This window comes from Osmerus eperlanus, chromosome 22 (assembly GCF_963692335.1).
Source record: "Osmerus eperlanus chromosome 22, fOsmEpe2.1, whole genome shotgun sequence".
NCBI lineage: Eukaryota > Metazoa > Chordata > Actinopteri > Osmeriformes > Osmeridae > Osmerus > Osmerus eperlanus.
Window position 1 is genome coordinate 6480391 of NC_085039.1, and position 71045 is coordinate 6551435.

The following is a 71045-nucleotide window of genomic DNA, read 5'->3' on the forward strand; positions in this document are numbered from 1 at the left end:
TATGTTTTGCTAGAGCACACATGCCAACACACTGGAAGGCACGTTTAGCAAAACCTTCTCTGTCGGGGTCTGAAATATACTTTGAATAAGGTTTGTAGTTTTGACCCCTGAATTATTATTGTTCCTGTTTTTAACACTGTTTGATTAAATGCAATAAAATATAATAAAAGTGTATCGCATTTCTGGCCAATTGTTTTATTCCAGTGTGACAGTTGTCAACATTTTCATGTCAATTTTTTTTTTATTTTTTTTTACCACAGTTCAAACCTTTGTGCCTTCCACAATCCTATAGTATAGGTTGAGCATATATCACAGCGCATGGTGCACTGGTTGGTGAGGACCAAGAATGTCCCCAAAGGCGTTCACGCTGACCGGAGTGACGTGAGCCTCGATAAACAAATAAGATTAAGATTACCATCGAAGCCACCGCTATACCTTAAAAAGATAAAGCTAATGAGAGTGGCCAACGGTCTCAATTGTATTACTTCTCATCATCTGCTGATTAGAAGTGTGGGCCTTTTGTGAATTCATTCATAAGGATGGAGGTTTGGCATTATTTTTTCTGTTGCTATCAAGATTATGGTTGATTTGCGTTCTTTCTTCTTTCTTTTTTTTACGCACGTGTACATGACAGCCGCATCATTGTGTCTGTGAAAGACAAGATGAACAATTGCAAAAACAGTTTCAAAAAGTCTTGCGTATTCATCCCCAAATCCAAAATGTCCTGCTAGGGTTCACTTTCTTAGTTCAGATATCTTGAGGATAACACTTACCTCTAAACCTAAGATGTCACAAAAGCCCCACATAAATGAACTTTAAGCCCTTGTGTTGTTATAGTACAATTTTTCCTGTTTGCTTTAGATAACAAATCTTCAGTTGACCCTGAGGGTTAAGGGAGCATTACAAATTAATCCTGGTTTTAATAAGTCTGTCTTAAGCCTGGGATCTTTACCTCAAAAAGAAAGAAAGAAAAGGGGGAGGGAGAAGAAAGGGATCGGAGAGGAAAAGAAATATATTAAACCCTGTGATCACAGCCAGCTTTTCTTGTTTGTTATCCCTCCGTTTTCCGTTTAATCCAATACTCACTAATCCAATTTGTCTATCAGGGTTCGACCCCTAACTTCTCATCTACGCTTTTTTCCCCTTTCCATGGCAGGACGTTTGAAGTGACCACTCATTTTGCTGTCTAAGACCCGCCAAAAACAAATTGCAGACTAAGGATAGATATCAAAAGCGGAATGAAGGGGAGGGAAAATAAATGTAGAAATTGGAGAACGTTAGCGTCTCATGACGCAAACATTAAGCGCTTGTTACGGACAAGTTGTAGCTTCACCCTGAATATGCATGAAGAGACATAATCAGATCTGGAGCAGTCATCCACTGAAGGAGAATATTGGGAAGCACAAAGGGATTGATTTAATTACTTGGAGTGGGTCTGTGCTTTGGAGCCGTCTTGTTAAGAAGTGAGTGAAAAGGCTGGCAGTATCCTTGCGCTATTTTTGAGAGGGGTTCGGGGGTGGGTGGAGGAGGAGGGTAGGTGCAGATGGTGGTGGTGGTGGGGGGGGGTCTGAGGTAGTCCAGCTCCTTAAGTCACCAAAACTAATCTAGGGTATAAAGCACTTGTGATTGAAAAGGCCTTCAATGATTGTGAAATGGACATAAAGCTTTCCCTGTTTTTTACGCTAACCTGTTTAACATTTATCCCGGTTCTGTCCAATTACTTCCTTCAGTAGTGCATAATCTCAGTCGTCACATGATCTCTTAAAAATGAAGCTTGAATTGATATGGTCTTTTTCATGGATGCTCTTATTTGTAAGTCTCGCGCCATGATGAATTCTACTGGGTGTGCGACTGAAGACTTGCAGAGAAGCACTGTGCCCCACTGCCTATATACAGGCACACTATAAACAGCCATTCTAAAGCAAAGGCGATGGTGTTCCATATCAACAACCTTGGTTTGCTTCGAATGACAAACCAAATGCACAATTCTCCTTGGCCCCTTTTGCACTGCACAACTAATTTATAAGGGGCTAAATGAATTCCTTTCACTCATATTTTCTTGTTTCGGTGAGGATGATTGCTTAATTCGTAGCCTTTCCCCGACCCGACATACCCTCTGTAGCTTTTGGCTTTGTCAAAGATGATGACACTTAAGATATTTTGAGGGGCTAAATGTGAGACCCCTAAACAGAGCTCACCTGATTGAGCTCTGAGAGGTGTTTTCATCAAAGGGGACCCATTTTTGACACATAAATCCAGACAATGAGGAGAGGAGAGAAGATTCTAGAGGCTTGTACTCAACAGGCACCGGCAACAACAGAGCCCCTTAATAATCTCATGACAAAAGCCAAAAGGCATCATCCTATTAACCAGTGTGCCTCTGCTCTAATATGAGCTACTGCCCAGGAGCCTTTCATCGGGCCCAGTGCTATAAAAGGAGAGTCTAAAACAGCCAGCGGGAACCTAGGCCCATTCACCTTTCATCTGCGAGGCTGTTGTTTGGTGACTATAGTGGAGGCCGACTCAAGATGTTAGTGATCTCATTACAGTGCTTGTGAAAAACACCCTCCAAATTTGAGTATCTCCCTTTCCTTTCTTAGACTCTTTCTTTTCCTCCGCCCAATCTGGGAGAGATTCTCCCTGCGTTGCCGGCTTCGGCGCCGTACAGCCATGAATCGATCATTGCTTCGGATCTGCAAATATGCCATTTTTCCCTGAAAAGTTTACTCATCCATGCCCCCTGTGGCACCTTCTTTATGATCTTTTCTTTTCGGGAGCGGAATATTCAAAGGGTAGGCACGGTGAAAAGCGGAGGCCCCCGGCATCACAAAAAAACGTTCGGATTTCTCATTTAGTTGTCTTTATGCTGCTAACGCCATGTGGTCCTTGAAGGTGTTGAAAACATGGGAAGCGCCGGAGGGATCAGAGCGCTCTCATTAGCATCAGCTCAGAATTGGAGTGGTCAGGCTGTATGGTGAGGCCTACTCCTCTGCTGGGTCCAAGACAGCAGCCAGTGGTGCTCCCTTCTCCTCATTGTGCTTTTGTGTCCTTTCAACAACAACCAAAATTTGGTGCGGCGGGGTTGTTTTCCTAGGGCCGAGGTCCCCAAGAGGATCATGGGAAAAAAACAATAACATACTCGTCTTCCTGTACTTTGACTGCGGATTAACGATAAATTCCTTTCATTTGTTTCAAAATGAGTCCCTTTTGCTCAGGGCCTTGTTTTCCTCTTCGCACCATTTTGTGTGAGAGTGCAGGGTAAGTTCTTGGCACATTTAGTCCAAAAGGCCACTAGCCATGTTATGTACATTACATGACATGCATTTGAAATGGGCAGAGTAGGTGAGGCCACAAGTCTTAAAATGGACTCGGATAAACATGAAATGTTAATTGTTTGGTAATGTTAACTGTTAGCCTAACCACAACTAGCCCCAATCACTCTTAAACCATAGCGCAAAGTTGCATTTGCAAGACATGAATATATTTTACTTGATACCCAACGTTTTGATATTCATTAAACACTTTTAACCATCTTGATGACGTGGTAGGCTTTTATGATAAACAAGCTGAATGGTAAAAGCCCTTTTAACACAAGTATCCAAAAAGTACCCGACTGCAGTACTGTAATTTTCAACATGACATGATTTAAATCTACATTCATGAGAAAGACAGGCCTCGTAAAGCAACATTGCCATGTTGAGTCGACCTTTCCCAGTTGTAGTGAAATTGGAAGTGGATAAAGGTCTCAGTGGATAGGTTTATCTTCTAAATCCTGGTGGTTGGCCCTGCTATCTTGGACAATGACCCTGAAGAATGTCAACAGCTCGTTTCCACCAGAGCTGGGGAGAGTCATAATCTGCTGTTGCTGCTGTTCAAAAGCCCATATCTCAAACACTGAATAAAAACTTGGCAATAGCAGTTCGCCTGGTCAACACTGATTGCTCAAAACACATTTGATAGGAAAACATTAGGTTGAGGCTTGACTAAACTAGACATAGGTCTACAACACATGCAGCAGGCATTGGTTACACAATCTCCCCATTTGTGACTTAAGTTAACAGGTCGGACTTCAAAACACTTGAGTATATCCAGTCTAAACAATGATCAAGTACATTATGGACAGATCAACAAATACTGTATAATTTTTTTTTGATAATGTACCAAATGAATCCACAGAACATCTGAGAGAAAGCATAGAGGAGTAGACAGAAGGATGAGCAAATCCAATCCAAAAACACTTCAAAATTTGTCATTAGCGTCGGGCAACATCCTTTTATTACTGAGTTTATCAGAGCAACCAGCCATAGGAGGGAGATTCATGCACCCTTGAGCACAAAGACTCAAGTTGTTCTACATTTACAGAATCATTTAACTTCTTTAATTATTCTTTAAATTACAATTGCAAATAAAGTCGCTGCCCACAGTGGTTATGCATGGCCTGCAAAAGAGCAACATTTTTAATGATTACTTTCCACGTCCCTAACTAATCTCCGAGGGACAAGAAATGAATGAAAAAAAGGGGGGGGGGGGATTTTCTCTTATGTGCTACTTTGTTGGAGGGGCCATCAGTCGACAGTCACATGGACGACTCCGGACCAGATGTTGCAGAACTGACCAACAATTGGGCCTAAAATAGACGGGGGCTGGGAGGGGGCTGGCTGAAGGGCGGGGAGGTTCGAATAAATTAATTGTTAATTTCTCCGTCTTTGATGGAATTAGGCTCACCCCTTTCCCCCATGTGCTGTGTGAATGTCCATGCGTTAACCGTTTTTTTCCCCTTCTTCTTCTTCTTCTTCTTCTTCTTCTTCTTCTCATTTCTCTCTCCCCCAACTCTCCCCCTTTGCTTTCTTGCTGGTTAAGGGCCACCCAGAGGAGAGCGAGTGATGCAAAACCGAGGAGTAATCCCTCTGTTTATCTCGGCTTCGAGGCTCGGCCCCAACCTCTGCCTCTATTATCCCACGGATTTAAGGCAAACTTTCATTTATTGGCCGGCCTCCGTTCTCTATTCCAACTCTTGTTGCCTGAGCTTGGGATCCCCCCCCCGAGCCTCTATCCCAATGTGAATGGATTTGCATAGAGCAACAATGCATGTTGCCGGGGCACTGATTAGTCGGTGGTGGGACGGCGCTCCTCATATGCGTGGTTTGCTCAGGCAACACATGGCCATGGAAGAATGTGGCCTTCGGGGGGGAAAGGAGCAGCACCTGCGTGACATTATCTGGCCCTGCTGACGACCCGGTCTCACCCCTCACCCTATCCCCCTCTGTTCCATGTTGATGCCACTAAATAGACAGTGGCGACTTTTCATCAACCCTGTCAACTATTATCACTAATAGGAACAAATAACTGTCTATATTTGTATCTACCGCTGGACAAACAAACATTCATATGTACATATGTACGTTATATGGGCCCTTCTCAATGCATGTATACTGGTGTTTCATCAATGATGAAGCTCGAGGGGATAAGAGTGGTGCATGGGATAGTGTGGGTGTGTGGACAGCGACCATATGTTCTGTAGGGTCCTTGGTGTGAGGCTATAGCCATTGAATCAACAGTGCTCCAGTGGAGTGTTGACAGAACGGTGGGGGAACACAATGTAAAGATGGGCCCGCAGAGACCTGAAACCCTCTTCACCTGCAGGCAAATAAGACCACCCACCCCCACATACACATAAATGGGCCTTATCTTTCTCGTATACACTTCCCATGACAGTCACAGGAGGAGCAGAGAGAAGCGAAGGGGCGGTCGGGTGGGGTGGGGGAGGGAGGATATCTATCCTACTGTCTTTGAAGAGGCTAGGGGAAAGTGTAGGGCATGGGACCGTGGGTGGGGAGACATGAATGGAAAAATGGACATTTGTTTTTCCTGAAGAAGAAAAAAACACGAGGGAAAGGGAAAGGAAGGAGAGATAGCAGGAAGAGGGTGGAAGGCAGAGATAGTCCTACAGTCTGTTGACAGTACCAATTCTCTTTGCATAATTGGCTCCACCTTCCCCATTAGCACGGGCCTGTTTGGCTCCCCAGGGCATGTGTTAAAACAAATTTGAGGAGTGTCATATCGCACGCGTTTCAACAGGGCCGACAGGGTTAGCCTCACATTAGCTTAATGAATCAATCGTCTGGGCTAATGGTTGTGCCAACACCATTAGTCTATGGCAGCCCTCCGGAACAGTAATTCCGAATGGGATTTTCTTTCTTTTTTTATGAAAAGCACAAGCCCTTCTCAAATCGAAGATGTGACTTCCTAACCGCTTATCTTATAATCAATGACCCATTTTAACAAGCAGCATAAGTATTGGTTAAAATATAACCTATACATACAAGTTTAACCAATTACAATGTTTCACAAATTGAACCAAAGAGGTTAAAATATAAAAAAGCAGGTAACAATGAATTAGCTATGTTTGTGTTTTACGTTGTACTCTAGTTATTCACAGCACTGTTTATATCCATTGTGTAACCATTCCTGGCTTGTGGATTTTCCCCAGGCAAAATACACATTTGGATAAAGGAAATAACAATTGCTTAAGTCATTAGAGAGTGATCATTAGCAGGCTTCCGGTCATTGACAAATAACTGATATGAGTGTCTTCATGAGTTTACATGTCAATGGGCCCCTCAATGGACTGCATAGCTAAAATTCTATTACACTGTGGGGGCACAGATTGTAAACTAAATGATAATCAATTAGGCAAAGTTCTACATCCTCCCCTACCAGAGGATAAACTGTACACCTTATCTCAATCAAATTGGTTCTAAGGTGACATACTGTTAGCCTGCGGAATGCATAAGTAATTGTTACATTCCCAAAAAGTGGATAGATAAGACTTTCTTGATCCTCATATGGGAGATGTTAGTGTTTCAGCAGCAGAGAGGCATGCAACAGAGAGGTCATACAGCTCGAAAAAGAAAATAAAATCCAATGATGAAACATAATTGTATTACCTATTACTTTGATAATCATTGGTATTCAGTTTGACAAATTGCAATTTTTTTGTTAATGGCTAAGAATACAAAATATTTCTAAGTAAGCCGTTTGTCAAATACATTTGTTAGAGATTGCAAATGACTGCATGTAATTGGATCAACCTCATGTAGTTGACTCAATAAACATAATAACAACATATTTGGATATCCACTAGAGCAGTGCTAAAAGAAATCAGTTTACATCAATATTCAGAGGAGAAGCGGAGCGGGCTATGGAAGGCCCAAATTATAAGGATTGACCAGTATATCAAAATATCAATATCATTCTCCTAAGTTAGCTCCGTCTCCCCCATGCACCCAAAACCCCCTCCTCAACCGCCACCTGCCCCCGTACCCTAGCTACAACCCCCCTACCCCCACCCCCCTCCTATTCCTCCAAACCAATGCTTTTTATCTGCAGATTTTCAGACAATGCCTGGAGGATCTCGTTGCCTAATCTTCCCAATCCCCCCCATCCCTTTATCCCACTGTTAAAGAATGTTTGAAAGGGTGACACCGAAACTAAAATCTTTTTATATAAAATAAATCTCAGCAACATCTGGGGTGACAAGAGGGAATTAGACAGAGAATTGGCAAATTAACTAATAAAACATTTCACTGCAGATAGTACTTTTTGCCACTGCTTTATGTGTGAAATTATGTAAAAGAAAGGATAGCATTTACAAGCAAATTTGGGGGGCAGATTAATGGTTAAAAATGCTTATTTTGACCTAATAGACGATTATTTTGAAAAGGAAATCTCTAATTGGTTTCAATGTAACTAATTATATAATGTTGTTTATTTTATTAATTTCAAACTTAGAGAACAAATGTCTCAATATTTTATTTAAGGTAGAAATACAACTACTAGCAAAATCTTGAAGCAACCATAATGAATTCTCCAAACTATTTTAACATAGTAAAAGTATTATGTCATTTTTGTCAAGGTAACAACCACCATTACTAGAAATATTGTAAAATCCTACCAAAATATACAATATGTATCAACAAATTACACTGTTAGTCCAGCACTTCACATCAGAACCCCTCTCTCACTCAAAACTTGGGAAGGTATTATGTTTAAAACACTCAATTCTTCTCTCACTTTTGAAAGATTATACTAGTTATCCCATTAAAGTTGAGTAAAAACGCCATTCTTATGTCTTTAAGCTCTTGCATAGGAGGTCAATAAGACTATGCCTTGCTTACAAGGTTGGTCCGGGTGTAATCTTGCCGAAGTTACATTAATTAAATGGTAAGCTTCTTTAGCAATACGTTCCTAAAAGAACTTGGCTGATAATATACTTAAAGCAGGGCGCGGGCTGTTTGTTTCAAAGCCAGCAGACATTTAACCATGCGTCTCACGCACTGCGGCTTAAACCTTTGGCTAAAACCAGGGGCTTGACAAAGAGCACGCCGGCTGGCACAAGAAGTGAATTTCAACTTATCAAAGCAAAACATATTTGTGCCCAATATACTTGATGTACATATATCTGAAAGTCCTTTTTTGTCTTGAATAGGTTGATAAAACTCTGCATCCCCCCCAAATAAGAACTGAGAAGAGTCCCATCAAATGCCAAATGCTCCAGAAACATCCTAACTGAGTCTTTGAAGTGTACTTCTCTAAAAGAATACGGTATTCATTCAATTAAACTCCTTGGGATAATGTGTGTGTATGTGTCTTTGTGTGTGTCTGTGTGTGTGTGAATAGACAGGCCAACATTAATTATGTTTAGTTTACGAATCATAATTATTAGGCCTAATATCTATAATTGTATTATTCAACAGCACTGTTTTTCAATAACACCTTCTGAGAGAATAGCACGTTCATTAAATATACTACAGCACTCAGCGCTCTAGTGAACATGGTGATGGCACAATGGTAATTAACAGTAGTTAGACAGGGAATTCCCTAACCAATAATAAAGGAAATCTAACTAATACCCATTACTGATTATTATAGAAGGCAATAAAAGCAGTAAACAAAACCATAAAAACCAATGACCAAAACCACACTCGATTAGCATTACTGTTTGAATCATTATCAACCAAATCAAAATCCGTTCTGCGGTCAATGTCTACTACAAGATACAGCTATGAGATTTATATGGTGTGGAATTTCTTCGTTTCCCCCCATGGAAACTTTTGAATTTCACTGATAATGAAAGGACAGTACGTCCGACTTTTCCTCGTAGTTTGAGTTCAGAGCCTACCCCGCATGGCAGCACCCCCTGCCTGCTCTCTCTCCAAACAGCCTCCACTCCCCCGCGGTCTATCAAATATCACCCCTCACAAATCAATTTTACACATGATCGCCCCCCTCCCCTCCTCACCCCTCCCCTCCTCACCCCGCCCCCCCCTGCCTGCCAGCCCCTCCCCACTAATTAAGTGCCCAAATTAGCATATATATGATATCAATGGTAAACATCACTCTGCTGGTAATTCACAAACGGTCCTAGATAATAGGAGGGTTGAACACCTATTAACCCTCGGCCAACAGCACTGGGGAAGGCTGGGAAATTCCCTAACCTCTCTGCTTCTCCCTGAGGATACCCTTGAGAGTCTGGTATCATTTGCAATGGTCAATGAATCTATGCGTCTTGAGGTAATTGAACACGTGAATAACATATCAAGACTGAATCAATCATCCTGCATGTAGGAAAATTTGTAGATAAACCTAATCAAATCTGATCATTTGACTTTTCCTTTGCAAAAAGCACAACAAATAATATTCCTAATAGTGTTTTGATAGTACATCAGGTTCAGGTTAGGATGCATGACTAATGAGGCTAGCAGCAGCTTGACTCAGGCATTTATCAGGCCCAAAGGATCCAGCAACACCACGTCTTCTCTCCTTAGCATAGGAACAATCACAATCGGGGGTGGAAGAGGGGGTAGTTCTACCCATGGCCTTTCCACAAGCCTATTCTCTTGCCTTAAGGGGGAATTGGGTGGGTGTGGAAAGGGGAGTGTTTGGAAGGACCCCTCCCTCTCCTCATTCCTCCTGGGGACAGGGAAACTGTTTATCCTCGCTTAGCCAAAAACCTCACAAAGAAACATTGAAGGCCCCTAAGACATGGCATAGAATTGGACTGTGAAGAGTTGAAATGTATAGGGGACAGGAGCGACTACAGTACATTCAGATGGACATCCATCAATGGGCGGTGAAAACGGCAACAAAAACATCTGGTGAATGAATTCGCAATTTGTTCTTGTTGAAGGAACAAGGGAAACAAAGCATGTGCGCATGCAGAGTCTGAGCCAGGGGATTCGACACCAAATATTTATTAAAATCAATTTACCAGGGCCCTGCAAGGCTCTGCACACAGACACACGCGCCTGTCCTTGGGGTCTCATCACCTAAATCCCCCCTTTACCAAAAGGTCACGGCCAACGCGACTGGGAATAGGATCCAGTTGACAGGAGGCTGATCTGTGGTCAGTTTTGCTTAGACCCCTAATGGTTAAGGTTAGGTTTAGGGAAAGGGTGTAAGCTGATCCAAGGTCTGTGCCTTCGGGCAACTCCCACCCAAAGAACCTCCACTGCTGCTGAGCAGTGCTGAGGAGTGGGATTAGGCCTGTTCATAGGCTTTACTGCTCTTTAATCTCTAATCCAAAACCATAATATACACTGCACCTTCCCTGGCAGTCACTCATCGGAATATGAGATAAACCCAGACTCAAGCACTTGGGTGTCAGAGGCCACTCTAACAAATGGTATTTGTTTAAAAGCCCCCAAAGCCTCCTTGGAGTTGATGGTACAAGCAGACATGGAACTTGGCATTTCCAATGGTCGACACAAAAACCAGGGCAGATCATCGGACTAAATTGGGCATCCTGAAAGACTTCAGACTAAAGCCATTGGTGAAATTGGACATACAAAAGAACACGTCATCTTGCCTACGCTACTGAAACGCAGTAGGTGTTATTGTCCGGTCCCAAGGTGTCAAAACGGCAAAAGGACTCGCGTGTAAGAAAGTTCCTCTGAGAAACAACAGTAGTGTGAAGGTCCTTGATTACTGGAAGTTCTTGGTTAGGTGGTGCTTCAGACAGTCATTCTTGGACCGCTTCAGTCCAATCCACCATCCATTACGATTTGGTTTGGTTTGTTGACGTGAAGCAGTAAGTGGTGAGCCCTCACTTACCCAGTGTCTGTGGTGTGCCAGCCTGACAGACCAGAGTGTCAATGGTGATTGATGGCTGGTTAACGATGAGCGTCGATCGTGTTAGAGGTTGAAGTAGAATGGACAGGTTATTGAGGTCAATGACTGTTTCCTTTACAAAGAACTTGCTCCGTGACAACAGAAACAGCTAATTGACAAGCTGATAAGTGTTACTCAATTCACAACATAAAAGAGAATTAACTAAAAGATAGAGTTTATAAGGAATTTGACTTTCCACTCCTGGTCTTCATAATGGTCTTAATCCCAGAGCATGGGGCTGACCAGAAAAACATGACAAATAGGGAAAATCAAAGTAATTGGGAAGACAGGACAATTCTTTTAACTGAATTTAAACAGGACAAGTCATGGATATGAAGATTGGTTGTTCTTCTGTAACGCTGATTTGGTCATGGGTGAAGTGTCATTAATCCCTCTGTGTGAGTTTAAGGGATCCCCACTTCACCCTAATGAGGTAAACAAAAATGTCTGACAGAAATTCAATAAACATGCCCATGGTCCATTTAGTATCCAGAGTGATCCTTCTCCACAAAAATGTTAAGAGCTATTCGCAATAATGACCAGAAAACACACCAGAATAATACTATAAAACTCAGTTAAATTAAGCTCTAGGTAGCACAAAACCACAAAAATCCAACCACAAAAGGACACTTAGCATAATATCAATTTTGTTTTTAAATGACCAAACACATGTGTGTTTCCTGTGTTAAACATGTGACATGGGACCAACATCATTGATTGTGATTTCTGGTCAGTGATATATTGGATGGTTTAACACCGGAAACATAAAAAACAATATACAGTTTCTTCAAGGACGGATCAAAAAACGTTAACAGTCAACGTTATAACACAATAAAACAAGGATCCAAGGGAATTGGACTTTCTAGAAAGCACCTTCCTTCTTGACTGAGAGGCTTGGAAACCTTGTTGAAAACTGAAGCAATCAAACTCTATCTTTGGCGCCTAACAATGCAAGCAGAGAAAACTAATTAGGTACATTTCACCCATTTCCATGTTAATGTTTTGTTTGTTGCCATTGTCTGGCCACACAATGGGCTGAAATGCTAATGAGAGAGTCCTAATAACAGTGTCCTAATGGGAGTCTGCTCACAGCTATTAGCCCAGAGGCACTGGTGCTGCCCTCCCCTCGGGGAGTAAGGCTTTTTTAAGGCCTTACTATCTGGGTCCTGGCGAAGGGCAGGTTACAACGCATAAAGAGAGAGAAACCCAACCGTAAACAAACCCCCGTGCCTCGCAGGGGGGACCAATGACACAGGTTCATCTTTCGCGATCAGATAGGACTGGTTGTGCATTTGTGTTTGAGTGTGTATGGGAAGAGGGGATTGTGAGCGAGACAGAAAGAGAGGGGAAGAGAAAACAAGTGAGGGAGTGTGTGTACTTAATTCTCGCTTATCACCATTTCCTTACTACACAAACACACCAGTTCTTACTGGTTCTAAGACCAATTGCAAACAAGTGAAAAGCTTATCGCACACACTTTAAGGACAGTCAGCCTGAGATGACACTTACCTGAGTCTTCAGATTGCCAGATCAGATTGCCAGGTCCATCCATTACCTTGTTTCAATAGAAAATAAGTACAGATGGTTATTCGGCTGAGACAATCCTATTTCTACAATTTGCACAAACATGCATCATCATCATCAAGTACATCATTAGCCTGTAGTAGGGATCTGATAAAGGGGCAAATATATTTGGTCGCAAAAATCCAAATCCAATCTAAAAAAGGGCACATTTGAACCACATTTAATGAAACGGAAAAAACCTCATCCAATGGCTAGTGTGCGGAAAATGTCTGCCCCCTCCTCCCCCCCTGAGCTTGTAGAAGAGAGTTTTCCCATGTGGTTGTGGCTGCGTTGCGTGCGTTTCTATTGGAAACCGTGGCCCCCGCACCTCCGCTGAGGTGTCGGCTTGGAGAAACGTGACGCCTGCGTGGCTAATAAGGTGCTAATCCCAGGCCGCCGCCACTGCTCCCCCCCTACGGCCCACGGGGGCGTGCTGAACACCGAGGGAGAGGCGCAGGAAGAGAGGGGCGCCGCTTATCACTGCTCTCCAGACAGTGGCCCCCAGATCAATGAACGCGCGCCGCGATCAATGCATCTGATAAGGAATTAAGACGGAAAATAAACTGTACACGTTATTGGAGGGGGGAACTCGGTACATGGCCTAATTATGAGGCGGCGTGTGTGTGTGCCGATGATATGGCGGGACGGGTGGTGTGAGGCAAGAGGGGCGACGGGGTGCTGAGGCTAGGTAGACGGGTCGGCCTACAGGGGATTCATGCATGTACCTCATGAGGGCTCGACCCAACGGTCTTTTAGAGGTAATATGATTCTGAATATGACAGGAGGTGAGATGCACTACAGAAGTCTGACACACCATTCAAAAGGAATGAAGGAGGATAAAAAGCATTGGGGGAAAAAGTGAATTCCGTGAAAATTCACAAATGGGCTTTAATGGTGTTCTTTCTGCAGGAGGTGAAAAGACGTGGGTGAAACATCCTACAGTATCTACAGAGGGGAGGGGGGGGGGAAAGAGGGGTATTTTGATCCCCCAATCTGTGAAAAGGGTCAAAGCGAGAAACCAAAATGTTCCCATGTCCATCCCCGTAGTTATCCCAGTGGGCTGGCGGACGGGCGGGAACGCAAACGTGTGCTCTCGGCCTGACGGCTTGATCAGCGCCTGCGGTTTGGACGAGGGAGCCGTCGTCTCTCCGACGGCCTGTCCGTTTGGCAGGAAGCCTTTGATCTCCCTTCAAACCAATTTGCGAGCATCAACTGACGGTGCGGCATGAAACACCCAGATGCCCGAGCCCAGAGTCCCCGACGGAACTATGCGGTTTCATTTAGGGTAGATTCCTCAAGAGAGAGAATAAGGGAGGTGGGGGGGGGGGGGCAGAGAGCCAAAAACACGCCTCTAGAACGCTGAGAAAGACAGAGAGCCAACGGTGACAGAATATGAAACTGCATGCTTTAAGAAAATGCACCACTTAAGTAGAAAAAAAAATTGCTTGACTGCCTTTGAGAGAGGAGACAGGATAATAGGGTCCTCGGTGTGTTTGTTTGCACCCCGGCCCGACCGGCGTGTGATGACCTGGGAGAGGTCTGGCTGCCCTAATTGGCCTGTCTAAATGAGGGACTTTCAAGCGAGCAGGACAAACCAATAGAACTGGGAAGCTTTTTTTCCATCACTCATTACTTCATGACAACAAACTATTCCAATTAAGATCACTGAAAGGGAGGCACAAAAACGGAGAAATGGGGGCTGCTAGATGAACACGTAGGAGAAATAAATGTATATCAAGTTTTAAAACCTAGAGACACGTTGGAGAGGGACATGTCAAGTCACGCTCTTGAAATGGGAATGTGATAATCCCAGTGAGGTCATATGCAGCAGGTGACATTCGAAAAAATGCCTTGTGGTCTGAAAGAGAGCAGAGAGAAGACCCAAAGGGCAGGTGTCAATTTGTTTTTGGAGCATTTCTTCCAGACAATACAAAAAAAGGCGGTCCTACAGGGAATGGGCGATACTTCAAAGGCTTCTTGCGTAGCCTCACCCGGCCCCTCACCCCAGCCCCTTTTCTGACAGCGAGGTCACTGTCAACCCTGACAAGTCACCATTCCACCATTAAGTTAGGGGGTGGAGTTGAGTGTGTGTGTGTGGGAGGGGGAGGTTGGGCCTGTCGTCGGTGAAAATCAAACAGAGCCCAATTAAACTGATTCTAACATGCCAGTGATCACGAGGAGCCTCACCTGGACTGGCAGCCCTCTTTCACACATGCCTTTGCCTCCCTACCTCCCCCAGACCCTAATTACCCCGGCCAAAAGCCTTGGGAATCTGCCGCTCCGATGTGCTAACAGCCCCTTGAGCACCGAGGGCAAATTCCCGTTTGGTCGAGGTCTCCAGAGCAATGTCAGCTTTGCATTTAATAAGGGAATTTTGAATATCAAGATGTTGTCGGTACCGGCATGAAATAGATTGATCTGTTGTGTTTCACGCAGCGCTGATGCATTTTCGCTACATGGTCAGAAAAGTAAAAGATTTGAGACGGGTGGCCAACATTTCAAATGACGGTCCACTAATTACCCCTTTTCTCAGAGCGGGGGGTTTTGACATTGCACGGGAGTCCGGCTTTGGTGTCTGTATAGATTATGAAGCCCACCTACAAGGAATGGCTGCAGAAAAGTACAAAACAATTAACACGCTTGCGCTCCACTATCAAAGGCATCTAGAGAAACATTGGACCCATGTATGGGGAGAGGGAGGGAGAGAGAGAGAGAGAGAGAGAGAGAGAGAGAGAGAGAGAGAGAGAGAGAGAGAGAGACAGAGACAGAGACAGAGACAGAGACAGAGACAGAGACAGAGACAGAGAGAGAGAGAGAGAGAGAGAGAGAGAGAGAGAGAGAGAGAGAGAGAGAGAGAGAGAGAGAGAGAGAAATGAGTGTAGTCACATCAAAAGGGTTCCGAGCAGGAGTCTGGTTAACTACAATGGGCCACAATTAGCATGGCCCATGAGGAGCACATGGTGGGGGCAACCCCCTCGCTGTGCCTGTTTGGGATACACAGGGTCCGACTTTAGTTGTAGTCTGGAGGCGGGCTTTGACAGATGTTCTTTAGGGCTAAATGGTCGGGCCTCATAGAAGGTACAGTGCTCCTGTCATGGTATGAAGTCCTGATTTGACCTTTGGGATTGCGTGAGCGCCTTACAACAGGAGTGCATTTCACTTAAAGGAGAAATGTGGTTTTAAGAGCAATGGAGTTTCTTAAATTGAATTCCTGAAGCGGTCCTAATTGCTCTGGATGCATCTCACACTCTGCCTCAATAGTCATAAGCAATTACAGTATCAAGAATGAACAGTACAGTTTCTTCATTCACTGTTCATTTAAACAAGCGATCCCTCCAACTGTAAGGCATCTTAATATTATTGCCATGTGTTATTTCTGATTAGACAGGGACCAGTCTGGTGCCTTAAAATATCATTATTTTCATGTTGTTGTAATAAAAAAGAAATATAGCCCTCAAGGCATACTTAGTCTAAAGAGCGAACACTCAATGGAATAATGGCTTACGAGAAGGCTCATAATGACAAAGGTCATATGTTCAAACCAGTATTTCCACGGATAATGTCAAACACGCTATTAATTGCATGTTGCTTTGAAGCCTTATCAAGTCTGGATTAGAAAATGGGAATCTCTCAGATCGGTTTGTCTAAGCCTGGTGAAGAAGACTGAGACTGAGAGGCTGAGGGTGAGGTTCTTTCCCTGGAAGCTAGGATTCTGCAATGTAATCGTGTTATGCCATAAAAAAAGAAGAAAAAAAAGAAAAAAATCCCCCAAATCATGTTGACGTAAAACGCTCACGCACACACCGGAATCATGATGCAAGTGCACCGTGTGGTGGCACACATGACAGACCCCATTTTATCAGACCATAAATAGCAGTAAATGCTCATCTTTTATTGACACTGATACAGGAGTCTTACAGCTCAGTAGCTTTGGGAAAATCAAAGGTGTGTAGACTGTAGATGGTAAGCTGCTGGCTAATGCCCCCTGTTGGTCACCTAAAGTCATTTATGTTTGAGGGGACCATGTCAGGAAAGGGAGTAAATACTAAAGGTGACACCAACAGGCTGAAGGAAAAGCATTTTTTGTTGTGTGTGTAGTTACGGTCTTGCCCTGTGCTAACTCTAACAATTTCACTATGTTTATCTGCTTTCACAATCTATAAGGAGTTTGCCAACCAAATCACAGTGATGCAATGCCCCAAGAGAACCAAAAAAAACCTGAATTCAACCAAATATAGTAAAGAAAATATTTTACTGTTCACATCCATAATATTAAGCCTGATTTGAGGGAAGGAACCTCAATGCTAACGTTGAAAGATGATGGAAGAATCTCAAGACAAAATATTGTGAGAGGGTCTCATGAAGAAAGTAATTTTGAAAGTATAGGTTCCTTACACCAAAGCTAAGAGCTCTACAAGCTGACTAAGGAGTTACAGCTTCAAACTGTTTGGATCTTAGAATCTTTCCCCTCACTGGAGCATGTTTTGAGAGAAATCTCCTCAAGGTTACGTGGTGTTTCAAAAAGAAAAAGAGTCACCTTCATTGTCCGTTCAACTTGACGTGAGATCACATGAACTTATACAGTATCTAATGTAGAGAATTCTCTTTCACAAATGCTCTCCCAGAAATGCACACACTGCCTTGTAAACAATACAGCCTGAATGCCAATTTACTGTATAAAAAATACTCTTGTAAGTGGTCATAAGTAATGTTTACGTTTATGAATAGAACAAATTTGGATATTCTGTCATTTCAATGCGCATCTCGTTACTTAATACAATTAGCTATTAAGCTGATACTGCACGTGTGCAGTTATCTGGAGAAGATGACCTCATCATCATAGTGTTTATGGATCACTGGACCAGTGGCCTTGATTTCTGCTATTGAATTATGGGAAATTCATTCTTTTTATTGAAGGAGTGGCTTCCAAATCCAATAAAGGCCTCAGCACTCCTCTGGCACACTTTGATGAGACACAAAGTATGGTGGTAGGTTACACGTGTGCCAAACGATCACAGTAGCCTACAGCTGATTGACGTTGTATGTGTCATACAACAAACAGCTTTAATTGTGACCATAAAAGACCAAGGCCTAGAGGGTGTAAAATATTTGAGCTGGTTGTGAACATTAAATGCCACGTAGGCCTACTAAGAATATAAATAATTACAATTTAGGAACTCATGATTTGCTACCAATGCAAAGTTTAATGTACAACACCGTCATTATGCTACATGGTATGATAGTCATGCATATGACCCCAATCTCTGGAACTGGCTATGTCACTATAGTTTTCATAAGAACTGAAACTATCCTCATTAATGATGGAATGGAAAGTAGACACCCATGATGACCTGTCTCATTTGGAGGACATTGTAAGAATTAGTTAGGCATGAAAATGTATCACTGAGTGCATAATAGCAATCCAACAGTCCAGTGATATTGAGTACACATCATTTCAAAGGATAAGAATGCATGAAGCACTGTAATGGATTTCATGTTGACAATCAATCAAATGTCGATCTCCGGGGAGCTTTATGTAAGTGGGCAAAAGTCAGATGAAGGATCCGGCACTACCCTCATTCGGCTTACCCCCCATTCATGAAAACTGATTCATAAAGAAAAGGTCGACTCATGTCTTCTGTAGCAGCAAGAGAAGGAGCACTTGCAGTCATTTAATTAAAATGTGATAATGAGCACTTCAGTTCATGAGGAGGCTAAAGCCTCTTGGGTTAAAGGTGCGGTGTGTATTCCTCTGGATGTCTCCGGCCTCGGGAGCAGGATTGATCTTTGGGGTGGGTTGCAGAAGAGGCTAGCCTCCCTTGGGCTTAAGGGCCACACACCTGTGTGTGCGTCGGGGCCGGATAAGCCCAGATTAAGCTAAAGTTACCCGCTCTCTCCCTGCAATGTCATTCAAAACCTCAACAGCGACCACGCCGGGGACAAAGCGCCTTTTGGGCCGTCCTAATAAACGCCATTAGCTTTGAGACATCAAACATGAAGGATTACGGGATTTTCTGGCAAAAAAAAGATGGAGGGTCCGGGGGACTCCCTCACTCAAGCGTCCTTTCTCTCAAGAGATTACGCTACAATTTGTTTTCCTTTTTCCGCCATTTTGTACATCCCTCCTCTTTTGCGGATTCCCAAAAAGCTGTACAGTAATCCTCCTGCAGATGAAACTAAGGAAGATTACACAGGGCTTTGTAAATCGTTACTATACTCATGCGCGTGGGTATTGAGGAGATCTTTAAGCACTTAACACGTGAACTGAGAAGGTAGACACACATCAGATGTACATCTGTATCCAGTTCTTACACCGCTTCTGTTTACTGAAAACACCAGTTACGAAATATGAACACTACCGATTCAGACACTGCTCTAGACCCCTGAAGTCAAGAAGTGGATTCAAAAGGGGATTAAGCTGGGGGGAAAAACTTGTGCTGAATGACAGGAACTGCCACGTCAATCGGACATGCCCTGCTTCTTTGCATTTACACAAGGAGGCACAAAACTGTGTTGAAGGGGCCCTTTTATTCTTGAAGCCTGGGAATTCCTCTTCTGTGAAGCAGGTGGTTCAGAACCAGGCTAGGGAATGGAATGATTCATCCATTAACCTCTTCTTCAACGCTCTTTTTTCAAGAAGTTGAAGCATTTTTCTGTAGTGTGGTGTGCTAAAAGAGAAAAGAAGTAGGAAAAGGCAACTCTGTTAGCTGTTATGATTCCTATGTCAAAATATAGACCACCCTCCATATATTTTGAGCATCTCTGAAAAATTTCCAGATCACTTACCACAAAAACAAAAGGGTGAAAAGGGTACTGTTCAACAGTCTGAGGATTATTCTCCTAATGTTACATGGATTAGCAGCAGCCCAACCTTTGACTCTGTTAGTGAGGGCCTGGACTTCTGACTGAGGTAAAGCAATGATGACTTAGTATAAAGCGCAATTCGGCTGAGAATCAGACGATTGCACCTGCTAGCACAACAAACCAACTTGTAGGCCGCCAAATTGCAAGGACTTGGATGGCCAAAACTGACCGACAGAATGAGAACAGATGTCCCTTTGGGCACAATTGAGGATGGAGAATTCAACAGCGGATCCACAAGTCTGTCTGAGCTCAAAGATCAACATGTCATCAAATCAAAACGGTTCTAATGAAGAAATAGGATTCCGTTGTGATTGATCAAAGGCTGGGGTCTGAGACACAGCGCTGATCCTGCTGTATTTGAGCAGCTATGAGAAGTAGCTAAGCTGAACCGCTATAATCCTAGGAGTATGATGGACGGATCTTTTACTTAACCAAATACATCCCATGTTCGTACATCTTGTAACCTATGGATTAGATAGGAGCTGCAAATAAATCAGATAAGGATATTAACTGCTGATATTATCGCCAACAATGAAACGGATGAATGGCTAGGGTAATAATTGAATGTATATCTTCAATATGGGATTAGCCATTTTTAAAATCCTTATTTTCTTCTTCTCCCGATGACACAGCTTCTCTGGAGTTTTTAGTTTTCCTGATAATTTCGCTAAAAGCCCAGGTTTCTTTTCTACACACACACACACACACACACACACACACACACACACACACCACTCGCAAGCACGGCCTTCAGGCGGTGAAGGCATCAACACCCAAGCCACGTTCAGAGGAGGTTGCATCTGCCGCTCCCCTCGCCCGATGTTGCAAAGGCCTCTTCTCCCTTAATCCTCTTTGACTTTATTCATGCAAAAGGTCATCTCTGATTCTCCAAATGGAGGAGGTGATGGCTGCAGCCGGTCTCCAGACAAGACAGAAAAGGCATGGTAGTGCCTGGAAGAGAAGGGGGTTTGGGGGAGGGGGGGGGGGGGAGCGGGGGAGGGAAATCGAGCGGAGGTGGTGCTGGTTGTGCTTTTTAAATGCGTCTGTCAATGTGGAAGTATTATTAGGAACCTGGGCCATCAAGCAGGCCACTTTGGAAATGAAAAGTGCGAAACTATTGGCTGCATTGTGTTCCACACGATAACAATTCTGCATGTGCACTGTGACATTAGGACGTGCGCCACAGAGAGGGAAGTAGGTGAGGACGCGTAGCAGAAGATTGAGAGTAAGTTGAAGTGCAAAGAAGGTGGACAAAGGAGAAAAGGTCAATTCTAACCAGACACAAAGCACAAATTAAGAGGAGTGCGTTCACATGGAGACCATTAAAAAGCCTTCACCTGTCATGAGTAACCTCGTGTCTAGACTTCAGAACTCCAGTGAATTGTACAGAAACACCACCATTGTTCCACTTGATGAGTTTTGACCAGGCACTCGGCTGTGGGCTGTGGACACCCATCAGCTTAGGCCAACAAGATGGAAGTACCATGAGATTGCTGACAGTGTGAAACAATGCAAGGGGATTCATTCTGTACAGGAATGTACAGGTCAGGCTTTAAAAGAAACCCGAGCGTGAATACCAGTTCAACATGTTACCGCATTGTTTTTCTCTGGAGCAGTTACTGCACGATTACATTCACAGATAGAGGCTTCGGTTTCCTAACAGTAGCATCATATGACAGCTCTTTGTCAAGGAAACGGTTCCAGTTTCCAACAAAACTCTTTTCTTTCCCCTTAAAGCGCTGCACGCTTTAATCGTCAGTTGGTGTAATTTGTCCTCGCCAAGATCTTTTCACGAATACACGGTGTCCCTGTTTGCCCATTTTATTTGCTCGTATTGTTGTCTTTTTTCCCCCTTCTTCTTCTTCTTCTCGTTCTCTCTCTCTCTCTCTACTCGTCCCTGCCTGCCTGATTGTTTGCAGTTTAATCGCAGCTTATTCCCGGGCCTTGTTTCCTTCCATGTGTTTTCATTTCATCCTCGCCGTCTCTGAGGGCTTGTTTTCTGTTCGTGCCATGGCTCTTTTCATGTGTCCCTCGCCGGCGGAAACCGACGCTTAGATACACAGCGGGAAAGAACAAAACAAACAGACAAACACCAGCCGCAGAACAGATGCAGAGTGACTCCGGCGAATTCTTCCGTCTCTGTGTGACATTGGAATGAAGGGGGGGGGGGGGGGGCGGGGGTGGGGAGGCTGATGGATGGTAAGCCTGTGTATCTTAATGAATGTGGCCCAGTACAAAGAAGAGTGGTTTTGAATGAGTCTTCGATCCGTACCGACCGTGTGTACAGATACAGCAGGCGGACGGTCGGCCCACTCGCGGGGATGTTGTCGTGCGTCCGCACGCAGTACACAACTCCGTTCTCCCTTTAGTAAGTCGCCACCTGAGCTGAACAATCTTATCGCTGCACTTCCAGGCCCAGAAGCGCGAAGGGGACTCCTGAGGGCTTCGCTAAACGTGGAGGCAGGCCTGCGGTGGAGTGAATGCCAGGCTGTGCCATGTACCTCGCCGTGCGGAAAGCCGAGGCATAGATAACAAACGAGAGGCTCACTGTGCCAGAGAAACTCGGGATGGAATTAGGAAAGCCATCCTGGTATAATCAGAGAAGTGAGGGAGAGGAGGGAGGACAGGTGTGTCAGGGGGGGCTGGCTTTTATCACACAACCAGGCACATTACAGAGCCTGGGCCTAGCAAGGCCTTTCAACTGGTTGGCAAATTCGAGGAATGGCGGCAACGATCGCGATGATAAAATGGCATTCCACTGTTCTGTCGTCGCAGAGGCACTTGACATTTCCGTTGACATTTGAGCCCCTTTGAATCTGCTTGAAATTGTTGCGTTTCATCTCAGCGTAATGCTACACTTTAGAAAGCCCATCTTATCTCCAAGATTATGCAGCAGTATTATACAGAGGTATTATTCAGTGCTAATAGTGCATGTAGATACTTCACAAATTATTACAAAAAAATTACAAAATGCATCACATCACACATAAGGAGGATTTGGCCCACTCACTAAAGGAATACTTCAGAATATGCAAATTCCCAAAGAAGAATTAGGGCTTAACAGATTTGACTCACTCAAACAATGACACACGCCTCTTTTCCCAGGATGCAACTGTCCGTCAGAGTGTGAGATTAAGGCTCTGGGTTGTGACAATGTGTTAAATGAAAGAGGACAATAAGACACATCTTTCATTACTGGGATATGACTATAAATGTTTTTTATATTGTGTCCCAAGAATGATTAAAGCCTGTGAAAGGGAGGGGCCGGGGGGGGGGGGGGGTAAAAGGCCAGGCATTGCCCCCTATAGATTAATTTCCTTCACTGCAATTCCAAATATATGCCATTGGTTACATTTCACAGTATGGTTTGAATCCATAAAACACCCGAAATACAAACAAACATGGATGCTGTATCTTTCCAACCAAACACCACAACAATTTAACTAACAACAATCAAGCCACTAAAAAGCCAACAGGGATAGGGTATCATTTTTGTCCTAATGATTCAATGAGAACCCTAAACTGAAGGGTATGCTCTGTAGAAGCAATGCCATGGGACACTAAGTCTGGTAGACCGACAGATGTCCCAGTATTGATCCACAGCTGCCGTGGAGGAGGGAGGTGTCAGTATTGTCAAAGGGGAAAGAAAGGGTGGAGGCTTGGGAGGGTGCTCTGTGTAGCCCTATGCTCCAAAACCCTTCTGTCCCATCAGTGGCCTGGGGCCATTTTGAAGACGTGTTACCTAGAAATGTCAAACCAGTCAATGACTCTAACCACAAGGCCCTGTAACCATCTGTTAAACTTACTCACTACTATGCTCCTAATTTACATTTACATTTAGTCATTTAGCAGATGCTCTTATCCAGAGCGACGTACAGTACAGGGACATTCCCCCGAGGCAAGTAGGGTGAAGTGCACAGCGAGGAATCGAACCGGCAACCTTCTGTTTACTAGCCCGATTCCTTTACCGCTCAGCCACCTGACTCCCTGGTTTCTAGTTTAAAGTACACATTCACTTAAATCATACTACAATCTCCGACTTGGCCGTCTTTCTTCTCCAAGGCACTGTGATATATGGCTGCACTGGGAGTTGGATCCTGGTGGATTTTGCGGTGCATTGGGGCATGTCTTGACTTGCATGGATGGGTTGGGTGGGGGTGGGGGTTGGGAGCAGGGGTCAGCACAGTTCCTCCTATCTAGATTCAATCTCGGTTCTGAAAGCGGCCCGTCCGTAACTGGAGTCACCGTTCTGTAGAGGATCGCTCCGACTGTAGCCTTATCAGCGGGGCCAGTCCACTCTCCTCCACCTTGGCCTCTAACCAGCGGCTCACAGCCCAATCACACTTCACAGGACTCGGCTAATAGAAAAATAAATTGGGGCGGCCAATTCCAATACAATGTGCCACGAGAAGAGAAATAACTCCTCCTGCCTCTGATATCATAGCGACAAAACACTCATATCGGGTTAATAAAAATCTATGGGATTATCACTGAACTCATCCTGTTTAGAAGATGCAAGGTCAGCGTTTCTCCAACTCGCCCATCAGGACAGGCAATATGGCCGTCTCCCCATGAACACGCTGACACACACACACACACACAGTCCTCCTGTCATACTACTCCACCAACTCTGCCCCGCAACAGGCGGAGCAATTCTCCCCATTTCGCGCCTATGCGGTGCATATCGAAGAAAGGAAAAGCAGCAACACAGGAGCAGAGTGTCAGAATAGCTGAAGTCCCAAAATAAATGTTGCCCGAGACCTGCCATTGCCTCAAATTCGACTACATGTAGGGCAATAAAGCTAAGTTAGACCTTCCAATGGCGATGCAGCGTTACAGGGTGAGCAAGCGACCACCCAAGCTGTGTCTACAGGGTAAGCAGAGGTTCATTAACTAGTCCGACAGGACAGGGAAAGACACTCCGTCCTTGTGGCGCCTACCGGACCAGATCACTGGCTCCACCACAAACACAGAAGAGCACAGAAGCCCGCCTTCACTGTGGTCCACAGTACAAAGCCAGGCGTCAGACCCCAACTGGTAGAGGCACGACGTGTCCTGACCTTGGCTTCTACATGGAGACTCACCATGCCACCCTGAGGGAGTCAGAGACAGGAAACGGCAGACTGAGACAGTAACAGCTTGGTCTACAGCCGGACAGGAAAAAAAGGACCCATTGGCCGATGGTTTTAAAGAGGAACGTCAACAGATTTAGCCTTGACAACATGCAGCCATCCGTTCATTTAAAACGTGTATTTGTGTAATTTTTTACAAAAGGCAATGTAAGCCATTCAGCAATTGCCATCAGGTCATAGCTCATTCTCAGTTACATCCATGCTTCTTCAAAGTGAATGGAAAAAAATGAGGACGTGAGAGGGCTCCGCAAGAGAGAATACCCGCTGCAGACAAAATAACAGTCATCGACTAGCCCACGGTTCTATTCGTGACCCCTAGGGGTCAGGCTTGTGGGTAAATACAGGCATTGTGTGGCACCTATTACCGCCATTATGTGGAACACCTGAGATCCATATTACGGCCACCAACGGAAATAAACACATACATGAACATAACAGCCCGCGCAACACGGGGATGGACTGCTCTTCCCCCTATCCTTACCAGCGCGGGGATGGGCAGTCTCATTGCTCCAGCAACAATGCTGGGTTTAGCACTACTGTAGGTGTGCAGGGAGGGTGTGGTGGGGGGGATTATAGCCAGATGATGCAGCCTGGCAGGTTAGCCCAGCATGGCGCTAGATGACAGGGGGGGGGGGGGGTTCGAGGGGTGGGGAGTGACGGAAGGGGGTATGTGTGGGGCAAGGCCAGACACGGACACAAGGCGGAGCTAGAGGGGTGTCACCTCTTCTCCTGTCCCCCCGTGCCCTGTGGATCTCTGCCCAGAGCCCGCTGTCCTTGCCAATTCTGCCTGCCGAACGTGTGAGGCATTCATAGCGACAACAAAGGCCAGGTTCAGGGGCCCCTGTGGTGGGGTTTTCGAAGGGGGAGCCTCAGCATGCGCGAGGCAGCGGTAGCAGGAGAGGGGCGCTGAGAGCACATCTGGAGGACCGATCTGCCCATACCTAGCGGGCCACCACACAAGTCTTAACACACACACCACACACACAATATACATTTAACCATTTACATGTATTTATTTAAAGACGCTTTCATCCGAAGAGGTCCATGTTGTAACTGCAGCATAACCATCAGAAGTGCACAGTTCAAAGTAGTACTTCACTGGATAGTGCTAAGAAACTGTCCGTATATATAACACTTACAACAATTCTGATGGAGTGCAACCATTAACTTCAACAAAATCTTAAGCTTGTAAAAAAAGGCTGGGTGCAGTTCTCCACCGTGTTGCAACCTGTGCTCAAACATGCAGAAAAGGTCAGTGGTCTAATGTATAATTGTTTTAAATTTTATAAAGGATAAACATGCATCCACATGATAAACATGCATCCACATTTTAAAATGTTAATTACAGATTGAAAATTTACTGAGAAACCTGTTTATAGGGTGTTTTGAGTGTGACATTACCATGAAACCTGATGCAATAACACTACACACACACACACACTTGATTTCCTACACACATGAAAATGTGTTTCATATGAGAGCGCCAATTAGTGTCTCTGTTACTGATGCTGAAAGGAAGCAGAAAAGCTCACCTGCCTTAACTTTAAATGTATGTAGATTTGGGCGGGAAACGGCTTAATGAGACACAGGACAAGTATACAATGAGTGTTTTGCATAGGGATTAGAAAACTACTGTTGCAGAAAGTCTAGCCTACATCATTGTTTTATTTCAAGTTCAACCTTTGAACACCAACATGAAGGAGAGGGCCTAGGAACATTATAAAGGGACATTTTCCTGCAGAAAAGAACACAGGGTTTGAGCACAAAGGGGCTGAAGAACAAGTGCCCTGCAATAAAATAAAGTAAGGTCAGCAGACTTCCCATGTGACAGCACACTGCCTTGGATTAGGTGGTGTAAGCCTATTAATGTGGTTTGGACTGGGTGGACCACCCTGTCTCCCCAGTCACTACCCGGCCCACGATTAGCCTGTTAAACTTAGCTATCTAACTCCCCACCCACACAGAAGTATTAAACACTGCAGCCCTATACAACAGCAACAACTATTCAGAAAAGGTCCATGTGTCTTATGATGGAAAGTGAAATTAATTAAAAATAATAAAACGTTTTTAAGTCCACTGACAAGATCCAATACATTTTATGATAATACAATCCTGAAATTACACCGAAGGCTATATATTTGAAATGACAGTTAATCATTTTTCTAATGATCAACTTCCTATTAAATTACCTCAAATTGGTGAATGTAGTTCTGATGGAACTATGTTGAATAGTGCTCATCTGTGATGAGTGTATCGAATATTGATTACAATTCTACAGCTATACATTCAGTTTTGCCTTGGGGGTTTTAATTCGTGAAAAGCAACACAATTCACAAATAAATGTAGGCTAATTAATAAAGGAAACATAATTATGACGAAAGGCATGTGTTCGTATTTTTATAATAACATCTAGCTAGGCTACTGTTAGGCTGTGCAAAAGACTTACGTTGTGGACCTGCATGGTCACTTAACTGATTTGATAAGTGCAACACATTTCTCAGGCAAATGAAAAGGAATTTGAGCTAAATGTATGTAGGTTATTCATAATTTAAATTATCAAGATGGACAACTGGGTTGTGAAAAATATGTTGTGTACAATTTGTTGCCCAATGTATAGCCTTTAACAATGCAAGGGGTGCAATCTCAAGTGGTGTAACAGACTAAAATGTTTATTGGAAAATGAGCCGCTGAGCAATAGGCTATATATGCTATTAAATAGACAGACACTTATAATTATTAGGCCTTTGCAATTTCATGGCACAAAATGTCTGGCAGTGGGGCAAGAGAACGTAGGGCTATGTTTGATGCTGTTCCATTTAAACGACAAAACGCAATCTACCTTCAAAATTTCTGCAAAAAAAGGGGATTAACATTTCTGTGCTCGGGCCAGAGATTAGCTGGGGGCGCGGGGGTTTTAAATTTCATCATCTGAAGAAACAATGCTTCATTCTTAGTTTCTTCGTCTATTTTCAACGTGAGCGGATATAAAGTGCTTACCTTTACCTCAATATTCGTTTCTGTACTTTAACGGACTCCTATGGGGTGTTGACGCTTCATATAAAAAATAAACAAATTAAAAAAAAATTATACCAAAAACCGACAACCTCCTCCTCTACCAAATCTTATGCTGGTCACGCGCTGCCACCTTGTGGCCAAAGCGCGCCAACGATCACATAATAGTGTGTTTCCATTTTAAATCTGGTAGAAAGTTCGCTTTTATTCTAGTGGTCAATATGTCAAATCAATAATCAGTTTCAGATCTTGGACAAATTAGATGCTTTAGGCGCTTTAGATGGGGGAAATGGGGTCTGTGAAACACCTTTTTTACGAGAGGCCGAATTGCACGGGGTCCTTCATGAAACACTTCCGTATTCGGCGCGTAATGACGAGTGGGTTACATAAACAGTTTTTGAAATATATTTTTTAACTTTATTGACCAGTTGCAACCAGGTCTTCTTAAATTATGGAGATTACAGTATTCACTGTTGATTCCTTTACGAACGAACCTTTCAAAGGCAATCCTGCAGCTGTTTGCCCTCTTACACAGGCAATATGTTTTATAATATATGACTATTGCATGCATAGGCTATTCCAAGCCATTTGATAAATTGTTTCTCCCAACACTGTTGTATGGCATAGGCTAGCCTATCCTACTGTAAGTAGGCTAATCCCAATTCAAAATAGCAATATCTAAACATTTTTTATTTCATTTGAATTGTTCTTCTCATTTGCAGTGCCACGAAAAAGGTAATTAGACAACTCTTCTTCCTTGTTTTTTTATGCAGGAGCTGCAGGATGAGGTCTACCAGAAGATAGCTGCTGAGATGAACCTGTCTGAGACAGCCTTCATTACACAGCTTCACCCAACTGATGACTTCACCTCAGGTGGGACTAGCTACTAAGAGGGTTTTCCAACTGGAAAAATACATTACTGATAAAGTTTACGGAATTCTGTGTTTGTGTAACATACATGGCGAATAAACCGAATTCTGATTCTGAATTATGCAACTTGTTCTGTCAGTCTGTCATTGATCAGTCATGATATCGTAAGATATGTAGTGGACTTTGAGCGTTCTCTTGGTTGGTTGAACAGTGGTTGGTTATGGCTCTCAAGTACTGTACTTGGTGGTCAGTCCACTTCTGTGCTACCATACATTGCCAGTGAGGTTAATGTTTGTCCTTATCAGGAGCCCGCTTTCGCCTGCGATGGTTCACCCCTGCCAGTGAGGTTCCCCTGTGTGGTCACGCCACCCTGGCCTCCGCTGCTGTGCTCTTCTATAAGAAAAGTATCCATTCATCTGAAATTACTTTTCACAGACTTCAAAGCACCTGCATTAAATGTGTAGTCTATTTGATGGATTTGTCTGAAGTATAGATTAGCAAAGAACAGAAGATATAATTGTGTGTAATAATCATCAAAATTGTGCCACAGAGAAATAATTTTCCTCCTCTGCCAGAGAACAGTAATTCTACAGTGGTGTTTGAGACTTTGAGTGGAGAACTGTATGTTCGCCAGCAGGGAGATTTAATAGTCATGGACTTCCCCCTCGAAAAACCCATACCCCAGGTAGGGCATGGAAATAATGGTTGAACCTCAAAAAGCCTGTCTAAAAACTTGTAATACGGTATGTGTATGTCTTCACCAGGTGGCCAAGGATTTTAAAGACCTTATTAAAGTAAGTCCAACAAGTTGTTTGTAAATGTTATGCTACACATTACAAAAGGTTTTTCTGCATGCATTATGTCTCTCTGTGTGTTTAAATAGGCCACAGTGGGAGACCACCCAGTTCAAGAAGTGTTTTTCTGTACCACCATCAAAGAAATACTGATTTGTCTCGATGATACCTGCGACAGGTCAGTGTTTGTGAATGTGCTGATGTTGTGTGTGTGTACAGGGTGTTTGTACATCAGGGGTGTTTGTGTGCGTCCTCCAGGTCAGCGCTGACCAGCCTGCAGCCAAACCACACAGCCCTGTTAGCTAGTGAGAGCAGTGGAAAGGTAATGGGAGTCACAGTCACAGTGCGTGGAGACCCCGAGTGCCAGGCTGGTTATGACTTCTTCTCCAGAAACTTTGCCCCCTGGTATGGAATCCCTGAGGACCCCGTCACTGGTGTGTGCCTTTATGCCAGCAATAACATCCTTGTGGCCCAACGGTGACCTTTGTGCTTACAAGAGCCAGGTTACAAAATCCATCTCACATGAGGTTGATGTATGGCTCAGTCAATGGCAGTGATGGTAAACACACATTTTTCACTTTAGGCTCTTCGCACACTTTCCTAGCAAGTTACTGGTCTGCAAAACTGGGCAAAAAGAAAATGCTGGGTAAGGTCGATACATTTTTTAGATTAGTGTATTACTGTACCTGGTATACTACAGGCAGTTTTAAGCAGAGTGCAATGCAAAAACTATAATGTAGACATTGGTTGTGATGATACTAGTGTGACACTCCAGTACCATCATTTTTATAAATGGACGGCAAACTTGTGTCTACCAGCGTATCAGTGCTCAAGTCGTGGCGGCGAGTTGCGGTTGGAAGTGAGGGATGATGGAAGAGTGGACATCGCTGGCCAGGCTGTCATGATCCTGGAGGGAACTCTGTCTCTTTAGTTTCTCTACATTTCCTTATAGATTAGTCACAGTGGTGACACTGACAATAAAAGAGAAATGATGAATTCTTACAAGTGAGTTTTTTTTTTTATTAATTCAGAGTGGTACATTTGTGAGGAACGATTCCTTTAGTGGCCATGTTCCCAAACATTGTTAGCTCATAGCTGCCTAAATAAACAAATCTATAACAAATTATAATTGAAATAAACGGGTTTCCAAAAGAAAAGTAAATGTCCAAATAAATCAAATTAAGTAATGTAGTCAGGAAACAGTTCTCATTGCCCTTAGGGGATATAACTCAGCTTCCTCTCGTAGTCCCCTCCCCAGGTTCCATGTACCCATCGAGCGGATGCAAGGGGCTGAAACGCAGCAGAGGCAAGTCCACCGTGGTGCAGCAGTCTTTAGGATGCGACCAGCCCTCCTTCGGGCGCCGTATGGGTGGCGGTGGAGGGGGCACGTCCGAGTTGGACACAGAACCCTCGTCATCGTTGTTATTGTTGCCGTTGCGCTCAGCGCTCCCAAAGCTGCTGCTCCGGCAGCGGACCAAGAAGGTCCCCCGGTGGTGGCGGTGGTACAGAACTCCCATGACGGTCATCAACATCAGGAGTAGGAAGCTCAGCAGGAAAGAGACCACGTAGATGCCTTGAACCATCCCGGATGACGTTGCCAACACACAGCCTAAAAGACGAAAAGTATCAATTAGAACTGTTCTACTGTTTTTCAGTTACTATTAAATACCCCAAATGTCGAACAAAGATTGCAGATTGTATTTCATAATTCAGGACGCCAAAGAAAGTGACAGTTAAGCGTGTGAGTTTTCTTGTGCTTTTCTTAAGAGCAGATTTATGGCAGTGAAAAAAGGGGTACTAGAGTTACTGGGCTGCAGTATAGGGTTACGCTGATGCTTCATAAAGTCCTCCTGACTGTGGTGTTGTTCCGTACCGGCAGCCTTAAGGTCCACACACAGGGTTCCTCCAGAACCCAGACGGGACGCGTCCTCGAACCCGGGCCGGCAGCGGCAGGCATAGGAGCCAAAGTGATTCAAGCATTCGGCGTTGATGTCACACAGCACCAGCTGGGTTGCGCATTCATTGACATCTGTCATGCATATGCGAACAAACACATCAACACATGCAGACTAACGATAGTTGCGAAATTAATTCCAACTTAAATGAATTACCATTATCTCCAAGTCAAATCACATCTGTACTCAAAAGAAGAGTATTGATTGTAGTACCGGTTCTATGTTTAGTTAGGCAGTCCTTGTCTGGTCAAGAAGAAAGGGAGTGTGGCGCCAAGGAATTGGATACATTTGGTCGAATATCAACCAAATCTTCTGGAATGCCTACCTGCGGTGGACAGCGAGATGATCATAGCCTGCTCGAAGCTGCCATGGAGACTGATATTTGTCGAGACCAGTTCCTGGAGAGCAGCGTGGAGGGTGCTTCGGAACTTCATCCCCTCCGTACCATCTGCCATCTGCAGCCAGAGGATGTACAGCACTCCAGCACTCAGCCTGGGTAGTATAAAACCACAAACAAATGTTTCTCAACTTCATACTACTTGTAGCAAAAACAACTACATCTCCAAATTGAGGATATATGTTTAAGTTTGGGTTTGAGTTCAGCACAATGGCAATATTGCATTTTATATTATGTATAGCATATACCAGAAAAGGGAAAGATTTCTAGGGGCTCATACTAACCTTTTTATTCTTTTGGAGGATATTGTTATAGATTGAATGAGAATCTTCAATTGTTCATGGATCTAAAACAAAAACAACAAAATCATAACACAGTACAAATGAGAAATCTATACTAAATTTCAGAAGCAATATAATCCCTTAATCCATATACGTAATCTAATAATATATTGGTATATTTAGCAGACGCTTATCTTCAAAGTGACATACAGGGGGATATTTGACCCTTTGACCTCTTGATCTGCAGTCAAATGCTCTGTCATTGAGCTATATCCATCCAATATAATAATCCAGTGGGATTCACTTCCCACAGCATTACAAGATGACAACTCACTAGTTCTTTTGTTGACATCAGTAGTGTACTCGAGAGATGGTCCCAATGCTCCTCAGAATCGTCCTCAAGGGAGAAGGTGAGCTCAACAGAAACTTCAAACAGATGATCTGGAAGTCATAACATAGGGTGTACATATGGTACATTACCCAATGTCATAGAACAGCAGCCACCTCACAGCTCTCGTAATTTATGCCCTTATGATTATACAAGGGAATTTGGATGCACTTCAGATAGATCAAACCTTTGAAACAAATGCAAAATTGAATTTAACATGGACTAAATTCTGACACTCACCCCCAGGTAGGTGTGGCACCTCAGTGTGATTTTGGGCGTGTCCTGGTAAAATGAAATGAACATGGGAGACAAACAGTGGAGCTCATATGTTTCCATCAACTATTCTACAAAGGGGAGGCTTTTACTTACTACCTCCTTCTCTGCTGTCTGACAGGAGTTCCACCATGTTTGGGTAATAGGCTATTGGATTACCCTGCTCGTCATCGGGCATGGGGGATGAAATTGTCGGCAGCTGCTCGGCGGCATTCATACTCCATGATGTTTCCATAACGGGATCTTCCCCTTGGTCAGCCCCGGGTGGAGACACGTGGTGGGACCCCTCCACTGAAACAACATCGGCTGTGTAAGACGTGTGTTCCTCGGTGGCAGGGGGGACGTGTAGGGAACGAGCGTCCACACTCCTGCGTACGTCTGACTGGATGTGTAGGAAGGTGTGAGGGTTTATGACAGACACTGTAGCTTGGACACCTTTTGAGTACATGTTCAAAGACGGCGAGTGGACCTCCAACTCATTGGAGAGCTGTATTGGGGTTTGAGAGGCACTCCTCCCTAATCGGGAGGTGCCCAGGGTGGGTACTATTGCTATGGTGGGGGTGGAGGTAAAGGCGGGGGTGAGAGGGGAAGGAGGGCTTATATCCCCGATGTGGTTGACCATTCCTTGCCAGGTTAGATTGTGCTCGAGCGGTACCTTCTCCACTACAGTCTCCTCGGTCCTTGCAGCGCTCCACTCATCTGCCTCAACCTGAACAGAAGACGACCTAGAGTGTTTCTGTTGAGTAACTGGTTCATCTTCTTCTAATGGAAGCTCATTGGACACAGAGGTGAGCAGGTCAAAGTACTCCTCCATCTCATTGTAGTTTCCCTGCACTGCCGGTGTGGAGCTTTCCAGTAAAATGGGCTGGGTAGGTTCACCCTCCTTGGTGGGTACGTATGTGGTAAAATCTCTCAGAAAAATGGTCGGCTTTACTGTCTCATGCTTCACATCTTCCTTCATCCATTTACCGTTTCCCTCTGTGTCGTCGCCATGTGGCTTGTACACAATTGGTGGTTCAAATGCTTGGTACCTCCCATAGAATCCTCTAAAAGGAGGGATGGGACTTCCTCTGATGAGCAGGACCACATGGAGAGTATTGGACAGGGATGTGTACTTGGCCTCCTGCCAGCACTTCTCCAACACCTTGTTTCCCCCAGACACCCCAGAGGGCTCAGCCAGTTGGATCTGGTCTAGTTTGAGGTGGCAGGCGTCAGGGGGGGTGAAGTCTTTCAGGTAAAGCTGAACATGTTTCCCAGGGTGTACTTGGATGGTCCATTTGCACCACAACGGAGGGTTGGAGCACAAGTAGTCTGGGGAGAAGAACTCGCCGCTGTCACCTTGCAAGACCCCGTGGCAGCTTCGGAGGGCAAAGAAGGCGTAGCCATCTTCTCCTGAAGAGAAGGTGTAGAAAGACAAATACAGAGAACTGTTTTAGCACAGTACCCCCCCCCCACACACACACACACACACACACACACACACAACTATCATAATCAGGTAGCCCATCCATGAATTCAGTTTCACAAATTCATTATTTTCCCTTGATGGTATGACAAAGTATAATAGACAGATATTTATTTTTTACCTGGAGACTCATAAGCGTCATTCTCACTTGTCTATGGAAGAAAAGAACTAGTATGATTAAAATTTAGTTAAAGTTTTCAGATTGTATGACAAAACTAAAATGAACGGCATTGCCATAACACTAGAGTGGACGTTTAATTGCGAATGGGAAAGTCTACTTACAAAAGTAGAGTCACAGAGCTCGATAAATATGCCAAATATCAGTAGAAATATAAACATAGTTAGCAATCTATTACGATTTCGTAGCATTTTAGACAACTTTGTCTTAACTATAAGAATAATTAGCAGTTTCTTCCGCTGCACACGCTGAAGATAGATAACGGTGTTTTAGTTTTTTTTCGATTTCCGCCAATGGTGAACATTAACACCTGAACTATATTTTCAATTAGAATAATTGATGTGGCCTACGTTTACCCCTTACGTTCATGTGTTTCCAATACGAAGAGATTCGTGCTCGACCAGTGGATGTCGCCATTATTCTTCTTCCACTTTCTAATGACTGCCTGCATGATAAACTTCTCCTACACCACGTAACCACGCAAACAAACATTCAGAGAACTGTGTCCTCCAAGGTTTTTTTTATTTTTTTTATTTTTTTAGCTCAGGCATTATAAAAAATAAATACAAATAAAATCGAGTCAATGTTTTACATTTGAACCCAAACAAATATTAAAGCACTTCACCGTTCCCAAAGTTTAAACAATTATTTATTATTCTACAAAAACGAAATACAAGATAGCCATTCCATTACCTTAAGCCACTTTAAGAATAATAAAAAATCAGCAAAAGGTAGAAAATGTGCTTAAAAATGTGTGGCATTTAATTATACATCTCTCTACTTCCATGGAGCTGAAGGTATAAACCCTGATGATTCTATTAAAAGCTTGGTATTGAGAGAGCAACACACACATCAGTACTGTTGTAAAGAAGATCAAACTCTTCCACAGAATGCACATTTTACACTATTTCTTAGCTTATTATCAAATGTCAATCATTGACAATACCCATAAATGTATTATCAAAACCTGTGCAACTTTAGTTCTCAATTATCTAACCAACACAAACAACACAAACAACTGTAACCCACCCCTCCACTTACAAATGTACATTATAAATAGATTTGTCTATGATCAATTGCAAATATACCTATAAAGAATATGAACACCCTGATATGTCGCATTAACAATACTATTGTCCTGAGCAAATTCAGTAGTATACAATATCAGACAACACATTTTCTGATCCAGTCAGTCATTAAGCTGAATAGGGACACACAACACACCACATGACCAAAACAATAACATTTAATACAGTAGGTAGCAAAGACAATGAAGCTATCACAAATACAAACACAAACCACTTTGAGGGTCAATCGAAAAACATAAGGCAGCAAATCAAACCCTGACCTCAAAGCTTTGTTAACATTCTGCTACATCCACTGTTAGCTTGCCAATGTCTGTTTATGGCCAAGAAGAGACAGGACCCAAGATCTACCTGCAGATAACTGTCTGTTGCTATGTACAGTAATTAAAACATTGCTGAATGTAAGTTGAACGGTATCATTTTGCATAGAACTCCAATACAGTTCTTTCAAAGAAAGGATTTAGATCAAATAATTGTATATCTAGCAAAAAATGTAGGTAGATTCTAGGACTCGTCCTTTCCATTCTAATAGAATGAGATTGTAAAAGAATGTACGGAAAATGCAGTACTCTTAAGTTGTTGCCTGATTCATACAATTACGTGACTTTGATGCCATGATAAAAAAAAGTTGAGAAAAGTTGAGAAAACTGACTACTACACAGACGATCACTGGCATTCAATGTCAGGATTGTTGAGCCAAGCCCATATCTGAATCATTTCCTGTGGCGTCCTACTGTGAACTAGCATCAAGCCTTTGTAGACGCATGGGTTATTCCTGTACTTTTCCTCAATGTCAAAAGTCTGGAAGCCTTTGTGTTTCTCTGGGACCAACCCCAGCCTTTTCATACACATCCCCGTGTACACGTCATCGATGGGGTAGAGTGGCACTTGTTGGGAGATGTTGTAGAGGCGAATTCCCAGTTCCCCCGAGTACAAAAACCCTCCACCCCCTGCGTAAGGCGGGTAACCCCCGACAAACACACTCTCGGGTATAAAGTACTTGAGTTTCCTGTCCCTGTGGGGGCCAGCGTTGGTAATCACATCCCCTATGAAGAGATCCGAGGCTTTTTTTCTTGGGAGACCTTTTAAAAAGTCTAAAATTCTCAAGGTGTTGACAAAGACATCATCGTCCCCCTTGAAAATGTACTTGGTGTTCGGGCACCTCTTGTTCAACCACTCCAAAAAGAGTACATCTTTGAGAGTTAGATTGAAAAAGGAGTCCCTGAAATCCCATTGGACTATGTCTCTGTGAAGCTTTGCCTCATGACGCAGCATCCCTGAAAGGTCTGGGAAGTGGTCAACAGCTGTGGAATTGCCCAGCAAAAACACAGTGACCACTGTTTGATTGGCTAAGATGCCCGCCTTTCCCCAAGATTCACGAATGGCCTGCCGGCGGTCAAAGTGGGACGTAAGAGACTTGATGGCCAATAGCAGGAAGGGTTTGCCTTTACACACATGAGGCTGGTCCATTACCATGGGGTACGACCGGCAGCGCATATTCAACAGGAAGTCTTGGAAGCGCTGAGGAAGGGAGTTGTAGTCCGAGATCTTTGTAGTGACGCTGTAGTCCGGTTCACAGGAACCAATGGGGCTTGTATTGTTAAGCCAATCAGGGAGCTCAGAGAGGGTGTCATTGGTCAGCACAGTCCCAATGAGGGGGTTGTAGAGGAAGCCCAGCCTCTGCTGCTCCTTGTTCCAGTAGGACTTGCTCACCGTGTGCTTGCTCCAGAACTTTGTCGAGGGGATCCGAATCTTCTGACTCCCACCCTTCTCCTGACCCAGGTTTAATGACACCCCCACCAGGATACAGATTAAGATATTCAGCATCATCATGAGACACAGGACCCTTGATTTCCTCTGCCCAGCATGCATCTTTTCGTCTTCTCTCTGGGCCTAGACATAAAAAGAATGCAAGGAGCCAGTGTTTACAAGCCATATTACAGAGATAAGATAGCATTTGTATTACAGCAGCTAGCAAGTTCTAAGTCTTTTAGACTTACAAAAAGCCCAGGAGGAATGGCAACATTTAGAAACATAGAACGGGCGATTTGTAGAGTACGCTTTCAGCCAAAGGTAGAATCAAGGAGAAAACTGTTGAGGCACGTCAGTCTTCGTTGCTTGTTCTGTGTTTGGCCTGCCACATATAAGGCCGCTTACCATGCCTAATCCTAGAAGAATAAGCTATGCACATTTTTCTTCATCCCCCTACACTTCATGATGTCCTCCTCTTATTCCTTCTTTTTTCTCATACCACAACGTATTGCGTCCTCCTCTCTTCCCTTCTCACAATGCCAGAGGGGCATCATGGGTTCTCAATTTGAGCCTCCTCGTGACACCAATTTACTGGTCTTTGAGTCACAGTATATTGCTAGATTGACCCACACACAAAAGACCATACATTTTTTTTGTACGTCATCATCCATTTTTTCCAGTCAGGCTTCAGGCCTAAAGGTCTCACCCAGGGTGAGGAATAGTGAAGGCATGTATAGAACCTTAAAGGTTATGGACACAAGATACATTCAGACCAGCAGATAGGGAGTTAAGATTCAACGAGTCATGTCTTTAGTGCTATGTCTTGCTATAGCTCCTCATGACCCGTGTAGGAACTATAGGACCCAGTCAAAGCATGTACAATGCATTTCTCTGATCCAAAAAAGAAAATCAAGAAAAGCTCAGGGTGCAAAAAGAAAATAGGTCACCTAGGGCTCAGGCCTGCTCCACACTGTGCACACAATCCACAACTAACCTGTGAACTCTGGAAGATGATTAAGAAATCTGTTTTACTGGTGTTCCAGTCTTCTTAACCCATGTAGATAATCTGCAAGGGAGTGGCCCACAAAGACATAGAAAGGGGCTAACCAGGAGTGTGTTTTTACAGCCACCTGGAATAAAACACAATAACACAGCATGTTAATATTAGGAGAGGAGGGGGGGATTGTTGTCTGAGGTGGGCTTAGAAACATTGGTCTCACGCATGCCTAAATTCTAAGAAATCAACTGAAAGCTCCTTAGGAGAACAGGTAGTGTATTCAAGCCTGTTGCTAGGGCAAAGCCTGGCTAACAGTATTGTAATAACTGTTAATAAAAGTTATTTGACAAGTTTGACAAAGCAAGCCTCAAACCAGAGAGAACGCATTACAGTACCTAACCTAAAAGTCCCATATATTTCCATATTTCAGCAGCATAAGACTGTCCAGACAAGGACATCATTGATCAAGAATGGCAATGTTGATGGTGTTCGAGTCTGCTGAGGACTGGGCCTGTACACCACAGATTCACAGACATGACTCATGACTCATGTTTTATACCCATAATTAAACAGATATATTGAACTTTGTAGGTAAACAAGCTCGTATAAAAGCAAAGACTGTGAAAAAGAGGACTAGTCCACAAACCAGTTTTGAGTTTAGTCATTCATTAAGGTGTTAAAGTCCAAGTTTGACCTGATATACCTTACATGCCCATACATGTAACGTGAAGGTATTAGCAAGACTGTACATGAGTCTGATACAAGTCCTTTGCCACTAACAAGTCAAATCTGATGCAGATTGTTTCCTAACATTTGAAATGACACACCTATTCTCAGTAGGGGTATATTAGGAAGGTTATTTGAAGTGAGGACTTTACAGAGTAGTCTTGTCTCTGACATAAAATGGGCAGCCATACAGCAGCAGCTGGGATATCAAAATTATAGTGGATGCAACCCTGACCACCATCCAGATGGGGGAAGAAGAGGCCTACTAGCCTAAATGGAAAGTTCAATTTCTCCATATGCGTGAGAGAATTCCCCAACCCGAAATTATAAGAGGAGCAATAGATTGGCTAACCCTGTGCACTCTACTTACACTCTACTCCAAATACTAAGCCAAACACATATTCCTGACAGACTATTGATTTTGACAGAGGCCAAGGGTACTCAACAGTTTAATAAGAGGGGCGTAACAATTGCGAAAGTGCCTAGGTTAGCCTACATAAGATTTCACTACTTTATAAAAAAAATATGATATGGCTATTAAATGTTCTGGTAAGCAGAGTCTACTATCTAAAGTGGCCATAAAACCAAATAAAAACCAAGAAGACGGGGAATTAGGTCCAACCGACCCAACCTGCATACCTGCTGTATAGGCCTACTTCACCTGAATGGCAATTTTTCCGTTCCAATGGGTCATGTTGTTGAAGCGCATATTCTGTGCACAGGCAGAGGTGCCTATTCTTATCCTGCCCAAGGCTGTACTCACCAAAAGAGACGATAATCATATCCGAAATAAATACATTTTTTATGAAAGCAAAATAAAGTTGCATTAAAAGTTTAAGTCCATGGCAAAACTATAAATAGCTCCGATATTTCTTAGTGTGTCTACAATCAACCCATGCCATATCGGAGAACATTATTTCAGTCGGCGGACGTCGAAGTGGGGAGTAAAAATAATATTTGTAATTTCCTTCGCGTTTGAGGTAGCTCTATAAAAAAGGCTCCTCCTTTTGACGTAGTGCTTTGGGGCGGCGGCGAGCTCTCTTGTGCTGTACGTGACTTTAAAGGTATTCTACTTGCCTTTCCAGACGATTGTTTTTAGGCTATTTCATTTCATGAGGGAGCATTCATGGAAAATAATAATATCGTTGCATATCTACTCCTGGCCAAGTCAATGTCTTTCTGTGCCTGTATCTCAAGACATCAACTGCCATGTGAACGGATTGTGGCAGAGCATGCGTGTATTCCGAACCTGAGGTGTAAAAAAAACCCCATTACAATAAGTTTCGATTTTACACTGGTGGTTGATTTGTTAAACGTAGACTGAGAGAGAGAGACTTGAGAGTTGAATGAGATCACAAACAGATTCACAGGACAAACCTCAAGTGATCATGAGCATGGCATGAACTTTAGTAACCTCCTTTTACACAAACTGACCATCACGGAATTACACTGGTGTAGACGGGTATACTCTATTTGTCTCGTCCCTGTATCTAAGGCCTATACAGTTCAATTTAATTAAATTCACTTTATTAATCCCTGAATTTATTCAAGAATGACTGGAGTCCAGTGTTAAATTTGGCTATGCTGCTGGCTAAATGCCATATAATTACAGCTATCTCAGTCAGATGTATTTATATCTGCCTATCGAATGTCTGTGAGATTTAATTAGGGAGCCTACTCATCCGACTTAACCCTGCACCAACCTAACCTGAATCTAATGACCCCTCTTTTAAATTGAATACACAAATCTGCTCATCTTTGGAAGATGTCCAAAACGCTGTGTACCCTGCAAATGGGAACAAGCATCTATTTTCATTTGGTAATCGAAGTCTAGATGTTTTAACGATACAACATTTATTTGGTCTCTGACAAAGTCTGAAAGAGTGACCATACTAAAGGGTTTACAGGCTGTGTACTTCCAAAATGGCTGTGGTCCTGCACTTCCTGATTCTTCTCCCCTACAGATTGGGCAATGGCAGTCCTATGTATTTTCTGACCTTTGTGACACTCAAAGATGGGTAGACTAGAGCCTTTAATGAAATCCAGGAGGATCAGATACCAGAGCCAGACAGCTTCCGAGAGGTTTAACCAGGGTTGAGTTTATTTTCTGAAGTCGGCTCTGCCATTACTAACTAAAACATGGGTAAGGTGTGAATGTACTTGTGAGACTGTGGACGGAACGGGGGCAGTGGGTCATTTGGGCTCAAGGTCTACAAGATGAATCTTTCATGATCTAAAAGTCTTGGTGCAGCAACACAGCCATAGTGAGTCAGTAATCTCTGATAATGCCAGGGATCTGTGTGTGTCTGTCTGTTTTAATTTTTTTGAATAGGATTTTAGGGCAGTGAATTCCTCCGATTACTTAGAGAACCGGACACTCTGTAAAGTTGATATTTTGCAGGTGTCGTTTTTATAATCCCATGGTGTGCAGTGCGGAATTTGATGTCTTTTGGATAAGAATTTTGATATTTCGCAACAACAAAAAAATCTGCCAATTTCGCGATGGATCTTTTCTTTTTTAGAAATGTTGAGCTCACACTATAGCCTATATAGTTAGCTCAACATTGACTGATGTGCACTAAGTGGTAGGAGGCTTTATGATAACTTCAGTGAATTTAGTTTAGTTAGGCCCTAATGAACTAATGCGATTAAAAATCGCTTTGCGAATGCAAAGGCCTTTGTTAACCCTTACTACGAACCCAGGTGTGTTAAACGCATAACAACAGGTATATTTTGTTTGTTCTCTTCGCTCTCAGCTATTTTGAGTTTACTGATCTGCATTAAGCTAGCTCTCATGAGCCGAAACCCTATGGATATAGCCAGCCGAAAACAGGTATCTATTATTTCAGTATATTATTTATATAGAATATTTAAATATATACAGTGTGCGAATTATACAATGACAATCGGGGGGGTCAACTGAGTTAACCATGTTTCTATCATTAACATTCTTGTGAATATTCTACAGCTTATTGCCATTACAAATACATTTGTGACAGATTTTTTGGGGGTATTTATAACTTGCCTTTCTTTAACTTTCTCACAACGCAGAACGTACCGCTACGTAGCTACACTGAGGTGATTGAACCAGCACACTGCCTGGTCACTCGTGCTGTTTCTTGAGTTGTATTGGGCACTTGTCACTGGCGCTGTGTTTACTGAGTGAATTTTGACTAGATGGCAGTCAGTGTAATCAGGGGCATAGCCAGGACATTATTTCTGGGAGGGCAAGCTCTGGCCAGTCTTTTATTTGGGGTGGCACTTGATTGTCAAAAACTACTATTTTAAAATTCACACACTGCATCACTCAGAGCAACAGTTTTCTAACGGTATCCAGTGGTTAGCTGCTAGTCTCCATTGAAGCGCTGTCAGAATGCACGTACGTTGGTTGGCGTCTTGCACTGTTGATGGGGGCGTGGCCCAACATGTTGCAAATATGGGGCTTGTAGCGTAAGTGACAAATGACAATATAAGACGACTTCATAAAAAAAAATACTAATGCATTTTTTCAGCTTTATACCGTTTCTGTTCAGGAGGGTTTAAAAAATAAAATAAAAGTGTGAGGGTGGGGGGGCCGGCAGGGTGGCCATTCTCTGACCAATGGTGGCCGTGGCCCCCCCTGGCCACCACGTGGCTACGCCCCTGAGTGTAATACTGTGTGTGATATTCCCTGCCATAAAGTCAACATTTCTGTGTATCGCCAACCTGTTACTGAATGAATATGGTAAATATATTGTAATATTTACGATTACAGGTAAGAACGATATATAAATGTATCGACCCCCCCGACCAGGGCCAGGTTAAGGTCATCTGGGGCCCGGGGCAGAAGCCTCCCCAAGGCCCCCCCCCCACGCAAAATATTTGTAAATATATATATATTATTATTACTATGATTTTTATCAATATATATTAGAGAGAGAGATAGGGATTGGTAATTAAATTATGACAGACAAAAATATCAGTATGTGATACATTGTAATCAGTGGCGGCTGCTGGTCTTTCAAAGAGGGGAAGCTCATTTTCGGCCTACATCCTATTTTTTTTATTTTATTTGGCTATTCACTGGATAGTTCACCCCTTCGACACTAGCCTAGCCTACTGAATGAATGAACGATCTAACAAAACAATATTAATCAAGGAGGAAATGTGGAAATTAGGTTAAACTGAAACAAGGAACGTGGTGTATAATTGTATGAAATGTATGATGAAAATTGGTTAGCAATTTTGCCAAGCAAATACCAAGAAATAGGTTGCTGCAGCTTCGGTGACTTTGTAGTACAAAATTACTGTCAATCAAAGGGAGATGCAGTCTTTCGACAGAGCCTCCAATCATCACGCGGAAGCTCAGCGTCCAGCCCAGCCCACTCCTCCATTCACCCCCAGAGACGCTGAGCGTCCGAGGCGGGACATAATCTCAGCATTCATCCAATGACCGTTTCGAAGCACTGAAAAAAACTGAACACCATGACTCCATTGAAGTCCATGGAAGCTGAGCTTCAACAGGGAAATGCACTGTGACGCTACGAGAATGTACGAGAAGGAAATCAGTCAGTCGACCTGCTAATATATGTATCTGATTCTGAAAGAACTCGTCTTCGATATGAACGTGTTCTAACGCATTTAAAATGTTAACACAATAGTAAATATTTGACCATTATTTTTTTGAAATTTTAGGGGACGCTGAGTTTCCCTTGCGACCTGTGGTTTTTACCTCTTTTGGGGGAGTCCGAGCCTTAATCGGGGGGGTCAGACCCCCCCAAACCCCCCCATAATTCGCACACTGAATATATACTATATTTATGTCAGTGCGATACAGAAAATCCCAAATTATTGTATATATGTATAGCTGGAAGGTTATTTGCTACAATTGTTGCTGTGTAGACTACACAAAGTCAACAATTTAGCCTAGAAAGAGCCAGTTGCATCTTGGACAAGGGCAGTCTTCCCACCACTTTAGCCTACTTTGTCAGGTTTCTTGAGGCCTGGATATGGCGATCCACAAATGGGAATACGACAGGATTCGTACAAATGTAATTGTTGTGTCTTAATTATGTGAATGCGATACAGAAAATACAAGACTATATTACAGCATTGCATAGCACAAAGGGAAAAGATACAAACATGAATGTAAACATAGCAAACACCCCTTAGGCAGAACTGTACATTCAAGCACTGTATGGGGAATAAGGCCTACAATTATGACAACTGGCTCAACCATTGTACATGTAATGACTTCTGTTATGAACTAATTGTCTAGATGTTTGTGGTGGTAAGAGACAACAACAGATGATGTGGAGGTTGAACAAGTATCCTACTTCAGAAATGACAGAGAATTTCAATCATGATATGAGAAATATAGGTACCAAAGCCACTGAGAACTGTCATCACTAGCTGCATCACGAACACTGTCTATCTATAGTTCCAGAAATCTGTGTGTGTCACCGCTTTGATCACGGGCACTGTGCATTAGCTATAGTTCAAGTCACCTGTATTTGTGTGTTTCACTGACATCTTAATCGTCGATAGCAACAGGCACTGTGCACTAGTAGGCAAAGTGGTTTGAAAGCAGGGCTTACTCAAATACATAATCACATGTATTTGATGTATTTTTTCTTTCTTTCTTTTTAAGGTGGGTGAGACACGGTGTCGAAACATTTTATTATGAGGAATATGACATGCAAGCCAAGATGGTAGCAGGTTCAAATCTCACAACTCCTGTAAACAAATATATAAATGCATCACAGTATTGAAAAAGGACCATTCCCGTTTTCTTAGGGCCTGATACTACCCTGACTGACGCATCTTCTTCTATGAAATGGGTTTGCTCTCTAAATGCCCTGGCAGTGCATGACGTGTGTGGCTCAACCCCCTTTATCAAATACCTTAGAGAATTCTTTGATTTCCATTCTGTTATTTAACCCTCGGGTCAATGTGACCCTTCAGTCATTGTGACCCCCCCCCCCCCACGTGTTGCGACAACTTTACCACATACAAAAATAAAGTGAAAGAGTTGAATCAGACTTTAGTGATGCAATAAACTGCGTTAAACTGCAACAATATGTTATTACATTTACGACACACAACTTGCTTCTACAGAAATCGATAATAATTTAAGATTATTGCTCTTGGCGATCTTTGTGATTTTCAGTGAGACATTATTTATTAAAAGGTTGAATCTTTTCATTTAGTTAAAGTCACATAAAATACCCACCACAATGCTCAAAATATTACATTACTTTGAGCACACTGATAGTAAATGTTACTGTCTTGGCACTGGGGCAGGTACAAGGAAAGAGCATTTTCAAAGTCACATAGTAAAGTATCTCCACAGTATATTTTTGCCAATGCAAAACAGAAGGTACAGAATGTGACACTGCAGAGGAAGCAGACAATACATTTAGTAAATATCTGTTGAAACCATCAGTTTCAGTTCCTGTATATCTTAAACCAAGTTCCACTTTAATGTAAATCACGTGTCGGGGACACGCACAGCACCTATACACGTTCAATGACTGTTCAGTCACTGTTCAAGGTTGAGCATATTGAGAGTTTGAATATGTACTACAAGCCATTTTCTCTGACAATATGACATGATCTCTATAAGCAAAAGTATGAATATGAAAGCAGAAATATTCTCACTATCACTTTCAAAGAAAAATAGGCTCTATTGGGTACAACAGACTAGTATACAGCAAATTCTGGTAATATGGCAGCTTGCTCTCACTGACTTAGTTTCTTCTAACCTTACATCTTGGACCCAAACAGGAATTGAGCATCAATAGGGAAGGAAACCACAAAATGGGGCACTATGAACATTCTTCCCAACACACTCAACGCTTGCCACAAACTGCACGACATCTCCACACACACAAAATGCTTACTTATGCACTTGCAACTTATACACATCCATACAGTCCTTTTTATTTGCTCTGATACACACTCTCTCTTTCTCACTATTTGACACACACACACACACACACAATCACACACACTGGGGTTGCACACCATTCTAGCTGCGATGCACGATGCTGTCGATGCTCTCCTGAACATCTGCCATCTTTTTTAACACCTGGTTGACCTTCGCCTCATCAAACTCCAGGCACACAAACTCGGAGTCCTGTAAAAGACAGCAGAGACGTCAGAGGAAAGAGGACGATGTACGACACAATACAATAACAGTCTGCACACGATCTGTACAAATGCATGACAAAGCAGATAAACATGAGATGATACCGCAGCAGGAAACTGTTGCATGTGAGAATGATGCAATGCAGAGCAAAGTACTGTATATAATCAGAAACAATGACCTCTGTTTCGCCTAAAAAGCACCTTTCCTAAATATCAGAGCGCTCGAATGATGGAAGTCTACCAGTCAAAGTCAAGCTCTGTTCACTTACTTCCAGTGATTGTCGTACATAACTCACGGAGGAGAAGGTGTACTGTAAACATATGGTGCTGACAATGACAGCTGCCAAGATCAGGGAGTAAGTAGGATGTCAAATTCAAAAGCTCAAGTGCCAAACTGTCCTCGGAAATGTGAGGAAGGAAACGGCTCTGAATGTTTTTGTCATGCTGTGAATGACCTACAGGCCTCCTAATTTTACGGGGGAAAAAATAAAAAACAGACGGTACGTTTAATATAGACCAAACTCAGCCTGTGGCCCTACCATTCAAGTCTTCCCATTATAAAAATGGGTCCCTTGAAACTTTCCCTTCATTCTCTGGGTTCTCCAGCGGCTCAGACAAAAATATCCTCCAATGTCGGTTGTCTGAATGTGACCTTTCAAAACCGGTTTGCTATCAGAGAACGCAGAATAAAGGACAAGAGGGGGAAAGGGGGTGGGGGTCATGATCAAATCGACCATAGTGTGCAAGGACATCTTTTCCTCTAATTTGTATTTTATTTAATGAAAAAATACCATTTAATACCGTTTTTGGCATTTCTGAATGTAGTTCATATAATCCTGTAAAAGTCAAAGTGGTTTCAATGACCTAAATCATGCCCCAGATCAGAATGTTTGAGACCCGTACAGCTAAATAAACTAACAATGGCATGGCATGCATAAGGACTAGAGTGGATAGGTTAACTGATCCTGCATCCGCTTCTGCAGTTTGGTAAGTGCATCGCCTGCCATTGACTACAGACTGACAACCTATAGATATTCAGTGTCCTTCACGTGAGGGGAGAGGGGGCAAGGTCAATTGGCCTATAAAGCGTCCATCTTTCGCATGGGCCAGCCATGTGATATAAAAGGTCTATTCATTCTGTCTATGTGACGCCAGACCGGTTATATTACCTGCCACTTAAAAATGAATGAAGATCCAGAAAGAGACACAATGGAGGACAGGGGATTGTCCATCTGCAGCTGTTGTTTATTTCCCGTTTGTTCTTTATAATGGACATGTCTACATTGTACCCTTGCACCTCTCAATGACCTGTTGCCTGGTAACCTCTTGACACAAACCCCCTCCCCAACACACACATCTATTGTTTGTTTAGGTAATACCTGTTTCTCTGGAAGATAGGGCATGTATTCAAATGGAACCTGCCTGCAAAACATCATTGTATCTGGCCCATAAAGAGATATAATGACTAAATAAATGTAATTAAAGTACATTAGGGCTAGGACTCATATGTCAATGCTTCCAGCGTTCTTTGGAGAGTGACTTGTGTCAGTCACTTGAGCAGTACCTGTAGACTAGTTTTGCTTATGCAAATACACTATATTATTCAGGTTAAGCCAAGCTAGACACACCCACTGTATTTCTATTGACATAGGGAGACCATCCTATAGTTTAAAAAGGGGGGGGGGGGGGATTAGTACATAGGTACATACGTATTTAAAAACATACTATGTACAAATGAATTGGTACAAATGCGTAGGCCATCTTTACAAATACAAAAGATCTCTAAATATCATCTGTGAACAAATCAACTGGTTAACTTAAGTTCAGCACAACTGTACTGACCAAGATAATGGTTGCTCAAGGGTGTGGTGCTCCACTAGCCTCATTCTTAGTGCCAGGGGAGGGGTAGACTGGCACAGATATGGGTAGAGCAGAAGCACAACCACCTTCACCACCACCAACCCCAACACCTCCTCCCCCCCTGTGACATTTTAAGTTAAGATAAAAAATAGGCCAAAAATGAGGCCTGTCAACTTGTTGGTATATGCTAATAGAAAAAAAACTGGATTGTTAAATTACTTCATGTTGAAAAGTAGAGATTATGATATATGCCTATTCATGTTTAGATTGATTTCCCCACTGGATGCAGAACATGGATTCACTGATGCAGAAGAGGTCTTTCTGACGCTCTCCTTCCAGCACTAAGGTGGAACTGACAAATTCCTTGCATTGCGTGTCAGTTTGTAGGCAATCTAATTGGCTATGCTCTACGGGCTATGCTAACATCCCCATACTCAGACTGATAGCGCGTAAAAGCACTTGTCTGGAAACAAAGTAAGAAGCAGTAGAGGATCCTTTGATTTCACAAGTGTGGAGGTTCCTCATAAAACAAATACTCCAATAAATATCCTCAGTCCATGTTGGTATGTGGTCACATTAGTTTCTTTTGTCAGTAGCCAAAAATATAACATGATTTTAAGAGCCCCATGCTAATGTAAGCTTTTTACATTTTTGACTGTCAATATCATGGTTCTACTTTAGACTATATTAAATTGACTCTACCTCCAGGCCCAAAGCGTCATTTATTAACAGCCAGGTGAAAGGCTGTGTGTGTCTGTGTGTAGCGGGTGCAAAGTGGTCTCCAACAACACGAGATGCCAAATGCAACACGTAGGAGCTAGGATTTGGCACTTGGATCTACATCAACTTTGACAAAAGATAGTCTTTTTTGGAGCATGTGAACCATTTCCTGCTCAAGTACTGTTGTACTTGAGGTCATCTTTTCTAAGGTTACAAGGACAGGATGACCTTGGCCAGAATGAAGTACTTATTTAGAATCTGTTGTGCCCTCTTAATGGGCTGATGTGGGTCATACAGGGTCCTGAAGAGGGAATTACGTCTGGTCAGAAGTAGCTAGGCTAAACATTGTGAAAGTCCTAGTTTGGGTTTGGTAGAGCATGTTGACATTTATAACCTGTCAAAACACAGGAGAGATGTTCTGGACTGATTGTAAACTTCTAAATGAATCACATGTGTTGTCTCACTTGATCAACGTTCCACAAACCTGTGTAGTTTTGGAGATACTGCTATGTCAACCGCAACTTACATTTTACAAGGGAAGCCACATAGTAATCAGCCTGGTCCCTGATGCTATAGTAAGTGTTTTAAATTTACAATGGGCTGTGTATTCTTTACAAATACAAATTACTGAGATACTGTCAGTATTCTGCCGATGTTTGCGAAACAGATTAGTGGTGAAATATCTTGAGGCAAAGTGCAGCCTTCCTAAACAGCTTTATCTTAAATAGCGTGAAAACCACTTTTAGTTTGCAGAAGTAAAACGACTACCAAAGACTATGTGATTGATTACAGAGTCAAGTTAATGATTTGCCATTCAGCTCATGAAGAACGGTTTTACTTAAACTGCATGATGAACCTATCAAAGACAAAGCAGCTATGGATTAGCCTCCATGGTCTGCATTGCAATTCTGAGAGAATATTAAATAAGGTTGGATGTTCAATTATGAAATGAAACTGAAATAGACACCTCCTGATGGTAAAGGTACACTTTAGAAATATTCATCAGCCTACTAATAAATATCTAAAATCCTGACCAGTAATCAGAATGGTATTGAACTTTAAAAACTACTTTTTAAAAGTCCATGACAGACAAATGTTAACTGTAGGAGCAGAAGAATCTGAGTTCCTAAACAAAGCTCAGCGGACAACAATGAGAGTAGAGCGACTCCACCCCCACCTATTCTAACCAAGTGTATTCCAACAAGTACAGAAGCAACACTTCCTGTCAACTCTAGAAGGAGCAGAGGATTGAAAGTAAAATGGAGCATCTAGACCTCATTGTTTAATGAAAGTGGGCCACTCCTTTGTATAATGTACAATAAGGAGACACATGCAGATGCAGTTTATTCATAAGTAAAAACTTCAAGAAGGGAAGTGACACAGGACCTCACAACTTGTTAACAGTGCACCATCTTTGAGGTCTGCTAAACAGTGACTTCAGCGAGAACAGTCCGTTTTAAGTTACTAATTCTTAACAGTCAAAAGGCAGGAGATGATTAAACTGACCAACAAACTTCTCAAATGGATGATTAAAGTGGTAAACTACATGGTATATGACTGGAGCCGGTCAGGTCAGGTGCTTTGGCCTATTGTGATTAAGATGCGCTCCTGGCTGGAGGCTGGTCCTAGACCTGTTCTTACCTGGGCTGACCTTCAACCCCACTTGAAATAGCAGTTCCTGTAGTGGTAAATAATATCCACTGTATTCAATTAATTAACTCTTAATATGAATGGACAAAGAGGGCACACTAACAACTAAATTATTCTGGCTAGATTAAATGGTTCTAATAGTATTTTAATGAATCTCCACAGGATCAAATCATATTTTACAGCAAACTGGAGCTTGAAAGTGCACTAAAGGATAAGGTATTTATGAATCATGGAAATGGAATACTATATTTGTATTTTATGGTAAGAGGAGAGCCTTAAAAATAATGTGAAGAAAATTAGGAATGCTTTTACTTTCACTCTATACTCCCTTTCCCTTCTCAATAACATTTACATTTTACATTTAGTCATTTAGCAGACGCTCTTATCCAGAGCGACTTACAGTAAGTACAGGGACATTCTCCCCGAGGCAAGTAGGGTGAAGTGCCTTGCCCAAGGACACAATGTCATTTGGCACGGCCGGGAATCGAACCAACAACCTTCTGATTAATAGCCCGACTCCCTAACCGCTCAGTCATCTGATCCCCCATAACAAACACCACAATGCACTGAACTTGTCACTTTAATCGAAGATTCCCAAACATTTTCGTAAGTGGTGTAATAATGTAGATGATCGCAGGCAATTAGCAAATTTTGCATAAGAAATGTGAGAATACTTTTTCTGAGAGGAGATTAAGCTCGGAATCCTGACTTCCAATGTACCCTGTGGTATTTTCAGTCACTCGGATTTAAGAAACACTAACAAAAAGAGTATTATAATCTAAACTTGTATTCATTTCTAGTGTCTTTGTAGTGGCTTTGTAATGCACTTGTAATGGTAAAACAGATGCAGAATTTAGCAGATTAAATTACCAATTTAATGACAAAATTACAAGGAAATCCTTGAAAAATGTTGATTGGATACTTCTATGGCACTACTTCCTCCGTATAAACCCAATTTATGTCTTTTTAAACATATAAGGACTGGAAGGTTGGTTGATGATCTATCTGCCATGCATTTGGGGATACAATGGGAAACCACCATATTTTCACTCCAATGTGTTTTATACGATTCAGTGCATTGCCAGTCTCTGTCAAAGAGAGAAATCTAAGCATGTACAGTATAATATGTAACTGAGTTGAATTGGTTAAACTCACTCAGTATACCACCTACTCGCAACATTGAATTTCTTCTTAGTGGCGTAGCAGGTTACAGCGTTAAAGCGGTGCTTATGAAAGGATGAGTGAGTCACAGGACCCTAGTTTGATCCCAAGAGTGGCACGTGAGGGGGGAAGAGACACTGATGAGCGTGATGACACCCGTCGCATGTATTCCACCCACCCACAGACACCCTCCTCCCCTCCCTCCTTCTCACCTCTCCAGTCCTTCCCAGCTCCAACTCCACCAAGGCCACAGGGCTGCTGGCCGTCTCTCCTCTGCTGGCCGAAGTCGGAAGGTCAACCCTCCAAGTGAGGCCCCTCAGGCCGGCCTCCCATCGGCTCTGGCCCAGCAGGCTCTCTCTGACCCGGCCACGCTGACCCTTCCAGAAGCGGGAGAGGGCTGCAGCCTGCTCTGTGCTGACGCCACCCTGCTTCTTGGTCTGGGCTGTCAGGAAGGCCTCCAGCTGGGGCTGGTCCATGTCTGCCATGGCAATAGACTGAGGAATAACATTTATTTGTATTTTTTATGAGAAGCAATGTCATTTTCTTTATTGTGTGAATGTGGTTGCAACTGTCCGTGATTTTCACAAAGGTGTGTTAGTGCTGCCACCTAATGACATCATGTTCACCTTTATAGGCGATAAAGAAAACCTAACCTCTTCCGTGGCTTTTGAAAAGCAATGTTGTGACAGTGAATGTCATTTTAAATAAATATAAAATCCAAATGTAAATTTAACAATGTACATGTCAGAACGAAACGGACAAAGCTATCAGCCGATCGAACTAAACGATGTTACAAGTTGTGTAGCCTATAGCATGAGAGAAAAGTTAACACCATGTATACCATCAAACACAGTTTAAAGATACAATTGCTTGTATTGCAAATACTAGCTATTAGTATTAGTAGCCTGAAACTGGTGATACTGTAGAAAGCTAGCAAATCCACAGCATTTTTATTTGGACAACTACCTTCAAAAGGCCTCTCATCTTCTCGTGCAAGGCGTTAAATTCCTCTTGCGCGAGGTCGGGAAAAAGTTCATTTTTCAAAAGTTCTTCTGTTATTTCACCATTATTGTAATATACTTTTTGAGCTATTCCATTTAGTAAGCCGTTCAGGGATTTAGTTGGGTCCACATCCGCCATATCGCTGCTTTCGATCACGTGACAACATGTCACGTGAGAATTTGCCCGTTACTTTTCGGGCAGCTTTGGCTTCACCAGAGCCTGTAAGGAGAGCCTGGCCACTCCCTATTAAGCCCCATTGTACCGAATTTTGTTGCAGTTCCACCAGAGTTCCACTGGGAGTGATCGTGGTCGAGTGCAGAATGAATGGGAGTCTATGGAGCTAAACGGCTAAATTTGTCTCTTTCACCTGATTGTCGTTGAGAAATCTCAGATTTGATTGTAGTTTTTGCATGTTCAACATGGATTACAGGTCGAAAGTTGAATGAACGAGTACTTATGTCCTTTCGATTTCTTACAGGGTAAGTCGTTGTTGCCCATAACACGCTAGCATTCTGCTAACGAATGCTGATTGGTTAGTGAAGGACTCACTACGACCAGAGATCCCATTTGATGGCATCCGAAGCAGAACCAGAACCCAAACAATTATATCCTGAGAAAAGTGGATTTTGAGGGGTATAGCTCCATAGACCTCCATTCATTCTGCATTCGACCGTTAGCGCCCTCATATGGAACTAGAGTGGAACTGCAACCAGTTCAGAACCCGGAAGTTTCCCGAGAGTGGCAGTTCTCTCTATATTAGACATTCTCTGGCTTCACGCATACTCTTTGTTCAAGCGTAATATCCACAACAAAGATGGCGTCTACTGGTAAACGTGAAAGCCCCAACATTGGAATCACTAAGAGTAAACGGCAAAAGAGTGGCGCAGATAGCGACCAAATAGATGATCTAGCAGCATCTGAAAGTGTGCTATCCGGATTCAAACTGAAGACCGTTCTGCGGGACTCGGCGCGGGAAAAAAACATCTTTCTTCATGGGAAGTTAGATGACCATGAGGCTGTTGTCATCCTGGAGAAGACACCAATCAGAGAGGACACCTTGTCCGAGATGTTCAGTGGCTCTAGACTAAAGTTGGAGATGAAAAATGACATCTACAGCACTTATCAACTTCAACCCCCTGCTCATCTGAATGAGATCAAGACCACAGTGGTGTGTCCCGCCACAGAGAAGCACGTTAAGAAGTACTTATGCCAGGAGACTTTTTTGGTGGAGGAAACCGGGGAGGATTATCGCTCTATCACTCTGCCTTACATTAAGAGCCAGAGCTTTGGGATACAGTGGGTCTACAACATCCTGGAGAAGAAAGCTGAGGCAAATCGTATAGTTTATGAGGATCCAGATCAGGATGTTGGCTTTGTTCTCCTACCAGACTTAAAGTGGGACCAAAAGCAGCTGGATAACTTGTATCTGATAGCCATCGTTCATCGAAGAGACATCAAAAGTCTCCGGGACTTGACTGCTCAGCATCTACCACTGCTAAGAAATATCCGCCAGAAAGGAGAGAAGAGCATTCTGGAGCGGTATGGAGTGCCAGCCAGCAAGATGAGGGTTTACCTCCATTATCAGCCATCCTACTACCACCTTCATGTCCACTTCACGGCCCTGGGCTATGACGCTCCGGGCACTGGGGTGGAGAGAGCACACCTACTCTCCGATGTCATTCAGAACCTCCTGGCAGACCCTGAGTACTACCACAGTCGCAGCCTCTCCTTCCCACTGAGAGCTGACGACAGCCTGCTCCGTGAGTTCAAAGAAGCTGGGAGGTTGTCTACATAATTCCAGCTATCCTAGTTGTAAACTGTTATGTAAGCAGTTGTGCTTTTTTTTTTTTACCATAATCTTTATACAAAATGTAATACTTGTTTTATTAAAGTGACCTCAATCCACTATTGTGTATGTGACATTGTTTTTTATTGTATTTCTTTTTATTGCCAGTTTTTCAGAGCAACAATATAACAAAGACACATAATAGGCTACCACTTCTCATGCTTGTTTCTATCAAACAGTTCAGTGCAAATGTTTTGGCTAGATTAACAAAATGGAAGACATTTAAATGTTTTCATATTATATCAAATCAGGGTTAGTTACTGGCAACTATTACAGTAAAAATCTATAGTACATTATCTTCATGCAGCATGCCCAAATTGTCAGAGCTTTGCGGTGCACAAAGAAAATGACTTATATTAAATGCAAGCAGTCACAGTATGATATGATTAACAGTTATATGAACATTTTATACATAATTATAACTTTAAGTAGGCCTATAAAATCAAGGCCACCGCAACGTAAAAAGGGGAGTATTATTTGTTTGAGATTTGTTGGGACCAGAACAGGCTGAATGGAAGTACTTACATGGCTTCTACTGGTCAGTGTATATTTAAGCTATGAAGATGTTTCAACTCAACGGGTTATTACATTCATGAATAAATGGATTACTATTTTCAAAATTGCTGCAAAACTATCTCATAAAAAAAACTAATCACTAGTCAGTGATTTTGTTTTACGTGAATATATGCAAAATTTGTTACACTATATGAAATGAAAATGCACATCATATAATTATTGGTGTCGTTTGGTACATATAAAGAATAGGTCTATGTATTATGTAAAAAATCTTAATCTTATTTAGATTCTGAATTACAGAAAAAGTACAAGGGAGTCCATGCGCCATCTTTTGAAAAAAAAAGAGAATCGCAACCCTGAAAGACAAAAAAAATCTCAGAAGCTGATGCAGCAATGAACAGAAATGAGAGCAAAATAGCTGAAACTAGCTTTTCCGGATGTGATTTTAATATTGGGTAATAAATGGATATGCCTTCATTTAGGAAAAGCCGTGAAAGCAGGGTACACTGAAAATCGTCTTCACCGCCCACCCCATCTCTCTCTCTACTTTCCGCACCTCTCTCTCTTCCTCTGTCCTCCATCCCTCCATCTCTCTGTCCATTTCCTTTTATCCTCTCTTCTTTAATAAATAATTACTTTAATGTATTTATTCAAGCTGTATTGGCATGACATCAGTATCACAGGACAGGGTAATACAAAGCACAAGTAATGAGTGTATGTGTATTAGTGTTTCAGAGGTGTGAACCTACAGATTCATCATGTGTATGTGCCCGTTTCATATTTATCTGAATGAACATTTCATAAATGTGTGTGTAAATGTATTTCATATGTGTCTATGCAAGCGTTTCACGTGTGTATGTGAGTTTTCAGTAGTATTGATGCATGTGTGAACGTTTCACATGTGGATGAGAATGTGGGTTTTGTGTAACAACAGTCTGAAATATGTCCTACACTACCCGTCATAATGACACCTGCATGTGCAGTACATACATGAAAAATACCTTTCTGCTACATGTTGGTACTGAAGAGGATTTCCTCTTTACCTTGGGGGGAAAACACACTTGGTAGGCCTACATAAGGGAGGCTCATTTAACGTGTTTGAAAAAAATCGTATTCTGTGTGATTTAGTCACAGTACCTGACACATTCAACTTATTTTATTATTTTACGGCAATCTAAATGCTAGCCATAATCGTGGTAAGTGATTGGTCAACTCGCCAGTTATGGTCAAGGTTCCCACCAGTAGGCTGATAAAGTTAATTGTGTCCCGCCTGCTCTTTCCCCCCAGATTCACCGTTAACAGAACCAGCAGGTATAGAATACTATCATTATTCCCAAACTTGGAAAGAAAACAATATATATTTGTAAGTTGAAAACAAGATATCAGTGAAAATTTATTTAGCAAATATACCAATGAAACAAAGTCACAGAATACAATTCGGACTATCACCCAAACCACACTATCACAGGTTTTACAGTATACTTTTATTGATCAGTAATCTCAGTCTGATAAGACCATACTAAGTTTAATGGGAATCTCGTTGACCTAATGTTCATATGTAATATTGTGCATCCTACATCGGATTGATCATGTGGTCAGTGGGCAAAATAAACATCCAAAGCAATAAGAAACATTGAACAGAGAACCTGGTAGAGTTACAAGATGAGGTTCCTGTCATAACAGGAGAGAACCTGGTAGTTACAAGATGATGTTCCTGACAGCTCTCCTCCACCTGACTCTCCTGTCACGAGGACAGGAAGACTGAAACGCAGTGAAAACATGGGACTCCCTCTTGATTTGAGCCTCTGTCTTGACAACATGGATATGGATTAATTTCAGCATTTTACATAATTTCAGTTCATTTCTACTGAGAGAAAGAGAGATGTGTGTAAGTGAGTGTTAAGTTGTGTGTGTATTGTACAGAGAGAGTTTGCGTGTATGTGTGTGCTTGTGTGTGTAGGTGTGTTAGATGAAGGTTTCTTATAAAGGATTATGTATGAAGGATTATGTATGGGTTTAGGTGTAGTTCGGTGGGCATATGTGAAGGCCTCTGTGACATTGCTTGTAAAATGGGCTATAGAAATCAATTTGATTTGATTATTAATCAGACAATCCCTGATGCAATGTTAATATTGTCTGTTGTACTATTTAACTGTCTAAATAGACACATTTAAAACAAATACATAATCCTATTTTGTTAGGTATGTCCTTGTTATAGTTATTCATTTACTTTTATTTACATTTTATCCACCTTATTACTGACTCTGCATGAGAGATGAGCTTGTAGAGTATAGAATAAAGAGAGACATCATGTCAACAAGAGTGTGTGATATACTCACTACAAAGAATTACTATAACTTTACTTAACTAATAAGTAACGATTAATTATTACCTTTCAGAATAACTATTTACTCAGTATAATGTTAACACTCATTGTGGGACATTCACACTTTACCTCTCTGGTAGATGCATCTAAAACACACAGGGGTTGGAATCATTCATGACCTTTACAGCTGATAACTCAAGTCCTTCCTCCTGTTTAAACTGACCATGTTCACCTGATGGCTTACAGACGCAACATCTCCACACCACCACAAGGGGGCTTCCCATGTTCACAGAGCAACAAGAAGCAGACTTGAGTGGTGTTCTGACATCCATAATGTTGGAGCCTTTACTTTGTTTTTTTTATTCAATAAAAACACTGACTTTACACATGCAGTTCTTTAATTGATCACAGGGTGAAGCAGGTAGGCCTACTCTCTGGGCGATGACAATCAGGTGTGTGGGAACTGGGAACCGTTTTTGATCATTTAATCTACCAATGTTATCTACCTGTGCTAAGGTGAGTATGTCTATATAAAAATGAATTTAACACACGTCTGAAAACCAGTGCACCCAGTTTAGGTTAGTATAGGTTTATAAGGTTAGTATAGGTTTTAGGAAAATTGAAGATGTAACTGTTATTCTGTATAAGAATGATTCTGTGTTCAGTATTCCTTGGGTGCAAAGAGGCCTACCCCCAAATCTGAACTCTGCATACAATACCCTTATCTAGGGACTGAGGACTAGGAAGAAGGGGGATTTTGGTTGTTTTAAGGAGATACTGTGTGGCGAGGACTATAGGTGGAGATGTAAGGTCTGGAGAACATTTGTTTGACACCTATGTGAAGGAGCTTTTACGACATCAGGAGATCCTGTTGTTGTGTTTCAATCAGGGTTGATGTTGTAAACACGCACACACGTAAACACGCACTTACACACGTGTGCCAGGTCTATGCAAGGGAGCCAATGAAAGAAGAGCCATGGAACATTTGCATGCCTTTGTTTTAACCAATGACTGTAAAGAGCGGGTCTGTTTAAATAGGTAGCTAGCACAACATGCTAGCTGACAAACTTTGTAGCACAATGGCGTGTGATGTTTTGTCTCCTTGCGGCCGCAAGCAATAAAGCTTTCTTAACTTGTTCACCGACTGACTGTGCAATGCTTGATAGATTAATATTCCTGACAATAGGTTATTATGTGTATTAGAGGTTAAGCATACTGTATTGTATATTATTCTGTATATTTAGGTTTATTGTATTTTTGCTTATCATAGGTGTAATCTATGTCCAGAGTACTTATATGTTACGTTATGCCAGGTTGCTTTGTCTTGTCTTGTCCTAAGAATTCCAGTGCCCAGTCTGACTTTGTGTTGTTCTGTGCATCTGACAATAAAAGACTGCACTTGAACTTGACAATAATAAGATCAGTACACTCAAACAAATGCTGGTTAAATATAGGGATGGGCGGATTGATCCTAAAGTATCGATATTTTCAATACTGGCATCAGTACCGGTCCTAGCACATCTGGCGCCCTAGGCGAAATGTATCAACAGCACCCTCCCCCCCCCGGGCCGCCCCCCCAAACGCAACACAGAGATATGATGTGGCGCTGTTGGCGCCCTGTGCTGGTTGTGCGGGACGGTTAATTAATCGATGCACTTGGGAAAATGCCGCCCCCCTCTTCATGCACGGACACGTAATGTTTATTGCGGTTTATTTAATATTAATAACGATGGCTTTCAGAATGCATTATAAAATTACTCATAGAAGTATCGGTATCGGTATTGATATCGACGATACTGGTCTTGAACGTACTTGGTATCGGATCGAAAAGAAAATGATTGGTATCGCCCATCCATCATATCTATGGAGAGAACTGCCACTCTCTGGAAACTTCCGGGTTCTGAACTGGTTGCAGTTCCACTCTAGCTCCTTATGAGGGCGCTAACGGTCGAGTGCAGAATGAATGGAGGTCTATGGAGCTATACCCCTCAAAATCCACTTTTCTCAGGATATTATTTTTTGTCTAGTAATTTGAGTTCTGAATTCGAAAGGGGAGGCAAAAAAAATACACACCGCTGGGTGATAGATTTTTTTAAAGTCGCCTTTCTGTTCTAAAAAGCCTTTTAAAATGTCATTGACGTCATACACATTGTACGCCCGAGATACTGCTTGATACTGGTTACTTCCACTTTTCTCTCGAGGCATCGACAACACAGCTGACAGGTTAGGCTCTCCCTGTCAATACACATGCTAGAAAGAGTTTTGGTTTGCTAATGTTGTTGCAAATGTTGCTAATGCTTTGACATTCTGGTTCTGCTTCGGATGCCATCAAGCGGGATCTCTGGTCGTGGTCAGTCCTTCACTAACCAATCAGCATTCGTTAGCAGAATGCTAGCGTGTTATGGGCAACAACGACTTACCCTGTAAGAAATCAAAAGGACATAAGTACTCGTTCATTCAACTTTCGACCTGTAATCCATGTTGAACATGCAAAAACTACAATCAAATCTGAGACAGTGCACTGCAATACAGTGCACTTACATCTGTAGTGCACTCCGTCGCTGAGTAGTGCTGTCTCAAATGGAACACTTAAGTTAACCACTTGGCGGGAAGTGACGGACGCAAATCTGATTGTGACACCCGCGAATCTAAGGCGAATCTGCTCGCGAGTCATTTCGTCCGCCATTATTTTAGAAATGAAAAGCTCCTCCTCTTCCGCTACGTAGCCAATATGGCACCCGTTTAGGGCGAGTAGTGTCCATCGTTGTACACTGCATTTTTTGACCGTTTGCAGTGCGTCATCCGGGTACTTTCAGTGCACTGAATTCTGCTGGTTCTGTCAGTGTAAGCGCCCTAAGCACTGAAAGTCAGTGCTCGAAGTGCACAAGTGCGCGGTAGTAGACACAGCCAGGGCTGCCAACTCTCACGCATGGGCCGTGAGACACACGCATTTCAACCATTTCACACGCTCTCACGCCACACCTTGTATATCTCACGCTGAAAAGGCAACGCCAACCAAGTAGCCCTGTTAACGTTGTAAACAGGGCCGGGGTGGGTAATCGGGAGAATCGGGAGAGTTCCCGGTGGGCCGCTTCACTTTTGGGCAGGTCCAGGATTTTTTTGTTGTTGACATTTGTCATGTTAGTATTATCTTCTCTTAAAGTAGGCTACACACGTTCCGCATTTTGACACCTCAGCCTCTGCATGGGTTGTACCATGTGAGGGAGTTCTCCCCTCCCAAATAGAGTTGGTTGGGTCCATAGCCTGTCTTTTCCAAAAAGTTTTCTCAGATAGGCTACGGATAGCTGGCCTACCGTTTTATTTTTAAAATAAAATAAAACGTTTGAAAATTACAAATTGCGTGGATATTTGTTTGGCCCATAATAGCCTAAGTATGAATCACAGACCAGGGCCAGATGAGCTCTTGATGTGAGTCGCGGATCTGGGCCAGATCCGCACCACACGTCATGGCATTAATAACTGTACTGGGCCACTTCTGGCCCAGATCTGTCTCTGATCCGTAATTCGAACCTGTTCCGGTATTGGGCCGTTGGAAAGGATGAGCCCGGTCCAGGTCCGTTTAGCGGATCTGCGCCAAATGCTAATGAAGACCTGGTCCAAATCTGGCCCAAACACATTTTGCTGTCTGGGCCAAGAATTGCATTTTGGATATCAACAATTCGAATTTTGGATATCAAGAATTGCATTTTGGATATCATCAATTCGAATTTTTGATATCAAGAATTGCATTTTGGATATCAACAATTCGAATTTTGGATATCAAGAATTGCATCTTGGATATCAAAAATTCGAATTCTTGATATCCAGAATTGAATTCTGGATATCAACAATGTATGCTAATGGTTTCATGTGGGCGGGAGTAGGCAGGCTACGTAAATTCTGTTTGCAAAGGCTTAACATTTTCTACGCTAAGAGCGTTGCCCACTGCGGCCATTGTAGACTTTGCCATCCGTTGGCGTTTGGTTTAGTTCAACATTGATTTTGAAAATGGATGAAGTTGGATGCTTTGAGACCCCAAAAAACGTAATCATTGTCCTTTTTTTTATTTTTATGAATGTATTGTATGTGTAACATCGTTATCTGGGTTCAGATTAAATTCCACTAAATTGGCAGAACTACGCCATCTACTGTTCAAATGTGTACCTGCTCCGAGTAGCAGGTACACACGAGTAACATACGCACGAAAATTTATGAGACTATACCACCCAACTAGAGAGGGTACAATTTCTGGGGAAATTGTAGGGTGTGCTTGCTTGCGTCGGTTGCACAGGGGTCCGTTTTTTAATTACATTTTTACAACTGATATTTCTGTATTTTATATAAAAATGCATACTTATTATTTATAAAGATGACATAGATTTAAAAGCATTTTTTTTTGCTGCTCATTTACAACTGAAAATACGAGTGAAGTGTAGAATGAAATGGATGTCTTCTCATTTCCCCAAGAGGCAAGAGGCAGCCTCATCGTTGAATCAAAACGAATACATTTGGCAGACCGGTGTACAAATTGACCTAATCTCTATGACTTAAACGTCCTTTTAAGTTTTTCCCTTCTCTTGATATTTTCATGCATTTAGCCTACTCATTGCATTCATTCATTAATAAAGAACCCCCTTTGAAGATTATTCTACGACGTTACCCGGCAGTAGAAGATGGAATCGCGATTCAAACAGTACCATCTGCTAACTGAAAATATGCCCCCCAAAACGTAAATAAGCTTGACATTTATTTAGTGGAAAATCGCTCATTCATAAAAAGCTCACTGGTAGCGATCATTGTCAGTAACAACGCAAAATGCGATATAGCCCTGTGTGGAGAAGCTGCCCCGGTAAATTGTACTACTACGGTACAGTAGTAGTACAGACTAGACTACTGCTGTGTTCGTCTTGGTAGCGATTGCGTTGGTTGAATTGGATTTAACGTTCCGTTGTACGGTTTAGGCTGAAATTTATTATTTTCATGAACAGATTGACAAAGTTTAGGCTGTGGCAATGAAGTTCAGGTTAGTAGTTAGATAGACTTTTGATTTAAGTAAGGGGAGTGCCGAACATGTTCTGTCGCCGTTTGACTTCCTACAGCTGTGTAAATGTTTTTGTAGTGTCTCGCGTAGGCTACAGCGTTGCAGTGATACACTGGATTGAAACCACAGGTAATGATAATTTCACCCACAAATCGTTTACTTGTAATCTAATGTCATAATAAATCCTACAACGAAAATGTATATGTGAGGAATGTTTATTTTAACGATTGAAAACAGATACATCATAGACCACTGTAGTATGTGTTGCCCGGGCAACACAGGCTAATGTCATGATGCTAATATTTCAGTGAAATAGTAGACTACTGTTTCCGAAAGTAGATGTACTTCCTTAATAATATCAGCTTATATTGTACATTACACATCACAATTGTGTGTCATATCACAAAGTAAAATGAGTAAATAGTTATCACCCTGGCCTCTTTGCTTGTGGCGTTCCTGCAGCTGCCTTGCAGTAAAGCTATAGTTAGCCTAGCTATCCCCCAAGTTAACAGATGCGAAACGAATGTTCTGCTACAGGTAGTCACGCGTGTTTTCGTGACGTTAGTGACGTAGTGACGTTAGTAACGTCAGTGACTGTGGCTAGCAAATTAGCCACCGTTAGCTTCACTTTTCGCCACAAAAACTTAACTTAAGCCCAAACCATGCAACGGAACGTAAATTCCAATAGAAGCAACGCAATCGCTACCAAGACGAACCTTTTGACACCGCCGTTGTGTATGTAGGCCAAATATTGACTGAGTTTTAGGGGGGCGAAAATAAACAATAATAATAAATAATATATATGTGAGAGAACAAAGGTTGTGCTCTCGCCGAAGGCTTGAGCACACCCAATAATTTGAAGCACTACTGGCATACATTAAGCTTTCAATTATTTGTAATAAAACTACTAAACTTTCCTCTTGGAGCTATAGATGCTAAACCGTCCAACACAATCCAAAACCAGCTCATTTTACATAAGTATGGCCTATGTTGTTCATGTGGGAGGGAAAAAGCAGGCATTGTGTTTTATTATTTCACAAATATGTTGAAATGATGCAGTTCATAACAAAAGATGCAGTCATTAATTCCTAGGACTGGCATTTCCAATGGGTGTTATTAAGTGCTTTGAGCGGCTAGTCAAATCATTCATCTGCTCCTCGCTGCCCCCCACCCTGGTCCAACAGGTCTACAGACGATGCCATCGCTCTGACTATGCACACCGCTCTCTCCCACCTGGACAAAGGGAATACGTATGTGAGGATGCTGTTCATTGACTACAGCTCAACATTCAACACCATCATCCCCTCCAGACTGGTCTCCAAGCTTGTGGACCTGGGACTGAGCACCTCCCTCTGCAAGTGGATCTTCCACTTCCTGACGGGGAGGCCACAGGTGGTGAGAATCGGTGACCGCACCTCATCCATACTGATCACCAACACAGGCACCCCCCAGGGCTGTGTGCTCAGCCCTCTCCTGTTCTCCTTGTTCACTCACGACTGTGTGGCAACGCACAGCTCCAACCTCCTTGTTAACCCTTGTGTTATCTTCGGGTCATTCTGACCCATCAGTCATTGTGACCCACCGTCGTATTGCGACAAATTTACCTCATACAAAAACAAAGTGAAGCATTTTCTTTTAACTGTCGGGCTGTCTCAGACCCCCCACATTGGAATGGTTAAAAGAAAATTATTTTTATTTGTTTTTGTATTGGGTAAAATTGGGTAAACACAACAATGGTTCGTTATGAACCTTTGGGTCATGTGACCCGAAGGCAGCACGAGGGTTAAGTATAACGGCTTGTTTTTGGTTGTTTCGTTTTTTTTGGCCGTTTGTGTTATATGGATATTCCGTAATTCCAAAATGAAACAAAACAACGGAAACCAAGCCTTTCCCCATCATCTGGTTCTGACATCCAAAATGGACAAAACGATATTACGAGGCTATTTTTCATTTTTTGCAGATACCAGCATAAAGGATATGGAATAATCAAACAAACGAGTAAATGGCTCGTAATAACATTTGTGTTATATGGTTATTCCGTTATTCCAAAATAAAACAAAATAACGGATACCACGCATAATGTGTTATTAACTACCTATCCAAATTCGAATGGAAAAAAAACACCGACTGATGAACTGCTGGCGGCGGTGGATGGTCCGGCGGTGGATGGCTCGGTACGGCTCCGCGCTGAGAAGAGAAGCCGTGTGTTGGTGAACCCCGTCTGTCTCTGCTCCATGTTAAAACTGTCCGCCATGAAATGGTCAGTGGCACAGAGGCAGCTGTTGGAGTTTATCCAAAGCTTTCCATGAGCGTGGCTCTTCACAAAATCTATCCACCTACTTTTCCTTTCATTATCAACAGGGAACTTAAATGGCGTTGCAGCGCAGCTGGAGTTCTTGCATCCAGGGAAGATGCAGTTGTGGGTGTGGGAGACATCCTGAAGCTAGCTAGCTAGCTAGCTGATGTAAGCTACAATAACAGTACAGCAGGAGGAGCCATTCAGTGATCTGACATAGATGGGGCGAAATGGCACAGATAGGGCATTTTTTGGCTCCGCCCATTAAAACCTGATCTGAAAACGGAAGAGAAACTGTTCTTCGGTCTAACTCCACATTTCAGTGCGACAAAGTTTTAGCGCTTTGCACATGCTTTCAGGAACTAATTTCACACGTATATAATGTACTTAGAAGCAAAACATGGAATTTACTTTACAGGATCTTTAACCCTTGTGTTATCTTCGGGTCATTCTGACCCATCAGTCATTGTGACCCACCGTCGTATTGCGACAAATTTACCTCATACAAAAACAAAGTGAAGCATTTTCTTTTAACCCTTGTGTTATCTTCGGGTCATTCTGACCCATCAGTCATTGTGGCCCACCTTCGTATTGCGACAGATTTACCGCATACAAAGACAAAGTGAAGCATTTTCTTTTAACAGCTAGGCTGTCTCAGACCCCCCACATTGCAAAGGTTAAAAGAAAATTATTTTAATTGGTTTTTGTATTGGGTAAAATTGGGTAAACACAACGATGGTTCGTTATGAACCTTTGGGTCATGTGACCCGAAGGCAGCACGAGGGTTAACTGTCGGGCTGTCTCAGACCCCCCACATTGGAATGGTTAAAAGAAAATTATTTGTATTTGTTTTTGTATTGGGTAAAATTGGGTAAACACAACAATGGTTCGTTATGAACCTTTGGGTCATGTGACCCGAAGGCAGCACGAGGGTTAAGATTAATCTTCAGCTGTAAAGACAGAACGCACCCAATGTCACCCTCTCCTGTAGAGAACACATCTGACACCTCATACAACATTTGCCTAACTGTCTCTTGTTCCTCGGCACTCAAATTGGATAGGTCCACTGGAGGGTTCCACTTCTCAGCAAGATCATGTACTCTGGACTGGGCAGTAGCTGAGGTCACTGTGAGGGGAATGCCTTGATTCTGCACAGGAAGAATGGTGCAGGCATTCTCTAGATGGCCCAACACTGCCCGCTGGGGGAGAAATACATCATGTTGAGTTGAATTTTGGATAGAGATGGTTACATGCTTTGCGTAAGCACCCTGCACTTCCATGATGGCTGGGAACAGTTCTAGTCCCTCTGGCAAAGTTGTTTCTATGGCAGGCTCAAAACACATTGTTCTTTCCTCAAGACAATTTCGCACCTTGCACCTCACCCCCCACACTTGGCCAGCTGGGATGATGAGGCCTCTCTTTCCTGTCATGAGGAGGCAGCCTTGTGACCTTTCCTCAACTGGTTCCTCTTGGACAACAGAAACAATTGTTTTTGCAGTGTCAACCTTTAAGTTCTGAGGCCATGGTTATCGACCGGAAAAGGGTGGAGTGCATTCTCCGGGTCGGGGAGGAGATCTTGACCCAAGTGGAGGAGTTCAAGTATCTCGGGGTCTTGTTCACGAGTGAGGGAAGAATGGAGCGCGAGATCGACAGGCGGATCGGTGTGGCGTCCGCAGTGATGCGAGCTCTGCATCGGTCCGTCGTGGTGAAGAAGGAGCTGAGTCAAAAGGCGAAGCTCTCCATTTACCCGTCGATCTACATTCCTACCCTCACCTATGGTCACGAACTGTGGGTAGTGACCGAAAGAACGAGATCGCGAATACAAGCGGCCGAAATGATTCTCCGCAGGGTGTCCGGGCTCTCCCTTAGAGATAGGGTGAGAAGCTCGGTCATCCGGGAGGGGCTCAGAGTAGAACCGCTGCTCCTCCGCGTCGAGACGAGCCAGTTGAGGTGGCTCGGGCATCTGATCAGGATGCCTCCTGGACGCCTCCCTGGTGAGGTGTTCTGGGCACGTCCCACTGGGAAGAGGCCCCGGGGAAGACCCAGGACACGCTGGAGGGACTATGTCTGGGAACACCTCGGGGTCCCCCAGGAAGAGCTGGTGGAAGTGGCCGGGGAGAGGAAAGTCTGGGCCTCCCTGCTTAGGTTGCTGCCCCCGCGACCCGACCCCCGGACAAGCGGCAGATGATGACGACGTTTACGTTTAAAGCCTCACTTAAGAGAACACTCAAATTGAGAGGGGCTGCAATGTTTTCCCGAATAATCTCCACAATTACATTGACTCCAAGCAGGGGGTAGTTGGGGTTGCTCTGTGCAACGAGGAAGGGGACTTGAATGGATGCTTTACCCTGACTAGAACTAAGGATCTCTAAATGAGCATCAATCCAGCCATCAAATGGAATGCTAAAGCCATTGGCTGCAGTAACATAAAGAGGTTCAGAGAGTAGTCTCTAGAGGTTTGACATCTGTATATGGCAAGTTCTTCGTCACCCACTCCCTGCCCACAACACTCAATTGGGCCCCTGTATCTAACAGCATCTCAGTTTTTACCCCATTAATACAAGACATTTTCCTCCAATGATCTGGGCTGTCCGTTTAACATAAGGGGTTTTGAGAGAGGTTTGTAAGATGGTTGAGCTATCCATGTCTGCAGAGCTACAATCAAAAAGGGACGTTGAATTGGGGCAAGTCACAGGCCGTCCCTCTCCCATGACCTCCTCCCATTTCCCGACCCTGACCTGTTCAAGCACTCTACAGCATGGTGTCCACTCTGTCCACAACAAAAACAGTGGCTGCAGGAATCATATCCCTTTTGTTGGCATTCCTGACATTTTCCATTCCTTGATGTTCTCTGGGATTGCACAGTGGAAGCTACCAGTGGGGGGAAATTTGACATGTCAGGCTTGTGGGGGATACATTTTTCCAGGCTCTTAGTCAATGCAGACACTTGGGCTGACAGTTCGGTAATGGCGACAGCATTTGCTCTAACTTCAGCTACAATGGATGGCTCTGCTGGGGAGCTAATCGTTGTATTTCCAGGATGCTGGGCAGCACTGACTGTGACTGGCCTACATTTTGTGGAAGATAAGAAACGCTTTGCCCTCCGCCTCTTCACTTGTCAACCTGGTTATCTGTTCTAAGATGGTTTCATCACTGACCTGGGAATGGCGAGATATGGTTTAAGGCCATGCCGGATGCTGTTATTCTTTTCACTTAAGCCCTGGTAAAGTGTGTGCAAGAAAACCCCTTGCACTAATTTCTTGTCATAACTAAAGTCGATATCATTCTGTTCTGCTGCAAGCAATACCCGTTCCCTAAGGGCCATTATTCTATACACAAACTGTTGAGTGGTTTCCCTGTCTTGCTGTTTGGTATTATTCAGTTCCTAGAACAACTCTCTACTACTTTTATCCCGAATGTGGGTCCTAAGAACCTTCTTCAGCTCAATTACAGTGAAATTATCTTTGTTTGTAAGGTACTCTTTAAAAAGACCTCCTTTGGTTACCCTCAATACAGCTCGTACAATCTCAGACTCTGTGATGCCGTTTCCAATGGCCTCATCAATTTGTTTACCAATATGGGTGTATGATATTTCTGACCCAGAATCTGAAATTTGCCCACCCTGGATTTTAAATTCTCTACGAGGCAAGAGAGCTGTTACATCAGTGGTCCTGACCACCTGATCAGTAGGTGTCTTAACAACACCTGTGTTTACAGAGTCAATATGCGTTTGTGGTGTCTGACTGCCTGTATTTTCATTGCATGTGGTGTGGACTGAAGGTACCGGAATGTCTGTAGGTGAGGATGATCTTTAATGTACAGATGGACCAATGGCGATCATTTCATTTATGGTGTCCTGCAGATGGGGTAGCCGGGACATGCCTTCATCTTCTAGGTCCTGTAGTTTCTCACTTTTCATGTAATCCGAAATGTGATAAAAACAGGTCCGGTTCAGAGAGTTTCGAAAGTTCAGCATCGTCTTCATTATCCAAAGTTGCAGCTAGCTGATACAGCTGACTTGCATTCAGCTGCAGTAGCTTCTTATGGATTTCCCATTGGAGTACCTGCCGTGGCTCGGATGTCGCCATCTTCCTCAGAACTGGCTCCTACACTGCAAGAATCCTGGACGACCCCAATTGTTACCGGCCTCAAGCCTAGGGGAACTTGGGCGAGCACAAACAGGTTCCTTACACTTGAAAAGTGAAGGAACAAACACAGGTGTCAAGGCATGGAGTTCAATTTTATTAAAGATCAATAAAAGCCAGGCTACAATAAAAGACAGGCTACAATAAAAGACAGGCTACAATAAAAGACAGGCTACCGCAATCATTTCATGTTCACTACCAATGGCATAATTATTCCAGACAGGCTACCACCATCCGTGGCCCAAAACCATGTTCATTCACAATCTACAAACATCATTAAACACACACACACAACGTAACACCTCATTACCAGTATGCTTGTTTTTAGATCATACACATTCATTTGCAGCAGTTCAAAACCCACAAGAAAAGGTTATATTACCTTGAAAAGTGAAGGAACAAACACAGGTGTCAAGGAATGGAGTTCAAACAAAAGCTCCCCAATTCCTTCTCTTAGCCTTCCCTGCCTTGCAGAGTGCATCTAATGACACCTCGCTGTCCCTAGTGGACTGGAGTGAACCAAGCATGATAGGGTGCATGCGTGTATTACATTTACATTTAGCAGACGCTCTTATCCAGAGCAACTTACAGTAAGTACAGGGACATTCCCCGGAGGCAAGTAGGGTGAAGTGCCTTGCCCAAGGCATTTTGATTGGTTGTGTTTGAAAAAGGAAAGGAAGATGATTCCTAAAGTAAGGAATTTGTGTGTAAGCATTTGAAAAAAAACGGAACACACGTTTATCAAAACAATAACGGCTTTCTCAAAACTGCATACACAAAAATGAAAACCTCACACACAAAATGCTAAACCTGACACTCCCTTTGCAAGATGACTCTTTTGCCATCAAATCTCTTAACTGTTGTTAAGATGGAACTCGTGTTTTCATTTGGTACACACAGACATATTTTCAAATGACACACACATACCATTCATTACAGTACACACAACTAAGCATTTGCTGCACACAACCAAGCATTTACAGCACACTGAAATGCAAAATTGAAAACACAATTATAGAAATGGAACACACCATATGAATGACAATGACTCTGGAGAATGAGCCATTTCTCCTTTTGTAAAATGTCTCAGTGTAGGTCTACTTTGTTCATAGTCAAACATGAAACTGCACACAAATATGCAGCAAAAAATGTTTTATTTCGGTACACACAGAGAACAGACTGACGGTCTGGACATTCCTGAATGTAGCATGGTCAGCCAGGAGTGTGATAGCGTTGTTCTCACGAACCATATTTACAATTTCAGTCTCCTGTTCGGCTGTGAAAGTATGTGTTCTTCCTCCACGGTGTGGTTCTCTTTCAGTCCTGCAAAATACAAATACTGTGAGCACACTGTATTCTATTGATATACAGTATTACAGTTTTTTTCAAATGCTTACACACATTTTTTTTTACTTGTCCTCTTTTTTTCAAAAACTAAACACACAAATCCAACAACTGCACACACAAAATGCAAAATGCCTCGCTTCTCTTGCAAAATGAAGCACTGCAATCAAAATATCACAAACACGTCTCAAAAGCAAACATTTGTCTCATGTTGCAAAAACTTTTACCATTATACTACGTCTTTATATATATCTATGGGCTCAACCAGCCGATCAAACTCTCTTCGATCTAGAGCAAGCCCCCACCCCTCGCCCCTCGGCTTGAAGCAACGGCCCCGGTGGATGTAGGTGGTATTGCATTTCTTGTTAGACTTCCGGCTCTTCCGGTCGTTTTTATTCTATTAACTCCAGTCAACATTTACAAAACTATCTCCCCCAATAATTTTTGTTCGATTCTCGAACCTGGCTCATACTATAGCTTTTTCATAGAATAATTTTTCCTGATTTTTGCTAAGTTTGAAACCAATCCAAAATGGGTAGACTAGCACCCCATGTATTTGCCTACGTCATTAAAAGTTGCCTGCAAATGTGCTCGCGGATACTAACAGGGCACGAGCACAAAAGTTCACATTGGCCGATAGCCGATTTACCTGGAGCTGAAATAAATGGCTTGAGTTGCCTGCCCTGTTATAGCAAGTTTAGCAAATGGTTGTCACACATACATGAAATGTTGTTAATATAGTTTATTCCCGTTATTTTAAAACAGATTTGATTTTTCGTAAAAATGTTAATGACATGATGGCAAATATTATATTATGTTAAGCGTGAGCATAGATTGTTGACATGTCTATCTGGAGCAAAGACGAAGATTAATACTTTAACTGATAACCACAATAGGAAATGATATATATTTAAAAAATATTAGTCTTGCCTTCAGAAGCTTTTGTTAAACACACTCATTATTCTTTTTTTGATCGTGTCATCAAGCCAGACTGCTTTTGTGGGACAATGAAGGTCCTCAGTGACTCTGTTTCACCCCCACTTATATCTGGTGGAAACGTCTTGTATATAGTTCTGTTAATATGCCCCCTTCAAAGGCACATGTTCAAT

General features: G+C 42.8%; 5 protein-coding genes across 13 annotated transcripts; 2 read left to right on the forward strand and 3 right to left on the reverse strand.

Annotated features, from left to right (window-relative positions):
• Positions 1–28090: 28090 nt before the first annotated feature.
• Positions 28091–30780, forward strand: LOC134008973 (phenazine biosynthesis-like domain-containing protein 2). 2 transcript variants are annotated; one of them, XM_062448590.1, is made up of 10 exons: positions 28091–28275; positions 28514–28613; positions 28916–29014; positions 29186–29295; positions 29375–29404; positions 29494–29582; positions 29663–29838; positions 29988–30050; positions 30223–30409; positions 30663–30780. In XM_062448590.1, exons 1-9 carry the CDS (start codon positions 28192–28194, stop codon positions 30333–30335), a joined length of 864 nt encoding a protein of 287 aa, XP_062304574.1. In that variant the 5' UTR covers positions 28091–28191; the 3' UTR covers positions 30336–30409; positions 30663–30780. The 2 variants fall into 2 exon arrangements, with proteins under 2 accessions (XP_062304574.1, XP_062304575.1); XM_062448591.1 differs by having other exon boundaries at positions 28253–28383.
• zgc:66455 (uncharacterized protein LOC393502 homolog) lies at positions 30407–34748 on the reverse strand. Of its 4 annotated transcripts, none has more exons than XM_062448581.1 (9): positions 34446–34748; positions 34285–34315; positions 32858–34090; positions 32666–32707; positions 32372–32478; positions 32041–32102; positions 31685–31851; positions 31203–31433; positions 30407–31013 (listed from the first exon to the last, which is right to left on the reverse strand). In XM_062448581.1, exons 1-9 carry the CDS (start codon positions 34530–34532, stop codon positions 30634–30636), a joined length of 2340 nt encoding a protein of 779 aa, XP_062304565.1. In that variant the 5' UTR covers positions 34533–34748; the 3' UTR covers positions 30407–30633. The 4 variants fall into 4 exon arrangements, with proteins under 4 accessions (XP_062304565.1, XP_062304564.1, XP_062304563.1 ...); XM_062448580.1 differs by having other exon boundaries at positions 32798–34090; positions 34446–34746; XM_062448579.1 differs by having other exon boundaries at positions 32795–34090; positions 34446–34744.
• A 224-nt stretch (positions 34749–34972) lies between these two features.
• On the reverse strand, positions 34973–39871 carry b3gnt2a (UDP-GlcNAc:betaGal beta-1,3-N-acetylglucosaminyltransferase 2a). Of its 5 annotated transcripts, none has more exons than XM_062448588.1 (3): positions 39665–39871; positions 38173–38244; positions 34973–37319 (listed from the first exon to the last, which is right to left on the reverse strand). In XM_062448588.1, exon 3 carries the CDS (start codon positions 37296–37298, stop codon positions 36093–36095), a length of 1206 nt encoding a protein of 401 aa, XP_062304572.1. In that variant the 5' UTR covers positions 37299–37319; positions 38173–38244; positions 39665–39871; the 3' UTR covers positions 34973–36092. The 5 variants fall into 5 exon arrangements, with proteins under 5 accessions (XP_062304572.1, XP_062304568.1, XP_062304567.1 ...); XM_062448584.1 differs by having other exon boundaries at positions 38173–38308; XM_062448583.1 differs by having other exon boundaries at positions 38173–38308; positions 39541–39871.
• Positions 39872–44959: 5088 nt separating this feature from the next.
• Positions 44960–52590, reverse strand: commd1 (copper metabolism (Murr1) domain containing 1). Its single transcript, XM_062448497.1, has 3 exons — positions 52387–52590; positions 51633–51914; positions 44960–46018 (listed from the first exon to the last, which is right to left on the reverse strand). The coding sequence occupies exons 1-3, from the start codon at positions 52558–52560 to the stop codon at positions 45911–45913; spliced, it is 564 nt and encodes a 187-aa protein (XP_062304481.1). The 5' UTR covers positions 52561–52590; the 3' UTR covers positions 44960–45910.
• A 605-nt stretch (positions 52591–53195) lies between these two features.
• Positions 53196–54328, forward strand: dcps (decapping enzyme, scavenger). Its single transcript, XM_062448143.1, has one exon. It carries the CDS (start codon positions 53237–53239, stop codon positions 54215–54217), a length of 981 nt encoding a protein of 326 aa, XP_062304127.1. The 5' UTR covers positions 53196–53236; the 3' UTR covers positions 54218–54328.
• The last annotated feature ends 16717 nt before the right edge of the window (positions 54329–71045 follow it).

Excerpts from the sequence above, each read along its gene's own strand:
- zgc:66455 (XM_062448579.1), bottom strand. The coding sequence starts at position 34,532 with ATGCTACGAAATCGTAATAGATTGCTAACTATGTTTATATTTCTACTG. Across the intron at positions 31,434-31,684 it reads CATCTCGCTGTCCACCGCAG|ATGTCAATGAATGCGCAACC; the intron begins GTAGGCATTCCA and ends TATGCATGACAG. Across the intron at positions 31,014-31,202 it reads ACTGCAGCCCAGTAACTCTA|GCTGTGTGTTGGCAACGTCA; the intron begins GTACCCCTTTTT and ends TTCGTCTTTTAG.
- b3gnt2a (XM_062448586.1), bottom strand. The coding sequence starts at position 37,298 with ATGCATGCTGGGCAGAGGAAATCAAGGGTCCTGTGTCTCATGATGATG.
- LOC134008973 (XM_062448590.1), top strand. The coding sequence starts at position 28,192 with ATGGAGATTACAGTATTCACTGTTGATTCCTTTACGAACGAACCTTTC. Across the intron at positions 29,015-29,185 it reads TGTGCTCTTCTATAAGAAAA|AGAACAGTAATTCTACAGTG; the intron begins GTATCCATTCAT and ends CTCCTCTGCCAG. Across the intron at positions 29,296-29,374 it reads TCGAAAAACCCATACCCCAG|GTGGCCAAGGATTTTAAAGA; the intron begins GTAGGGCATGGA and ends TGTCTTCACCAG.
- commd1 (XM_062448497.1), bottom strand. The coding sequence starts at position 52,560 with ATGGCGGATGTGGACCCAACTAAATCCCTGAACGGCTTACTAAATGGA. Across the intron at positions 51,915-52,386 it reads AGATGAGAGGCCTTTTGAAG|TCTATTGCCATGGCAGACAT; the intron begins GTAGTTGTCCAA and ends GTTATTCCTCAG. Across the intron at positions 46,019-51,632 it reads AGCTGGGAAGGACTGGAGAG|GACTCCGAGTTTGTGTGCCT; the intron begins GTGAGAAGGAGG and ends TGTCTTTTACAG.
- dcps (XM_062448143.1), top strand. The coding sequence starts at position 53,237 with ATGGCGTCTACTGGTAAACGTGAAAGCCCCAACATTGGAATCACTAAG.